This window comes from Castanea sativa, chromosome 6 (assembly GCF_040712315.1).
Source record: "Castanea sativa cultivar Marrone di Chiusa Pesio chromosome 6, ASM4071231v1".
NCBI classification, from domain to species: domain Eukaryota; kingdom Viridiplantae; phylum Streptophyta; class Magnoliopsida; order Fagales; family Fagaceae; genus Castanea; species Castanea sativa.
Window position 1 is genome coordinate 9,581,631 of NC_134018.1, and position 72,089 is coordinate 9,653,719.

General features: G+C 39.1%; 2 protein-coding genes and 1 long non-coding RNA gene across 5 annotated transcripts; all 3 read right to left on the bottom strand.

Annotated features, from left to right (window-relative positions):
• Window positions 1-21,768: 21,768 nt before the first annotated feature.
• LOC142638097 (GDSL esterase/lipase At5g55050-like) lies at window positions 21,769-25,311 on the bottom strand. The gene is made up of 5 exons (XM_075812093.1): window positions 25,077-25,311; window positions 24,854-24,996; window positions 22,699-22,932; window positions 22,310-22,559; window positions 21,769-21,989 (listed from the first exon to the last, which is right to left on the bottom strand). Exons 1-5 carry the CDS (start codon window positions 25,309-25,311, stop codon window positions 21,769-21,771), a joined length of 1,083 nt encoding a protein of 360 aa, XP_075668208.1.
• Window positions 25,312-28,485: 3,174 nt separating this feature from the next.
• On the bottom strand, window positions 28,486-43,295 carry LOC142641283 (uncharacterized). Of its 3 annotated transcripts, XR_012845353.1 has the most exons (5): window positions 42,892-43,295; window positions 42,387-42,539; window positions 29,897-30,160; window positions 29,666-29,796; window positions 28,486-28,734 (listed from the first exon to the last, which is right to left on the bottom strand). It is a non-coding gene; the product is annotated as an uncharacterized LOC142641283 (long non-coding RNA). The 3 variants fall into 3 exon arrangements; XR_012845354.1 differs by lacking the exon at window positions 28,486-28,734 and having other exon boundaries at window positions 28,964-29,793; XR_012845352.1 differs by lacking the exon at window positions 28,486-28,734 and having other exon boundaries at window positions 29,186-29,796.
• Window positions 43,296-62,182: 18,887 nt separating this feature from the next.
• On the bottom strand, window positions 62,183-67,733 carry LOC142638052 (GDSL esterase/lipase At5g55050-like). Its single transcript, XM_075812044.1, has 5 exons — window positions 67,404-67,733; window positions 67,172-67,314; window positions 64,057-64,296; window positions 63,685-63,931; window positions 62,183-62,661 (listed from the first exon to the last, which is right to left on the bottom strand). The coding sequence occupies exons 1-5, from the start codon at window positions 67,636-67,638 to the stop codon at window positions 62,441-62,443; spliced, it is 1,086 nt and encodes a 361-aa protein (XP_075668159.1). The 5' UTR covers window positions 67,639-67,733; the 3' UTR covers window positions 62,183-62,440.
• Window positions 67,734-72,089: the final 4,356 nt, after the last annotated feature.

Consider the following 72,089-nt stretch of genomic DNA (forward strand, 5'->3'; position numbering starts at 1 on the left):
TGTGATAATTTGATAATCACATCAATAAAAAAGAGAAATTTGAACCTTAATTATCCTCAAGAAGGAAAGCAAGTAATGTAAGTGAATTACAATGCTCTTACTTGCCTCAGGTTAACAAAAAACTTGTAATCTAGGTGGAACCCGCATTTGACTTACAGCAGAATTTGTAATCTTCTTCTTCTTTTCTTTTTTTTTTTGTTGAGAAATTGCAGAACTTGTAATCTATAGTAGGATTGCTAAAAAATCAATCCAATTAATAGTTATCAAATATAGCTTAAAAAAAAAAAACTCAATTTAGAGATTACGAGCAAGTTTATCTATACATTTGAATAAGGTAAAAATAATGTCTTTTCGTTTAAGGTAAAGGACATCCTTGTAGTAGTCTTCACCTAGCTAAACGTATATCTTGCATGGCACAAAACTAATGAAACATTATTTTTAACTAGTATGTAACCCATGCTACCGCACGAGAATAGATATAATTTAATAAAACAATGGAAATAAATATATTACATTTTATTATTTAAGTGATACTATTAGTTTTGTTTTTTATTTATTTATTAATCATGAGTTTAGTTATGTTTAAAAGACTTAGTTTATTCATGTTTAATAAAACTTAGCATTATGTAATTTTTTAATAAATATTTTTATCATACAAAATTCTAATGAAAGAATGCTACATAGACATATATATTCAAGGTTGATTCATACACGGTACATATAGTTATGATTAAGTTGCTTTATCACAAACCTTTTTTAGCAAAATGTTTTAATCAATTAAATGTGAATCTCATAACGTGCATCTCATAACTATATATAACAATAAAATAACGTGAATCTCATAAATATTTTTTAATTAATTAAAAATCACTAAAATTATGAGCATAAAACGTAAAGACAAACAAATGGGATAAGTACTAATTCCTTAAAAGAAAACTTAAGGTAAGTTGAGAAAATTACACAAATAATCTTTGATGTTTGAAAAATAATGGGATTACAACTTCCTTTCTAAATTGGGTAGAGACTCGTGTTGATTACGTGTTATGAAAAAGAAAAGAAACATGCAACATCAATGATAGGAAAACAAAACAATTTTATAATTAAACAATAAAAATTATTGACAAAAAGGAAAGAAAGTATAGGCAGATGAAAGAAAATAAACATGCAACATCAATCATAGGAAAACCACAAAATTATATAATTAAACAATAAAAAATTGACACAAAAAGGAACGACAGTATAGGCAGATGAAAGAAAGTAGTAATCAAACCTTAGGAACGATTGGAATTCGTTTTGCAGAGCATAAATTAGGACCACAATTGAAATATTTAGAGAACCTCTTCTTATATAAGATACAGAAATATCCAAATACATGCATCATTGATACCGAGAGATTCTTTTGAAATTCCATATCATTGATTGAAGAAGAGGGGAGTTGTATATTAAGGTGCCTGAATCGGTGTGGAAAAGGGAGGTGAACCTGAAAATATGTGAGTGTGAAAAAGGGAGGTGAACCTGAAAATACATGGGTGTGAAAAAGGAAAGTGAACCTGAAAATACACGGGGGTGGAAAAAAAAGAAAAAGAAGCACATCGAAATTACAACAAATGGAGGAAAATTAGACTCCAATTTCATATTTACATTGACACGTGGCACAATATAGATTAGAATTCTAATTTATAATTGCAATTGGAGTTTCTCTCTGCTTTACCTATTATTTATATATATATAGATTAGCCGTGACATAATAAGAATAAAATTTGTAGGCTAAATCACAAACTGTATACTTTAACTTTGCCTAAAATTTATTTTATTCTAATAACTTCAAATTTGTTTAATTCAGTCATCTAGCTAGTGCCCCAAATGACACATAGTTTTGGGCCAAAATGGACATTTGTTCCTTTCGCTAAAACTTTCCAGCAAAATGTCCCTATTCTGAAACTATCTAGCAAAATACCCATGTTTTAAACTTGATTCTCTAAAAATCGAGTTTAAATTAAAAACTCGATTTTTACAAAATCGAGTTATGTGAAATCAAACTTAAAAAAAAAAAAAAAATGGAACTCGAGTTCCATGTAAAATTTCTCACATTACTCGATTTTCATCAAATCGAGTTTCAAAATAGGGGTATTTTACTAGATAGTTTCAGAACATGAACAATTTGCTACATCTTTTGGGCGAAAGGGGGCAAATGCCCATTTTGGCCCATAGTTTTGTTCTACTCTAGGTTCCTTTTAAGATTTATGATTTATGGATTTTTCTTATCTTCCATTTATCGTGTTTTTCAATTAGTTAGCAAATAATAATAATAATAATAATAATAATAATAATAATAATAATAATAATAATAATAATAATAATAATAATTATTATTATTATTAGTAGTAGTAGTAGTAGTAGTAGTATTGCAAGGACACGTTTTATACCTAAACCCAAAAATAGGAAAGGAATAGGCCTAAAAAACCTAATACAGTGAATTTGTAGAGAGTGGGTTAGAAATCTAGATTTTAATGAGTTTAGATAACAAAGACAATGAGCTAGATCACAATATGACTCAGATGGGATAATTTGTGTAACAAAAATTTTCCTTGGACTCAAGCCAAGGAGACTGGATTTCATATTTCTCTTTCTCAAAGATAGATTATAGATATTGTCCTTATGTTTACAGTGTTTTCTTTCTTTCTTTCTCCCTCGATCCCCTTATCTTGGAGCTTTCCTCTTCCTTTAATACTTCCATTTCTCCTCTCTCTACTCTCTACGTATGGATCAGATTTCTGGACAGGATACTTGTCCCATCAACCCCTTCCAAAATTTTTGAAGATAGCTATAAGGCTGAACACTGTTACTCAGGCATCACTTCCTCATTAATGCGGCCAGAGAGTTAGCTGCAGAGCATTCAATGTGGTGGTAGCAGTTTTTTCTTTAAATATTTCATGGTTTTCCTTTGTCCTATACGCCTGTGTTGTATATCCTTATCAACAGAGTCTCATGGAACGTTACTTCTGGATGGCAGATAACACATTCCAACCTCTGCTTAGATGATCCGAGGAGATATTCCTCTTCAGACCAACTTCTCAGATGATTATGGTCAGACTTTGCTTCTCTATAAACTAACACGGACCCTTAGTAAGATGTTTACCCATCCTCGGACTGCTTAATGTCCTCGGACTGGGCCTTCGGCCCAATATGCATATAATTTATACTCCTGGACCCATCTCCCCCACAATAATAATAATAATAATAATAATAATAATAATAATAATTAATAATAATAATAATAATAATTATTATTATTATTATTATATAGAAACACACTAAATCTCTAAATATGACAGTATTTTATTTTATAGTAAGGATGAAGAGTAGATATATGCACGGTAGATACAAAACAAAAAATGTGTATGACATAATTCTTTCTCCTTTGTGAATATACAATGAGTCATGAATCAACTTTTCAATCCATGGTTTAGACAATTGTGAGGTAACAATTAAACTTATACAAGAATAAATAGAATTAGTAACTTTACTTTGCATTTAGGGTCTGTTTGTCTGTTTGGAATCCGTTTATTTTGCTGAAATTGAAAGTTTTTTTGCCGAAAGTACTATAGATAAAGGTAAAAGTTAACTGAAATTGTATAATAGGACCCATGAATAGTACCAAAAGTGTAGTGGGACCCATGAATAGTAGCAAAAATTAGCTGAAAAGTAAAATAAATTGGGAAAATTAATTATGCCAAACGGACACTAAAAAGTGGCAGACAATTCAACCCATGGGAAAGAATGCATTTCCACGGTGATGATAACAAATTTGTCTGCTTTTTTTTTTTTTTGAATTATGTAATGATTGGATCACATCTTTAATTCTTTATATCTCAAACATATTTTACTCTAATATAAACTTGTCAAATGAGTCATTCAATAAGTATATACACATAATTGTCAAATAGTCCTTTTCTTTTAGTTAAGGGTCAGTTTGGTTAATGAGATAGAAAAGTAAAAGGGGATGGAAAAGTAGGAGATATAAGAGATTTTAGTTTTATCTCATGATGTTTGATTTAGGAGTAGAAAAGTAGAAGGATATAAAATTTTTTTTTTTTTGATTGAGAAGAAAAATGAAATAATAAAAAATATAAATTTACTCTTATACCCCTAGTACTAAAAAATAAATTAATAATATGTAAGAAAAAAAAAACTAAAAATTTAGGGGATATAAATAGAAAAAACCCCTAAACATAACAAATGTGGGGTGGGGAAGGTTGCTATGTTGAATAGGGGGAGGGCAAATTTGAAATTTCCCATCAATTTTCTTCTACCCATGATGATAGGGTAAAAATCACCTAAAACTTTGACACGGTGAATTGTGTGCTGGACTTTAATGAGTCTTTTTTTCCCATTCCTTTTTAATCTTTAAACTTCACTCTTTACTTCTCATCATCATCATAATTTTTTTCCTCAAATTGAATATAAATTAATTTTCTCTTATCATCATTATTTTTTTCAAAATTAATTTTTTTTTTTGGATTGGATTTAGGTGTCAAGTAAGTTGGTCCATTATTGATTTATTTATAAAAGATAATTTGGATTTGTCCTTGTTAGAAATACACAATGAATAGTATTGTATTTCACATGTAATAAAATATATAAGAGTGCATTTATATAACAGGCAGAGTGTGTAGTACAAGTAAACAAGGTGGGCCTAAAGCCCATAACCTATTACACATTAACAGCCCCCCTCAAACTCAAGGTGGGTGTGAGACCAACTTGAGGTTGTCAACCAAAGCACGAAGAAGTCTCTTAGGATGTGACTTGGTGAAATATTTGGAAGTTGATCTTTAGAGGAGACCGAAATAAACTTGAGAGCACCATGGACAAGATGATAACGGATAAAATGACAATTGATCTCGATGTGTTTAGTCCATTCATGGAAGATATCATTGTGAGTAATATGAATGATACTCTAGTTGTCATAATAAAGAGGAATAGCAAAGGATGTGGATACACCTAAGTCCTTAAGAAGCTATCGTAGCCAAAGGAGCTCAGATGTGGTATTAGCAAGGGCATGATATTCTGCTTCAATACTGGAGCAAGCCACAAGAGTTTGTTTCTTGCTTTGCCAAGAATTCAAAGAAGAACCAAGAAGAAAGGAATAACCTGTGGTGGACCTAGGATCAGTAGGATCTCCTACCAAATCCGTATCAGAGAATGCAAGGAGGGCAAGAGGAGACTGAGCAGAATAGAAAAGGCCATGAAAGAGAGTGCCTTTCAGGTATCAAAGAATGCATAGAACAGCAACATAGTGAGTCGATCGTGAATAAGACAGATACTGGTTCACTTGGTGGACAACATAGGAAATGTCTAGACGAGTGACAATGAGATAAACTAGGCTGCAACCAATCGTCTATAAAGAGAGGGATTAGACAATGGTTTCCCCCTGAGGGAGTTAGATGCGCATTAAGTTCAATTTGAGTGTCAATAGTCTTGCTATTAGTGAATCCGTCTCGAGAAAAAAGTTCAGAAGCATACTTGGCCTGAGTAATATAAAGACCATCTGTGGAATGAGTGATTTCAAGACCCAAGATCTTTCATCTCAAACTGTTGACTGAGAAAATCCTTGAGTTCTTGTATGCCACTAAGGTCATCACCAGTTATGATCATATCATCCCTATATAGGAGACGCAAAATGGTGCTTTTGTCAGTGCGACGAAGAAATAATGTAGAATCATAATGACTAGCAATGTAACCCAAACAAGAGATGGTAGAGCTGAACTTGGCAAATCAAGCTTGTGGAGCTTGTTTAAGGCCATAAAGTGCATGTTGAAGGTGGCAAACCTTGTTTGGTTCAAAAGAGAGACCAGGAGGAGGTTGCATATAAATTTCTTCACTTAAATTCCCATAAAGGAAGACATTTTTGACATCCATCTGAAAAAGGTCCCATTAACTGATAGTAGCAATAGCTAAGAGGGCATGAACAGATGAGATTTGAGCAACCGAAGCAAATGTCTCTTCATAATCAATCCTATACTCTTGTGTAAAACATTTTGCAACAATACGAGCTTTATATCGCTCAATGGACCCATAAGAGTGAGTTTTAATCTTGTAGATTCACTTACAACTAACCACAGGTTTCCCAGGGGGGAGAGTCACCAAATCCCAAGTATGGTTTTTAGATAATGCATCAAGTTCCTTTTTCATTGCAATTGGCCATAAAGGGTCAGTGGAGGCTTCACGATAGGTGTGAGGCTCGTGTTGAGTAGCAAGGGTAGTATAACAATGATAGTCAAGTAATTGTGCAGGAATGGATATTACCCAAGTTGAGTGATGAGGTGGAATATCTTGTACAAGATCTTCAGGTGGAACAGGAGCAAGAGACCCAAGCTCAGGGTTGGGTGGCTTATCTTCCACCTATTCATTAGAGGGTGATCCAGGAGAGGCATGAAATATATCTGGTGGTTGGACAGAAAAGTCTATAGGAGGATTAGGAGTGACTATAGGAGGAATATGTGGCTCATTTGGAAAAAGATCTGAGACAAAAGAGGTAGATAGGGAGGCATGGAAGTGAGAGAGCTTGACAAAGGAGCGATGTTCCCAAAAGACAACATTGCGGAAGATATGAAGACAATGAGAGACAGGATCATAACACCGATACCCCTTTTGAGTTTCGCCATAGCCAAGAAAACAATAAAGTCTAGACCGAGGCGCAAGTTTGTTATACTCATGTGGCTGAAGAAGAACGAAACAGGCCAAAGCGAAGGAACGAAGATGGAGATAGTCTGGAGGTGACCAAAAAATGTGTTCATATGGAGTTTGATTTTGGATAACAGGACTGGGAATGCGATTAATAACATGAAGAGCAGCTTTGCCCCAAAAAGGAGCAGAAACTTTGGTAGAGAGAAGGAGAGCACGAATAGTGTCAAGAATATGACGAAGTTTTCGTTTGGCTCTACCATTTTGCTGAGAAGTACCTGGACAAGTTAGTTGATGAATAGTGCCATAGGAATGCAAAATAACTTGGAAAGCATATTGAGTGTACTCAAGATCATTATCAGATCAAAAAAATTTGATACATTTGGAAAATTGAGTTTCAACCATTTTTGCAAAATTAGAATATACTTGCAATAATTTAGAACGATATTTCATATAAAAAATCTAGCTATAGTGGGAATAATCATAAACAAAGACAATAAAATACCAAGATCCACTAGTACTAGAGATAGAGGAAGGCCCCCAGACATCAGAATGAATTAGGTCAACGATATTAATGGACATTGATTCACTAGTATTGAAAGGCAAATCTTGTTGTTTTCCTATCTGACATGAAACACAATCAAAATTTTCTATGGACACTGAACCTAACAAACCTCTAGAGGCCAAGTGTTGTACCCGAGAGGAAGATGCGCGACAAAGTCGGGCATGCCAAAGTGCAAGGAAAGGAATAGAATAAACTGCAGCAGTATCGGAAACAGGAGCAATAGGTGGAAGACGAAGGTTATCCATAGGAAATATATGCCCAACTCTGGGGCCGGTCCCAAGCTCATGTCTCGTTTTTGGATCTGGCACAATACACCCAGAATAATCAAAGGTAATACGATAACCCAACTCAACTGATTGTCCCACATAAAATAAATTGTAAGAAAGGTTAGGAGCATTAAAGACCCCAGGAACCAAGAGGTTGAAGGTCGAGATAGAACCTATATTATGACCGAACATTGTGGAACCATTAGCTGTGTGAATATTAAGAGCGTGTGGTACAGGATCAAGTTGAGAAAATAAGAATGAGTGAGGTGTCATGTGGTTGCAACAAGCAGAATCCATATGCCAAGAGGAAGGAGACATACCAGATAAAACTGAGAGAGAAGAGGAAGGAGATGCATTACCAACCATACAAATGGTATTAGCGATGATGTTTTAAAGGTCATTTGTGGAAATGGTGATAGTGGATGTAGAATACTTAGACTGTGCAGAGACGGGAGCCATTGATTGGACACACTCAGTGTTAGCAATAGTAGCAGCAGAAATGTAAATAGTTGGTTTGTTGTAGTGATAGCAAGTCTCAATATTGTGGCCAAGACGTTTATAAATATTGCAAAAATGTTTGTTGGATTGTCGGCAATGATTATTGCAATAAGAAGAAGACCTGTCCTTATTCTTCATTTAGAAGCAAAATATGCAAAAATGAAATCTACGCGAAAAACTGAGTAAGGAGCACCTGGACTGCAAAAAAGTCAACTCTGACAGAAAGCCAACGATCAACCCTCAGAAAAGTCAATGGTCAATGCCAGCAAAAGTCAACTCTAGGACAGTTAATGGTGACTGGTCAACTATGACGTAATCAGGTGACGCCAGTGGCGACTGGTGACGTTAGCAAAGCTTGGTTATGATGTAAGTAGATGACGTTAGGATAACGTGAGTTGCAACGTGGAGGATGACGTCAGCTAGGGCTGACGTGGCACTACTGATGGAACGGATGATGTCAACAAGGATCAGGTACAGACGTGTGTGGCGCGTGGGGCGCGTGATTCCGATACATAATTTTTGGACGATGCGTGCGAGCGCGTGAAGGCTTCGATGAAGGTCAGGTTTCCACGGTTGAGCAGATCGGCGGAGAATGATCGCAGTGGTACCTTCAGAAGCATAATCGAGGCAAGATCCATGGCGGCAACGATAAGGCAATGGTCTTTTGCGGTGTAAGACTCCTCAATGGCAGTGGTTGCAAGTCCAAACCAGAGATGACGATTGAGAGACATTAGAGATTCAATGGTGAATGGCTACAATGGCGGTTGCGATGGCGAAAGCGATTGTGAATTTGGAGTAACACCAAAGAGAGACAAGACTGTTAAGAAAATGTCAGAGCAATGGTTTTGATACCATGTTAGAAATACACAATGAATAGTATTGTATTTCACACGTAATAAAATATACAAGAGTGCCTTTATATAATAGGCAGAGTGTGTAGTACAAGTAGTGTGTAATACAAGTAAACAAGATGAGCCTAAATCCCACAACCTATTACACGTTAACAGTACTAGAGACAAGATAAATAGTTTTAAGATTTCTCTTTTTATATAATAGAATATGTTCTTAAGTTAGGTATAATGAGTTTAATTAATGGGTATGTACATGGTATTAAAAAAAATAAATTTTATCTGTTTAAATTTTCAAGTTTGTTATTAGTTGATTAAGACTTAATTTTTTTTTTAAAACATTTTTCTTAAAGGAATAGCTAAATAGGAGGAGTGAAAGCCATACCGTAGAGGAATTATTAATTAAAATTAAAATTCTATCATTTTTTCTAGATTAATTGTTTGATCGCTTTCTTAAAGATTAAGGAGGTGATAATGGATGAATTTTATTCAATGAAAGATTATATTCAAGCATAACTTTAATGGGAGATATTAAATTCTTCATTTAATTCATTTTGTACATCTTTATAGCAAATTAAATAATTAATTTATGTATTCATTTGAGTTTAGAAATATTATAGGTTGTTAAATTTGATAATTTTATAAATAATATATTTAAAAATTATGGCTAACATATAAATGCACAATTCAACCTCTAATAAGTAAAAACTCTTGGTTACACCCCTGCCCATAACAAGAGTGTGGGGTTAGATTGTTTAAATTATGCTCTTGGGCCTTGGGCTGGGTTCGAGGTATTAGTTTTTTACGAGCAGAGCCTTAAAGCCCACAAGTGGGTTGTTGGTAAAGAGGTTAGAGGGGCTTGTCTGAGGAGGGACATCTCCTCGGCTAGGTCAGGTAAAGATCAGGAGATATGCTAAGATGTTCAGAAGGAGATTTTAGTAGGTCTGGAGTATGGTGATGTGTTCCACAAGGGAGCAGAGAGGAAGAATGGATATGAAATATCTTGAAGAAAGCTGCTACTACTGCATTAAAGACTCTGTACCTACCTCTCTAGCCACATTAATGGGGAAATGACTTCTGAATAGTAGTGATCAGCCTTACAGCTATTATTGGAAGACTTCGGGAGGGTGGTAGATGGGACAAGTATCTAATTGTGTGATCTGTGCTACACTTGGAGGATGAAAGGAAGAAGAAGAATGATATAAGGGAACGAAAGAGACATTAGAGAGGGGATCGGACAATAAAAGAAGAGAGAGAGAAAACACTGTACACATCATCTTCAATTTTAATCCATTGTAAGAAGAAAAGGAAGGGCAATACAAGTGGTTCTCGGCTTACGTCCGAGGATAGTTTCTGTTATACCATTATTTCATTGCAACTGTTTTGGCGATCTAGCCCATTGTATTTGTTATTGAATATCCATAAAACCTAGGTTTCAAGCCCACACTCTACAAATTTGATTGTATAAGGCTATTTGGGCCTGAGTCTATCACGCGGTTGGTCCAGGTACAATTGTGCACTTACAATTGGCGCCGTCTGTGGGAATCTTGTGTTTAAGGAACTGGAATACTATGGCAGGCTCATATTCGCATCATGTAGAGTCTCTGAGGTCCCAGCATGAGGATCATTTCTAACGTCTTGAGCGAGAGAGGGATCGAGAGGGTAGTGTACATACGGTGCACACTGGTGGGAGTCGTTCGTGTGGTGGAAGCAGAGTCCCCCATGAGGATGATGCGAGGGCCATGCAGAAGGAGATTGATCACCTTAAGAAGAAGTTATGCCGTGCGAGACGAGGGCGGATGCCATCTCTTTCTGATCCCTCTTTTGAGGGCTCCTAAGGTAGTAGTTACAGGCCAAGGTCCAGAACTCCTCCTAGCAAAACTTCCTCATATGAGAAAGACGATCTTCATGGTCGTAGGGACAAGAAGTCTTCCTCCAAGGGCTTGGGAAACGATGCTATGAGCAGGGCGTTGCACCTTATCTCCAAGTCACCTTTCACACGCAGGATCGAAAGGGGAAAGCTTCCACGACGGTTCACTCAGCCTACGTTCACCATCTATAATGGTAGAACAGACCCAGTGGAGCACTTGAGTCATTTCAATCAAAAAATGGCGGAACATTCTAAGAATGAAACCTTAATGTGCAAAGTCTTCCTTTCTAGCTTGGGACCTGTTGCGATGAGATGGTTTAATGGCCTGAAGGCGGGTTCTATTGATTCTTTCATAGAGCTCACTAGGACATTTGGGTCTCGATTCATAACCTGCAGTAGAGTTCCTCGGCCTCTGGACTCATTGCTATCCATGGCCATGAGGGAGGGAGAGACCTTGAAAACCTATTCTGATAGATACTGGGAGATGTTTAATGAAATTGATGGCGATTTTGATGAGGTGGCAATTAACACTTTCAAGGTGGGCCTTCCAACTAATCACGGCCTCAGGAAATCTTTGACCAAAAAGCCTGTACGGAGCGTACGTCGGCTCATGGATCGTATTGACGAGTACAAAAGGGTCAAGGAAGATTAGCAGCAAGAGAAGGGGAAGGCGAAGGTTATCCCTCAGGAGAGGATGGATTTCAGGTCGGATAGATACAATAACAATAGGCCGAGGAGAGATTTCACTAGGCAAGTAGGTTCAAACATTCCTCAAGTAGTTAACATCGTATTCCGAGAACTGGTACATCAGTTGTTGGAGAAGATCCGGAAGGAACCGTACTTCAAATGGCCCAATAAGATGGTTGGGGATCCTACGAAGCGGAATCAGAATCTCATTTGCCACTATCATCAGGACGTAGGTCATACCACCGAGAATTGTCGGACACTATGGAACCATTTGAAGCAATTTGTTAGTGAAGGAAAGTTGAAGAAATTTTTGTATCATCCTAATGGATAAGGAAGCCATTCAGGTTTGATTAATCAGAGGAACAACTTATCCCGGCCTCCCTTGGGAACGATTAATGTCATTTTCGCTGCTCCTAGCAAGACTGGCTCCTGTCCTACTAGGGTGATGTCTGTGTTACATGTTCTCGTCGAGGAGTCTTGCTCGAGGCCAAAGCGGATTACAGGAAGTATTCTGCCTATTTTGGGCTTCTCGGATGAAAACAAGGTTGGGACCATTCAACCGCATGACGATACTCTGGTGGTTACGCTGAGGATAGGGGGCTATGATGTGAAGAGAGTGATGGTGGATCAGGGTAGTGGTGCGGATATTATGTACCCTGATTTGTTTAAGGGGCTTAATTTAAAGCTCGAAGATCTTACAGCTTATGATTCACCACTGATAAGTTTTGAAGGGAAAGCTATCATACTAAAGGGACAAATTCACTTGCCTGTGCAGTCAGGTCCAAAAATAGTTGATGTGGATTTCATTGTGATTGACGCTTATTCCCCATACATGGCCATCATCGCAAGGCCTTGGCTGCATGCTCTGGGTGTTGTTTCCTCAACTCTACATGTCAAGGTGAAGTTCCCGTCTGGGGAATTGATTGAAGAAATTCTTGGGAGCCAATCAGTAGCAAGACAATGTATATCGGCTGCAATACTACACCAGGCTGAACTAGAGTCCTCGGTCTCAACTACGGAGGACTTATAGCAATTAACGTCTCTGGATGCACCCAGTGCAGTGACAGAAGAGGAGGCAACATGTGAAGAGTTAGAAAGATTTCTTTTAGGTGACAATCCTGAAAGGTTCTTTTAGGTTGGTGTTCGGCTACCACATTAAGAGAAGATGGAATTGGTTATGTTTTTGAAAAACAATATCGACGTATTTGCCTGGGATCCTTATGAGGCCCCTGGGGTTGAACCAAGTTTCATTTGCCATCATTTGAACGTCAATCCTACCGTTGTCCCGAGGAGGCAACCACCTCGGCGTTCTTCTAAAGAACATGCTGAGGCTATCAAGGAAGAGGTGCTCAAGCTTAAAGGGGCCGGGCAATTAAAGAAGTTTTTATCCGGAATGGTTGGCGCACATAGTAGTGGTGAAGAAGAAGAACGGAAAGTGGAGAGTGTGTGTGGACTTCACAGACTTGAACAAGGCTTGTCCTAAGGATTCGTTTCCAATGCCTCGCATAGATCAATTAGTGGATGCTACAGTTGGACATCCTCAGATGAGTTTTTTGGATACTTTCCAAGGCTATCACCAAATACCTTTGGCACTAGATGATCAGGAGAAAACAACCTTCATTACTCCTACGGAGAATTATCACTACAAGGTGATGCCATTTGGTTTGAAAAACGCAGGGGCTACCTATCAAAGGATGATGACCGGGATGTTCGAGTCGCAGTTGGGAAAGACTATTGAAGTGTATGTAGATGACATGGTGGTGAAGAGCAAGGCTGTGCCCATGCATGTGAAAGATTTGAATGACACTTTTCAGACTCTGAGGAAGTACAAGTTGCGCCTTAACGCCTCTAAATGCTCTTTTGGTGTAGGCTCTGGTAAATTCCTGGGCTACATGGTGACTCATAGAGGAATAGAAGTGAATACGACACAAGTCAGGGTAATTAACAGCTTGCAACCTCCTTAGAATCCAAAGGAAGTTTAGAAGCTAACGGGGATGACTGCTGCTCTCAACAGGTTTATTTCTCAATCCGCTGATAGGTGTAAACCTTTCTTCCAGTTGCTGAATAAATGGAAGGGATTCGAATGGACCGAGGAGTGCGCCTTAGCTTTTCAACAACTTAAAGAGTATCTTTCTTGACCACCCATCATGTCCCGGCCAGAGGTGGATGAAATCCTGTTTGCGTATATAGTGGTGGCCATTCACGCCATCATTTTGGTTGTAATATAGGACGATGGTGGTATACAGAGACCAGTTTACTATGTGAGCAAATCTTTGCATGAAGCTGAGGTGCGTTATTAACTGTTGGAGAAAGCGATTCTGGCTGTAGTGCATGCTACGCGTAAGCTTCCTCACTATTTTTAGTCCCATACAGTTGTTGTTTTGACTCAACTCCCTCTTAAGTCGGTGTTGCGAAGTTCTGATTACTTGGGGAGGATAGCTAAGTCGGGAACTATCTTGGGGGCTTTTGATATTAAATATATGTCTCGCACCTCTGTCAAGGGTTAGGTCCTTGCTGATTTGGTGGCAGAATTCGCTGAGCCTTCATTAGAAGAAAGTGCGAGGGGGTTGCACATGTATGAAAAATCAGTTGGCTTGATCTCGTGCAAGGAGCTTCCAATGTGGAAGGTATATGTTGATGGAGCAGCAAATCAGAGAGAATCTGGTGTGGGGCTAGTTTTGGTATCCCCTAAAGGAATTACTTTGGAGAAATCGTTGAGATTGGGGTTCTCAGCCACTAATAATGAGGCTGAGTACGAAACTGTATTGGTTGGGATGGATATGGCTCAGAAAATGGGGGGGAAATCAGTCCAAATGTTCTTAGATTCTCAATTAGTTGTGGGCCAAGTGGTAGGGACGTTAGAGGCTAGAGATCCAAGAATGCAAGAATATTTGACCCGGGTCAGGTGTTTACAATCCAAGCTTGACTCTTTTACCTTGATGCATATATCTAGGAGTGGGAACACACATGCTGATTCATTAGCCACACTTGCAGAAAGGCACCTCGGTTTTGGTTATCCGAGGATCAAAAACTGTACAAACGCTCCTTTTCTGGGCCATACTTGCTGTGTATACACTCTGAAGCAACGGAGTCACTTTTGGAGGAACTGCACGAAGGAATTTGTGGAAGTCATACGAGAGGAAGGTCTTTAGCTCATAGAGCTCTGACCCAGGGGTATTGGTGGCCCAACATGTAGAGAGAGGCCCAGGATTATGCGAAAAAATGCGACCAATGCCAGAGATTTGCTCCTAACATCCATCAGCCTAGTGGTGTACTTAACCCTTTTTCTAGTCCTTGGCCATTCGCTCAATGGGGATTGGATATAATAGGGCCTTTCCCAAAGGCTGTGGAAAATAAAATGTGGTTGCTCGTAGGAACCGATTACTTTACCAAGTGGGTTGAAGTTGAGCCTTTGTCAAATATTAGAGATGTGGATGCAAAGAAGTTTGTTTGGAAGAACATTGTCACTAGGTTTGGAATACCTCATACTCTTATTTTAGACAATGGCTTACAGTTTGATAGTAAGGCTTTTAGAAAATACTGCTGCGACCTAGGCATCACGAATAGGTACTCCACTCCAACTTATTCGCAGGGGAACGGGCAGGTAGAGACAGTTAATAAAGTTATAGTAAGTGGACTTAAGAAGAGGCTGGATGATGCAAAGGGAAGATGGGTGGAAGAATTGCCATACGTTATGTGGACATATCGAATCACACCACGAAGGTCCACCGGGGAAACGCCATTCTCCATGACTTATGGAGCTGAGGCTGTGATCCCTCTGGAAACGCGATTTTCGACATTAAGAACGAGTTCTTTCAGCCCAAATAATAACGATGGTTTACTGGAGAAAAGTCTGGATCTAGTTGAGGAATGGCAAGAGACCGCCATGGTTCAGCTAGCTTATTATTAGCATAAGCTCAAACGAGGGTATGATGCTCATGTGAAGTTAAGGCCACTTGCAGCTGAAGACTTAGTATTGAGGAAAGTCTTAGGTACTGCCAAGAACCTAGCATAGGGAAAGCTAGGACCTACCTGGGAAGGACCGTACCGAATCACTACTGTAGCAGGCATAGGAGCATTATCATCTAGCAGATTTAGATGAAAAAGTTGTACAACGCCCATGGAATGTAAATAACCTACGAAGTTACTACTATTAATGAAAGACTCTTTTGCCATTTTTTGTTCTATTTATTGTGTTGTGGTTTAGTTCATTTTTATAAGTATCAAACAGAAATTTGGTCATGCTTAGATCCTCGGACCACATACCTCATGGAAATTGGTATATTATTAAGTGTTAAACAGAACCTTAGTTACGTCTGGTTCTCGGATCATCTACTTTTGAGAAATTAACATTGCGGTTTATTTTTATAAGTATCAAACAGAAACTTGGTTATGCTTGGCTTCTCGGACCACATACCTCCTGAAAATTGATATATTATTAAGTGTTAAACAGAACCTTAGTTACGTCTGGTCCTCGGATCATCTACTTTGGGGAAATTAACATTGCGGTTCATTTTTATAAGTATCAAACCGAAACTTGGTTATGCTTGGCTCCTCGGACCACGTACCTCGTGGAAATTGATATATTATTAAGTGTTAAACAGAACATTAGTTACGTCTGGTCCTTGGATCATCTACTTTGAGGAAATTAACATTGCGGTTCATTTTTATAAGTATCAAACAGAAACTTGGTCATGCTTGGCTCCTCGGACCACGTACCTCGTAGAAATTGATATATTATTAAGTGTTAAACAGAACCTTAGTTACGTCTGGTCCTCAGATCATCTACTTTGGGGAAATTAACATTGTGGTTCATTTTTATAAGTATCAAACAGAAACTGGGTCATGTTTGGCTCCTCGGACCACGTACCTCGTGAAAATTGATATATTATTAAGTGTTAAACAGAACCTTAGTTACGTTTGGTCCTCAGATCATCTACTTTCGGGAAATTAACATTGCGGTTCATTTTTATAAGTATCAAATAGAAACTTGGTCATGCTTGGCTCCTCGGACCACATACCCCGTTGAAATTGATATATTATTAAGTGTTAAACAGAATCTTAGTTACGTTTGGTCCTCGGACCATCTACTTTGGAAAAATTAACATTTCATTTTGTTTTTCTAAGTATCTAACTGAGATTTGAATAAGCCTTGATTCTTAGGCCATACACCATGGTAGGTTTAGTGGTTTGCTTTATGCCCAAATTGAACATACACTCTGGTCTTACAACTGTGTTTTCTCTCATTTTTAGTTCAAATATATTCTCACATAATTAATCGTTTCTTATTACACTCTGAGTGTTGTAATTCCAATACATAGATTATCCACTGATGTCTTATGTCAATAAAGTGAAATTATCTTTATGTTTAGTTATAGGTCTCAGTTAAGACATTGTGGGGGGTTTTTTCTACTCACTTTTATATTAAATCATTTGGGATATATATGTAACTTACATTAAGGAAAAGGAGATAAACATTTTAGTAAAGGAAATTGGTAATGGATTAAAGAGCAATCTTTCAAATTTATCATTAATTCTGTCAATGGGTGCATTGGAAATGAAACTCTAAAGTAAAAGGATCAAAATAAAAGTCCTGAAGAGAAAAAAAAAAAAAAAAAAGGGCTACGTAAAGAAAAGGTCCTTGATGGCCTATGCCTTGAGTTTCGGTGGAGGGTCTTGCTCGGACTTCTTGGCAGCCTCCTTCATTTTGTCCTCCTCCCCTATTGGCTTAGGCTTAGCTTTGGACGAGGCTTTGACTTGTTTTCCTTTATCCTTTGCCACTAGTGGAGGAGTGTCTTGTTTAGCATGTTTGCTTGGGTGCTTATCAGCCTTGTCATCTTGTTCACTTTCTTTATCAGAACTAGCAGATTCTTTAGGAGGTGGAATGGGCTCTTGAATTGGAGATGGCTATATCAAAGGCACTGTCTGTGAGGTGGTTGAAATGGGAGGAAGGTCTTCAATCACTTGGATGTCATGAGGAATCCAAATATTTTCTGCCTTTCTCCATTCAGAAGTAGTTGGGACTCTTGCCACATTAAGGGCTTCTGCCCAAACTTGTTGACAGTACTCCCTACATAGTTCTGCTAGCTCCTCGGTCAGTCTGGTTTCCGTCGCCTCAACCCCTTCATTGTAAGAAGCCTTCTTGGTAGCCTCCATGGTCTCACTAAGGCGACGAGCCTTTTCCATAGCTTGAGCAAGCTCCATTTTTAAGGCTAAATTTTCCTGCTGAACTTTGGATAGATCCTCTTCTTTTTGGCGCAGCAGTTTGCGTTGTCCCTCCACTTAAGCCTTAGTAGTTTTGAGTCTGACCTTGACACTATTTCTCTCTTTCTTTTCGTCTACCAATTTTTTGGCCAGCTCATCTTTCTCTGCCTCGGCAAGGCCTAAGGCTTTCTCAGTTTCAACTCTGACTTGGAGTTCAGCCTAGGCCTGGTTCCGACTATCCTCCACCCATTTCTCAGCAACAAAAACCTCTTGAATGGCCTACATGGAGATGTTGAACAGATGCATCATGGTAGGAGCAATAGAACAGTACTATTGGAAAGATTTTATACGAAAAGATAATATAAAAAAAAAGAGTAATATAGCGAGAAAGTAGTGGTTGTGTAACACGTACCAAAGTTAAGTCCCTTTTCAGGGAGAGGAAAAGGTGTGGCTGGCTCATCTTTTCCAAAGCCTCCATTTCCTTTGGTAAAAGGATAGGCTATTCCAGAGCATTAGCGAGGTAGTGGGCATGTCCTCGCTGGAACTCCCTTATGCTTGAGTGGCAAGGAATTGGAGCCCTATCTAATTCTAGTGCAGGGGACCACTTGGCCTGTGTACGGTGCACCTCGGCCAGACCATGGCTTTCCCCACTCTCTACAGAACGGGCGCGCGTTCCACCCTTTTCAACTTTTTGTTGTTGTTGTTGCTTTAACTTCTTCTGTTGTGCCATTTCTGTCTCCTCGGCCTCATTTTTCCTTTTCTTTTTAGGGTCGGGGGCGGGAACCTTGGGGTCGGAAAGAGGAGGAGGTGGTGGCAGTTTGGGAGGGGGTTGAAATCCAACTGTGTCCTTTTTGGGGGCTTGTGTGCCCCTCTTAGTCATCAGTGATCTTAAGCTAGACATGTCTTCTTCCTCGGCACTGGTATCAACCTATGTAATTACTAAACCCTTTATACCAGAACTCTCGGAAGGTTTGTTTTCTTCATCCGAGATGGTGACAATGTGGCTCTCTATAGGTTTCTTTGCTCCTCAAGCCGAAACTGATCTATTTCTTCCTCAAGAGATAGACATGGGGATGTGGGCTCTTTTTGGGTGTTGGTGGCTACAGGTCGCATTGAAAGTGGGACTGCTTTGACTGGGAGTGTGTACAGGATGACAGAAGGGTCGTCCGGTAACTCGTTTAGGGCGAGAAAGCCAGGCTTAGAAACGTCAATCCTTCTACATCTCTTGTTACCCGTAATGATTGCGTTGTCAATCTCCTGGTATACGTTTGACAGAGGGTCGTACCCTAGGATAAGATGAGCTTCCCTCACTTGTAAGTCCTCGTTCACAAACACCTCCGATCTCAAAACTCTGTTAAGATCAGAAATGCTGGTTTCGCTTAGTCGGAGTGATATGTGCTGTTTTTCTGCAAAGGACACATCCGAGAAGCCAAACACGGTTAGACCCATAATAAACATTGAATAAAGAGAATATTTAAATATGGCAAATCTAAGACGATAAATCTTTGAGAACAGAAATTCGGATCAGGAAATCTAAGTCCTATTGAGTCACACCTGGTTTTCCCTCTTTGACTGGGCAATGAAGACCATCGTACCATCTCCCGGAGGCGATTAAGTAGTCGTCCTTCATGCCTTTGTTAGACTTGGGAAGGCACAATATGAGTCTAACGACGCTAGACCTAGACTTGAGGTAGTAGCCTACGTTTTTCAGTTGGTGGCACTCATACATATGGACGACATCGTGCCATGTGAGGTTCAAACCCATTTGCTCATTGAGAGCATCGACATAACCTAAGACTCTAAACATGTTAGGTGTACACTGGTTGGGGCACAGTCTATGGTTACGCATGTATTCATTGGTAACATTCTTCATGGGAAGTGTCATTCTACCTTCTAAAAAGGCGATTATAGGAATGACTACTTGTCCTTCTTTCCTAGAGTCGGCTATGGCTTCTTGGGGGCAGTGCTTTAAACCCACTTCCGGAAGAATGTGGTATTTAGCTCGAAAACCCTCCATGCCGGTGGTAGTATCTACTAAGCACTTGAATCTACCCATTTGGTCGGGATAAAAGTGGAGATTTAAGGAGAGAGATAGTATGGTTAGTAGTCGAGAAGAAATGAATTTGAGAGAGTGTGAGTACTTATGGGAAATGAGTGGATGATTCTTCGTGAACTTCTTTAGCGGAGAGAAAAGGGAGATAGGTTGTGGATTTGATTGATTGTTTGAGTGATAAATTTAATCGAGGTTCCCTAGGCATTTTTGGTATATGGGAAACGACATTAAGAGGAAGTTATCCCGCCCAATTTTTGAGGATGGACCCGAGCCGTTGGATGTATATCTCACCGTTGAAAGTGGAAGACAAAGCGTTACTTGCAGCAATTAATGTGGGCGTTATGGGTTTAAGTAGTATCAAGAGTGGTTCAAACAAAAATAAAAAAGGGTGAAACGAGATCCTCACGTGTCATGGTCAGAGAAGCATGTGAAGGTTCTAGTGTTGGGTCAAAACTTCGTTTTTTCCTCTTTGGATAGGGAGAAAAACCAAGTTTTGAGGGGCTATTGTGGGGTCAGATTGTTTAAAATATGTTCTTGGGCCTTGGGCTGAGTTCGGGGTATTAGTTTTTTACGAGCAGAGCCTTAAAGCCCACAAGTGGGTTGTTGGTAAAGAGGTTAGAGGGACTTGTCCGAGGAGGGACATCTCATCGGCTAAGTCAAGTAAAGATCAGGAGATATGCTAAGATGTTCAGAAGGAGATTCTAGTAGGTTTGGAGTATGGTGACGTGTTCCACAAGGGAGCAGAGAGGAAGAATGGATATGAAATATCTTGAAGAAAGCTGCTACCACCACATTAAAGACTCTGCACTTACCTCTCTGGCCGCATTAATGATGAAATGACCTCTGAATAGTAGTGATCAGCCTTACAACTATTATTGGAAGACTTAAGGAGGGTGGTGGATGAGACAAGTATCTAATTGTATGATCTGTGCTACACTTGGAGGATGAAAGGAAGAAGAAGAGTGATATAAGGGAACGAAAGAGGCATTAGAGAGGGGATCGGACAATAAAAGAAGAGAGAGAAAACACTGTACATATCATCTTCAATTTTAATCCATTGTAAGAAGAAAAGGAAGGGCAATACAAGTGGTCCTTGGCTTACGTTTGAGGATAGTTTCTGTTATACCATTATTTCATTGCAACTGTTTTGGCGATCTAGCCCATCGTATTTGTTATCCAATATCCATAAAACCTAGGTTTCAAGCCCACACTACAAATTTGATTGTATAAGGCTATTTGGGCCTGAGTCCATCACGCGGTTGGTCTGGGTACAATTGTGCACTTACAAAGAGTATATTATTAATTTGTTTGATTTTTCTTTTGTAAGTATTACCGGAGAGAAACCATGCAAAGATAGTCAATATATAATTTGAAGACAGTCTTGTAATGTTTTCTATCGTGAGTATCCAATATTGGTTTAAATGGTTATTTTCCTCACTTTTTTTTATTTTTTTATTTTTTAAATATGATATAATTTCAACCTATGATGTTTGCTCTATAATGATTGTTTTTTTTATTATTAGCCTAAGATATCAGTTGTTTTTTGCGTGTGGGGGGGGGGCGCTTTGAACTTTGAAAACTAGATTTCTTATTCAATGATAAGAAACTTTACGAGTTTATCAACTAGAACCCACAATCTCTATTAATTTAAATTGGGTATACATGAACAAAAGAAGAAGAATCTTAGAACCACATAACAAGGATATATTATCAATTTGTTAGTATAACGGGAAAGAAACCATGCTAAAAAAAATAAAAAAATTATTGTGTTAGTTTGGGGAGCTTATTTTTATTGGTTATTTGATTTTAAAAATAAATTGGGTAAAAGTACAACCATACCGAAAAATATTAAAGTTTTTTAAAAAGTTACACCTAAACTGTAAATAAACTGAATGATTTTTTAACATGTCATTAATATATGGTTTACTATCTTGATGCACATACACATAAATATAAGTCACTTCTTTCAAAGCCAATCACTACTAATCCTAACCATATATGAAGAATTTTTGTGTTGCTTTTTCCCTCTAAAAGGGGCACAATCATTAGAAGGTAACATCTTACAAATATAAGAACTGTCTGTATTGGTGAGCTTAAATAGCTATTAGCTGCTTCACATTCATTGGAAATGCGTATTGCAAAGAACCATCAAACATACGATCCACAAGGATGCGATGAGCTGCCTCTGTAGGATGGACTTTATCAAAGAAGACGTAGTCACTTCTGTTGGAGCAATATTCTGCAATTGGCAGGCAAAAAATCTCAGCATTAAGGGTCCCCAAACCGCAACAAGCAGCTTTAACCTCTACAAATCCTGCAATCAAATAAGAAAGGTCTTTAATCATTCTTTTTTATCATGAAAAATTGAAAGGAAAACAAACTAAATGTAGAAAAAAACCAAGTAGTGCCTACTCAACAACGTGTCAATTTTGGACTTTCTAACCTAAAACCTATAGTATGTCTTTGGAGAATAAAATGACATAAATGAATTCATGTCCTCTCCACTGATTAGTCGGTTGAGGAACCATAGTGGAACCCAAAATTCTAAGACTAAGGTTTGGTTGTTATTGTAATTGGGTTTTTTAGTTTATATTTTTTAATCTCTATTTTATAAAAAGAAGATAATCATTGTACCATAAGCAGCTGGTCTCTGAACGAGGTCAAACAAAGCTTTGTAAGTGTCAAAGTAGGAGTAGTTTATGCCTTTAAGAACTGACTTCAATTCCTGCAACATTGAAATAAGACCTTTATTGTACTTATCAGACCAGAAATTTATTTCCTCGTGGCATTCTTCATTTTTGGTCACCCTCCTCCTTGCTGGGCAGCACCCAATTGACCCAATTCCAGCAATCACAAATTTACGTGCACCAAAACCGTATAATCGCTGCACAAAGTTTTGATAAAGAAATGATCAGCAAAGACCTAAATTGAATTATACTATAATGTTTCTTGGAGTCAAAGTGAACCTCTAACTCTAATGTTTGTCACATTTAAGTTTCAAGACAAGTAATAAACTTAGTTACCTTTAATATAGCTTTGATTGAAAGGACCATTGAATCAACGTACTGAAGTGAGGTAGTCTTGTTTTGGAGATCAGACGATTCGAAGTAGCGAAAGATGTCGTTGCTTCCAATCACAAAGGTAAAAATTGATTTTGATAAATGATTTTTTGCACCAGAGGATCCTAGTTGTTTGTACAGGTCTTTATACACGATTGAGAAGTAGTCTAATTGTTGTGTCAAATGTATTGACTGGGACTGCACGAGTGAATATAAAACAAAACAATTTAATATTTATCAGCTAAACATCTTACTTTCTTTAATTTTGTTTTTTGTTTTTTTGAGACACAATAATTTTAATAACTAGTTGGCTATAATAAAACTCCCACAAGTAGTGGGTAGTGGGTTCATTGGTTTGGGGTGCAATTCATGGATTTTCAAGTTATCTAAAAATTAATAGGATAGATAACATAAAAATATAACTAAGTGCTTAAATACCACTTTCTTATAGGAAAGGGGGCAAAAAAATCTAGTATCAAAGTTAGACCATGTGGGGATGATATCATTCTCACAACTTGCCACATTACTAAATTGTTTGATAAAGTTGTCTCCACAACATTTGTTTTGTTTGAAAAAGTTTGCAAATATAAAAAATTTAATACCTGTTGATATGACAAATTGTTAGCAATAAATAAAAAAGTGACGTCAATAATAACTGATTAGCTCAAGCGAGAACTAGTAAAATAGTGTAAAAAATGCTGTCAAAGTTTTTGTGTATTATCTTTTTGTTTTTTTCTACACAAGTCGAAGGACCAATGGGCTCTTAACACCTCAAGTCCTCAACTGTCAAATACAAAGTGGCTTTCTTGCTTCTTTAATTGGAAATATCTGGCTTTAGGTATATGGGCCAAAATTAAAAAGCCTAGCTTTGGGCCTCATCAGGTCTTTTCAATAGCTCAGTGGTCTTCAAATTTCATGTGGGCTATGTTGGTTTGTCAATTGGGGGTAGGGCTGTCCACGGGTCGGTCCGGGTCGGGTTTGTGCCCAACCCAGAACCGACCCGATCATTTCGGGTTTCTTAAATCTGGACCCGCTGCCGACCCGCCGGAGGTAGCGGTTCGGGTGGTCGGAGCTCGTCGGGTATCGGGCGGGTTCGAACTATGTGAATCTCGCCGGATTTTGCTGATATCGTCGCCGGATATTGCCAAAATCTATGGTTTTTGCAGGATCTGACCGGATCTCAACGAGATTTGGCCGGATCTTGAAGAGATCTCGGTAGATCTCAACGAGATCAGGCCGGATCTCGAAGAGTCCGGCGAGATATCAGTGCAAGGCGAAGAGATCGTGAAGAGATGGGGCGAGATCGCGAAGAGATCGGGTGAGATTGCAACGAGATCTCGGCAAATCTCGACAAATCGGAGAAAATGAGGCCGGCTAACCCCTCCAATCGACGGAAAACTAACATTTCTATGCGTTTTCCGGTCGGGTCGGTTGATCATCGGGTTTTCATGCTTAAACCCGTCAACCGACCCGCCGGTATCGGGTTTCATGGCCGAAGACCCGCTGCCGACCGTCGCCGGCGTCGGATCGGCCGGTTTTCGGGTCGGGTCGGCCGGGTTGGGCGGGTTAGGCGGGTGGCGGGTCTTCTTGGACACCCCTAATTGGGGGAACAAAAAAGGCTACATAATAGCCCAATTGTGGGTCACAACTCTTTTGAATCTTAGACGGATAAGACTTGCACACAACGCATAGCAAACTATTGCATTACGGTGAAGGAAGAGAATCGTAGCCGAAGCCGTAGCCGTAGCTTAATTGATAAAGGTTTTGTGTTGTACAAGAAACTAATACGTGAGACTCTCCTGTCTTCATACCAAGAAATTTATGTTTAATACAAAAAATGGAACAGAAAAAATGAAGAGAATCAAACAAAATAATAGTTTTTTTTATTGTTATTATTTCTTTATATACAAGATAAAATTTCTAGTTTAATCTAAGTGTATATATGTGTGAAACTTCTCATTGGAGACTTGAACTCTATACTTTGCCCCCCACACTCCACAAGTATTTATATTTGTGAAATGACTACTGTACCAAGAGTCCGTGGTGGTAAACAAAATAATAGTCTTAAATACACCAAACATATATAGCATTAATTAGTGAAAGATTTTGTTCCACTTACCAGTGGGTGGTTCTTGCCGCCCCAAATTCTGGCACCACCAGAAGCAAAGTTAACACCGTTTAGAAACGAAACGTTATTATTCTCGTTGGACTCATCTACTAGAGAAAGGTATGGTGGTGCAGTTGGCAATCCTAATTTCTCAGCTGCCACACAATGTTCCATTCATTTCACATAGAAATTTACGCTAAAAAAAACAAACAAACAAACACCACATATTACTTACCAAGAAAATCTGCAGCATTCATGCCATTAGTAAATCTCCCATTTGCTTTTTGGTTAGGAAGGTCAATGCCATAGTAAGGGAGATCAGCCTTGGCAATAGAGAGCTTTAGGTAATTGTTGTTTCCCACATCTACCAATGAATCTCCAAACAGAAACATGGCTGGAACCATTTGAGCCTTTGAAAGGTTGAAGCTTGTAATGATGAAGAAAGTCAATAGCAGAACTTTGCATTCCATTGTGCTAAGCAAACCTGAATCTCTCTCTCTCAAATTGATATGTTGGAACATTGCAGGGTTGGGATTTAATTTATAGAGCAGATGACTTGTATGAGGTGTGTATTATGTCTGTAATAAAGAATGCCGTAAAAAGACATACCCTGCATGGCCTTGAAAAAGACACATTTCCATTGGACACTCTTGAAAGGATATTAGATTTTTTTGTTATTGTTTTTATTTTTCCTTAACTTCCGTTTATTTTGAGTAAAAATATTTTATGGAAAGTTGATTCGTTTCTTGTATTTACTATTCAATCACAATCCGGAAAAGTCTATTCTTGAAAGCATTTTTGATACTTATTAGCTAGCATGGAATCTTCCTCCATATTTAATGTAAATTCCAAATAATTAAATGAACCAAAGCTTTCAACCACATAAATATGATTTTTTTTTGTTACATAATTATATATGCAAAAAAACAATATTAAAAACATTTTTGTTACTTAGCTAGCATAGAAAATCGTAATTCTAAATATCCATGAACTAAAACTTTCATTCACAATATGAATATTTTGTGGTATAATTAGAATTTCTTTTTCTTTTTTGCAAATTCACGTCTGTCCACTATATGTAGCCTGTAGGGACCCAAATAGAGCAATCCTTCATGAAATTATATATATATAAAAACTATATATATCTAAAAGCTATTTAACCATGTCTATATATAAATATATCTAATTATTATTATCTGTAAACCAATATTAGCCTCACATCATTCACATATTGCTAACATTTTCTCTCTCAATTTTAACTATTTTTCTCTTTATTAAATTCTCATCTTACAATTACACTTCCTCTATCTTTTTTACCTTTTTATATCCCCACTACCTTATAACTTACAATTGAACCATTTTTTATTTATTTAATGAAATTGGACAACAGGTTTGAATTGAATAACTTTAAAATTTAGAGGATTCAATTGAAAAAAAAGTAAAGTTAAAAGGATAAAATGAATTTTAGTCAAACTTAGAGGATGCACTTTGTATTTTAGCCCTTTTTTTTTTCTTTTTTTTTTTCATTTTATGTACCATACATACTTAATCTCTAATTGTTCATTTATTATTATAGAATATATACTAAAAATGACAATAATATTAATGGTTAGAGAATGATATATATGTGTCATGAATCACGATTTATGAAACATCTTTTATGGGATATGATATGCAAATTTAACAACAAACCACACCAACTATCTCCTTTTTGAAAGGAAAGGTCAAAAAACTAGGTTAACCTCAATTTGTGAGTGGTCCGCTTCATAAGGCAGACTCACAAGATACCGCTTTCTGTTTCAAAGGTTGGACTCTTTTTAATTAGTCTCTTATGGTCAATTTGAAGAGAGGGAGAGGGAGAGGGAGAGGGAGGGAAACTAAAGTAGAACTGGCAGAAAATTAACAAAGTGACTATCAATCTATTAGTTAATGTAACAAAAATGTAACAAAGTGATCACTATTAGTTATTGTATAATATAAGGAAAAAAGCATCAATTTGAAAGTGGTCTGGGAAGTTTCTTGCAAACGCATAATGTTCCACTAGAATTATTCTTTATTGAAAAATAATCAATAAAGAGTTTGAAGACAGCCTTGTAATGCATTCTATCGTGAGTACCCAATACTGATTTGAATGGTTATTTTCCTCCATTAATTTTTTTTAGATACAATAGAATTTTACTCTATGTTAAACTCTATGATAATTATTTTTTATTATTAGATCAAGACACTAATTAATTTTTAATATAAGCATTAAATACCATATTTTTTATTCGACGACAAAAAAAATTTACTAATTGAGCTAACTAGGACTGACTTCCTCTATTAAGTTCATTTGCATATAACATGAACAGAAAAATCTTAAACATGTGATCTGCATAACAAGGGTCTTTTATCAATTTGTTTGAATTTTCTTTTGTTACTATAAACGGAGGAAACCATGCAAAAAAACAATTTGTTGTGTTAGTTTGGGAGAGCTTATTTGTATTGGTTTATTTGATTTTAAAAATAAATCGTGTAAAAGAACAACCATATAAGTCACTTCTTTCAAAGCCAATCGCTACTAATCCTAACCATAAGAAGATTTTTCGTATTGCTTTTTAATGTTGAAAGCCTCTAAAAAGGACACAATAATTTGAAGGTAGCATCTTACAAATACATGATCCACAGAGATGCGATTAGCTGCCTCTGTAGGATGGACTAGATCAAAGAATAGGTGGTCGCTTTTGTTGGAGCAATAGGCTGCAATTGGCAGGCAAAAAATTTCAGCATTAAGGGTCCCCAGCCCGCAACAAGCAGCTTTAACCGCTACAAATCCTGCAACCAAATATGAAAGGTCTTTAATCATTCTTTTTTTTTTTTTTTAATGAAAAATTGAAACGAAAACAAACTAAAGGTAGAAAAATAAAGCGGAGATTATGAAAAGGAGGAGAATTTCTGAAAACCGAGCCTACTTAACAAAGTGTCAATTTGCACTTTCTTTGAGTGAGTTTTACATTCATTTTCAAGCTATAGAATGGACTAATTTGGCAAAGTGAGTTGGCTTTTAATGAGTTGATTCAAGTTGAGAGAACAAAAAGAGATAGAAAAATATCTAAAATAACATTAGTAGAAATAGTATAAATACGCATGTAAGGAATTAGTATAAACTATTCACTAACCCGTGCGATGCACGGGCTAGTTAAATAAAAAGATAATTAATCAACCACATGGTAAAAAAAAAAGAAGGTAAAAGAACCAATAAGAGAGTAATTTGTTCATCATAACTCATGTGCAAAACTATTAATCTATTGTCAAAGGGTCAAATGACAATGTGGAAAACATTTTATAAATAACATATTGATAACAGATATATAGAGAGGGGACTTTTGTAAATCATCAATGGAATTGGAGTCAACATCTCATTGCAAATGGAATGTAGCTCTATATTAAAACTAAAAGTAAAGTTTCAATCATTATCTTTCTATAAAACATTATCAAAACTATATGTAGTTTACCTCGGTTTCAAATAGAAATTACTTGAAGAAACAACTATATCTATGTCCTCAGCACTATACATTTCCATCACATCTTGCTGTGTCCAGCACGCCAACACAGTGAAGAAACAGTTACCAATACATGCTCTCACCAATTACAGAAGTTGGAATGCCAAATTGTGACGATGCAGAAGATACCATTGCCATACCATAAAAAAGATTCTCTCTTTCGTCTCATTCAACTTCAATTTCATTACTCTTTCCACAAAATTGTAAAAAAAATGAAATGAAAAAGCATGAAGTAAACTTTGACATCACAGCCACCAGGAATGTTGTCTTTGCTAAAAATTGAGGGATGACGGTTCACACCCATCACAACTTGGCAACAAAATTCATTCCTCTGCTTCAAGTTCATAATTTCTGTAAAAGCCATAAAATGTTAAATACTATCCCAAGTTTCACTATTGCAACTGAAACCTTCATGACTGCCTGTTTTATATGCTTAAAATTAATCATTAAATCGGAAGATAAATACTTGATAGATCTCATTTACCTACTTTGCCCAAGTGCTTCAACATCTTCCAGATAACTTTTTTTTTTTTTTTTTTTTTTTAAATTTTCTATTATTATTATATGGTAACATCTTCTAAATTACCTATGACATGGGTGTGATGATTAAAAAAAAAAAAACTGAACTTGATTTTTTTTTTCCTGAGATTGATTACCTCAATCCTATCTATGTCTATAACCTTGAGATTTTGGAACCTGACTGAGCCAAGTCTTTTAGTAGCTCACAGCCCAATCCATCAGCTCCTACTACTAACACTTTTGCATATTTTGTAAGATCCTCACTCAAGTCTCAACTACCACCAATTAAAACAAAAACCTTAAAAGTTTTAACATATTTGAATAAGGATTAGACCCAAGAAGATTGAAGTTGAAAATTGATAAGAAAGAGCAGTACCATGTGGGGGTACCTTGTTTGCTAATTAAGTCCATGAAATAAAAGAAATAGAACTGAACCCATAAAAGTTGAACGAAAAATAAAGACCCAGATATTATAAACTAAAGAAAATAAAAATTACTTTAAGAAAGTGAGTGAATTTGAAGGAAAATTTAAAAGAAACATTGCCATCACATAACCAAGTATATGCTTTGAAGAGCATTCCAAAAAATAAAAACCTATACCTGAAAGGCCAGAGACAACCTTCATGGCCTTCTACTTTGATCTATCATCATATAATCTTAAAATTTACGGAGGCTATTTGAGACTTAAAGATTCCATTTGTGGCACTGTGAGATGATAGCCTACCCTAATAAATAAAAATAGAATTGGTAAAGCAAATAATACCTTCATAGATTTCATCCCATCCAGTGTAGTAATGATGTCCATTTTTCTTTTCAAATCCAAGGCTTTTATTCTCTAAAGATTTCATTGCATCTTCCATCTCTCCAACTTCTTTTTTATGGTTATTGTCTCTGCTGCCTAATGAATTAAAAGAATAATAAAAATATTTAGTCAAAAACCATGTTATATGTACAAAAGATTGCAAGACTTCTATTTTTATTTTTTTTATTTTACCTCATCCTCTTCACACAGGTTCAAAAATTTTGGTAGCACCAGACTCAACAATTTAGTTGAAATTTTGTGGGTCAGTCTTGATGGTAAGCTCAACAAAGCATCTGTACATTTGAAGTAGAATTAGCACCTTCGAATAGCTAAATAATTGTCACCGATAACATCTACTTATGGGGAGCATCATGTGTGCTTGACCCCTCAAAAGCCTCTGGGTTGAAGACAGGTGAGTAGTATTTGTCTAGCACCTTCCTCTCTCCCATCCTTCAACTATTAAAACCAAGAAAATTTTCAAAATCCAACACCTAATTGTAATGTGTAAGACACAAATAAATACTAAATCATAAGAAACAATTTGTTAGTAATCTCCATCATTTAATCAAACAAAACACATCCACTCAGCTTATTTTTACCAGTCAGCATCTGATACCAAATACCTCCTTTTTTTTTTTTTTACAGAGAGAAGAGTTCAGTCAACATCCGATACCAAATACCCCTTTTTTTTTTACAGAGAAAAGAGTTCAATAGTGATACACATTGTGATTTCTTAGAATGAGCCAACAATTATGAACAATCGCGTGATAACTGATGGGATATGATAAAATACCAACTACAGCATCGTCCATGAAGCTCGTCCAGAACAAGGTCAATAAAGCAAGGATTGTAGGAACCTCGTCCATAACTATCTCGTCTGTGTAAGAAGAAGCTTGGACGGGGTTCGCATAGTCAAGGGGCAGAATCGCGCCGTTTGGTCCAAGGAAGCCATAAACCTCGTCCTGAATAAGGTCGTCCATAGGGGAACGACCTTCCTTCTAAGTGAGGTATACTCAACTGGAGGACCCTCGGACGAGGTCCTGACACTTAGGAAAATTCCTGAGTGTGTATTACAACTCCTTATTACACGCATAACTTCCAGTGACTGTTATGTGAGAAGTATGTAACTCCTAAGCAGTTGTGGAAGTTATCTTTGAACCCTTACACCTCCTTAAATCCAGGAGAGGTTACAAGTTTGATAGCTATCTTTAAGACACTATATAAATGCTCATTCAAACCAAACAAAGATAGGTTTTTTACACATCCTAAAAAGTTGGAACTCCAAAATTTGAGAGAAAAACTAACTTTGCCATCGAAGGGTTCTTGGCCGGCGACCCCGGTCACCTTTGATTGCTTTTCTTCCTTTTTCAGGCCATCAAGACAGCCAGTAGTCCTTTCAAGTCTGAAACATCTAGCCTACTGATTTTCTTCGCATCATCAGTTGGCGCCATCTGTGGGCAAAGTGTTTTCTTTTCGTTCGATCGATTGTTTTCAACGATTAGCCTTTCCTATACAAAAGGCTGAATGGTTCGAACAAGATCAAGGGCCACCAGCCTAGGCCACCAGGAGAGTAGGGATGCTTCTAGTAATCCCCTCCGCGATCGTCAGTCAGCACTTGTCATGCAACCGCCTTTTGTTCAACATATACAGTCCATGGCTGCCGCTATGGCGGAATTGACCCGTCAGAATCAAGAGTTGAACAAGGAGATCAATCTAAGGAGGCAGCGCCATGATGGGCACACAGAAGGACGAGCCTAGAGTCAGGAAGGTGGAGGAGAAAATGTTGAGTCCGAAAATCAGACAAGGGGTACTGCTTCAAGAAGAGTGCCACACTTGGAGAGGGAGGTAGACCAGATGAGAAAAGCCATGGATGGAATGAAGGAGAATATGAGGCGGGCGAACCACATGGATGATTTAGTTCACCGAACGGACTCCCCTTTCACAGCTTCCATCAACAGTCACCCCCTACCCCCGAAATTCAAAATGCCTTCCTTGGATTCTTATGATGGAAATTGTGACCCGTGTGATCACATCGCTACCTTCAAAACGACCATGCAACTTCAAGGGGTCCCGGACGAGATTATGTGCAGAGCATTCCCCACCACACTTAAGGGACAGCGCGGGTGTGGTTTAGCAAAATACCCCCAAACTCTGTAGGTTCATTTGAGGAGTTAAGTAAGTTGTTCGTCATTAATTTTATTGGAGGGCAACGCCACAGGCGTTCCTCTTCTAGTTTGCTTACTATAGAGTAAGGAAAAAATGAGAGTTTGCGGTCCTTCATTACCCGGTTCAATAGAGAAGCCTTGACAGTGGGTGAAATGGACGACAAGTTGTTATTGGCCGCCTTCCATAATAGGGTCAACTTTGACTTATTCATTAATAAGCTCTATGAACAGGAACCTCAGACCATGGTCGAACTCGTCCATTTGGCCCAAAATTTCATGAATGCTAAGGTCGCTATCATAGCCAAGAAGAGAAAGAGAGCAGAGCGCTCGGAAGCAAGTCACCAGCGTTATCCAGATTAGGGTCTTCGTCCAAAGAAGGCTCGGGTAGAAGAGAAAAAAGAAAAAGATGGTAAGAATGCGAGTTCCTTAGTGAGAAATCAGCAATACACACCCTTGAATACGCCACTAGAGCAAGTGCTTATGCAAATCAAGGACGATCCGTCCTTGAAGTGGCCAGAGAAAATGAAATGAGATCCTAATAAGCGCAATAGGAACAAGTATTGCCGCTTTCACAGAGACCATGGGCATGACATGGACGAGTGTTTTGATCTGAAGTAACAGAAAGAGAATCTTATCAGGCAAGAGAAGTTGAGGAATTTCCTTGGACGAGATTAGAGAGATGAGAAGCTGAAAGCCAAGGTGGAAGAGTCATCACGACCCCCACTTGGAGAAATAAGAGTTATTATAGGAGGAACCTCGGCAGCTCAGTCGACCAAGTCGAAGAAAACATACCTGAAGGTGGTGCAAAACGTCCAGCTGTTTGGACGACCTCCCAGGATGAAGGAAGCAGACGAGCAAGCCATCACGTTCACGGACGAGGATGCTAGACAAGTTCACCACCCACACGATGACGTGATAGTCATTACCCTACTCATTGCTGATTATATGACCAGGAGGGTGTTGGTAGACTATGGCAGTTCGACGGACATTCTGTATTACCCCGCCTTCCAACAAATGAGGTTAGGACGAGATCAATTCCAACTAGTGAATTTGCCGTTGGTGGGATTTGAAGGAATGAAGGTGCAGCCTGTGGGAACCATCACATTACCAGTGGTGGTTGGAGCTATCCGCAGCAGATAACTAAAGAGGTAAACTTCCTTGTTGTTGATTGTGCATTATCATATAATGCTATTATTGGAAGGCCAACTTTGAATAGTTGGAAGGCGGTAACCTCTACCTATCATTTGTCCATCAAATTCCCGACTGAGCACGGAGTGGGCCAAGTATAAGGAGATTAGTTAGCCGCTAGAGAGTGCTACCTAGCCATGTTGGCGATGGACGAGCACGTACAGACAATGAGTATAGACGAGAGAAGGATCGTAGCGGAACCCACTGAGGTGTTAGAAGATGTCTCTTTGGACGAGAGCAGACCCGAGAAGTTCACTAGAATTGGGGCGAGCATGGAAGAAGAGGCAAAGCATACTCTGGTCTAGTTTTTGAAGAAAAGCCTTGATGTCTTTGCATGGAGTCATGAGGACATGCCGGGTATTGATCCAAGTGTCATTACTCATCGTCTGAATGTATGTCCCTACTCCAAACTAGTGCGTCAAAAGAAGAGGGTTTTTGCTCCTGAGTGAGACAATGCCATCAAAGAAGAAGTCCAGAAGTTGATCACCGTGGAGTTCATCCGAGAGGTCTATTATCCGGACTGGTTGGCGAATGTAGTCATGGTAAAGAAGGCCAACGGCAAATGGCGAATATGCGTGGACTTTACTGACTTAAACAAAGCTTGCCCCAAGGACAGTTATCCATTGCCACGCATTGACCAGCTGGTGGAGTCGACGACAGGTCACAGGTTGTTGAGCTTCATGGATGCCTTCTTAGGCTACAACCAAATAAAAATGGATGAGGCAGATCAAGAAAAAACCTCATTCATTACTAGCCAAGGGTTATTTTGCTATAAGGTAATGCCCTTTAGTTTGAAGAATGCAGGGGCGACTTACCAAAGACTGGTTAACCACATATTCCGTCCTTAAATCAGGCGAAATGTGGAGGTTTATGTGGATGATATGCTGGTAAAGAGCTTGGACGAGGGAAAGCATCTAGACAACCTTCAAGAGACCTTTGATACACTTCAGCGGTACAACATGAAATTAAATCCAAGCAAGTGTGCATTCGGAGTTTCGTCGGGAAAGTTTTTAGGGTTCATGGTTTCACACAGAGGAATTGAGGCAAATTCGGACAAAATCCAGGCGATACTAAATATGCAACCACCAAAAAACATCAAATAAGTCCAGTCTCTTACCGGACGAGTTGCCGCCCTTAACAGGTTTGTATCAAAAGCTACTGACAAGTGTTTGCCATTCTTTAAAGTCCTCAGGAAGACATTTGAGTGGACAGACGAGTGTCAGAAGGCCTTCCAAGACCTGAAGACTTAACTCATGACGTCACCGTTGCTAAGTCCATCTGTACCTGGAGAAGAACTATATTTGTATTTGGCGGTGTCCCTACACGTAGTAAGCTCGGCGTTGGTCAGAGAAGAAGGGAGGATTCAGAAACTAGTTTATTACATAAGACAAGCCGTGGGTTGAGAGGAGCGGAAGGACGATACCCAATGATGGAGAAACTAGCCTTTGCCTTGATTACGGCTTCTAAGAAGCTGAGGCATTATTTTCAAGCTCATGTTATCAACGTCCTGACGGATCATCCCGTAAAGAAGGCAATGAACAAGTTGGAAGCTGCAGGACGACTAATCCAGTGGGCGGTGGAACTTAGCGAGTTTGATGTCAGATGCCTTCCAAGGAGCGCGATCAAGGCACAAGCATTGGCAGATTTTATTGCGGAGTTCACTCCTAGCCAGGACGAGCTGAACAAAGATGAGGGAGATGAAAAATGGGTTATCAATGTAGACGGATCATCCACACTATACGCAGGGGGGATCAGAGTCATACTCAAGTCCCTAGAAGGTGACAAGCTGGAGTACGCAGCTCGTTTACAGTATCAAACCACCAACAATGAAGCTGAGTATGAAGTTCTACTTAAAGAGCTGGAATTGGCCAAGTCCCTAGGGGCGGAATCAATAATAGTTAAAGGAGATTCTCAGCTAGTCATCAATCAAGTGAATGGAATGTGTGATGCTAAGGAAGATAGGATGAAGAAATATCTTAGCAAAGTGAGACGGCTTGTCCAAAACTTTACGGAAGTGAGTTTTGTTCAACTCCCAAGGGAGGAAAATATGGAAGCAGATGCCTTGGCGAAAGCAACTTCGGAAGGAGGAGTTATGTACGTATACAACAGAATCCAATACATGCCAAGCATAGACCTCCCAAATATACAGCAAATAGGAGGGCGAGAAAATTGGATGAGTCTAATAATAATCTATCTTAAAGATGGAAGGCTTCTAGAAGACAAAGACGAAGCTAGGAAGCTAAGGGTCAGGGCAGCCAAGTACGTCATCATAAACAAAGTGCTATACAAGCGAGGCTTTTCTCAGCCTTACCTAAGGTGCCTGGCTCTGGACGAGTCAAACTATGTTTTGAGGGAAGTTCATGAAGGAGTATGTGGGAATCACTTAGGATCAAGATCGCTTGTCCATAAGGTCGTCCGTGCAGGCTACTACTAGCCTACAATTCAGGCAGATGCTAAAGCCTATGTCAAGGTATGTGACCAGTGTCAGCGCTATAGCAACGTCCCTAGACAGCCGTCGGAGTACCAGATCCCAATGATGGCTCGATGACCCTTTGCACAATGAGGACTGGATATCCTAGGTCCTTTTCCCCTAGGAATGAGACAAATGAAATTCTTGGTAGTAGGGATTGACTACTTTACTAAGTGGGTAGAGGCCAAACCTCTTACAAAAATTACTCAGCAAAACGTTAAGAATTTTGTTTGGAAGAATATTCTGTGCAAGTTCGGAGTACCTAGGGTACTAGTATCTGACAACGGACGACAGTTTGACAACACACCTTTCAGGGACTTTTGTGAACAGTTCGGAATCAAGAATCACTATTTCTCGCCCTCCCACCCACAGGCAAACGGACAAGCAGAAGTAGCGAACCGATCCCTACTGAAAATCATCAAGACTCGGCTCGAGGGGGCAAAGGGGATATGGCCAGACGAGTTACTGGGTGTTCTTTGGGCTTACAAGATGACTGTGTGGATACTGATAGGAGAAACCCCCTTCAAATTAGCTTATGGAAGTGAAGCAGTCATACTTGCGGAAATTCATATGGCTAATCATCAAGTGACGAAATATCAGGAGAGAGAAATGAGGAACAACTTCGTCTTGACTTCGATCTCATTGACGAGGTAAGGATGGATGCGGAGCAAAGGATAGCAAGATACAAAACTCTTATGGCTAGGCAGCATGATGCCATGGTAAAACCCAGGCGTTTCAACGTCGGGGACCTTGTTCTTAAAAGGGTATCCTTGGCAACCAAGAACCCAGCTCATGGAAAATTAGGACCCAATTAGGAAGGACCCTATAGGGTAATCAACTGCAAAAGGTAGGGATCGTACTACCTGGAAGCTCTAGACGGACGAAAGTTAGAACACCCCTGGAATGTGGAACACCTGAGGAGGTACTACCAGTAATGAGCTTGGACAAAATTTTCCAAGGACGAGGTTGATGCTATGGACAGTTACAGCTATGGTCTATGTGTTTACTCATATCTACTGTTGTGTTCTTATTACTACTATGGTGTGTTTTAAGAATAAAAAGTGCACTAGTTCTTCAACTTTTGCACTGTCTACAGGCACTTTTGTTAAAGACGAGGTTATATATAGGTATTTTCCTAAGTACTTTCATAAGGCACTAGCTTCTGAGCAGATGCCATATTTGTGAACAATATTTATATAATGATATGGTTTGGATTTCCAGTGTATTTTATGCATAAATCTAATTTCCATAATAATACCCACAAGGGGGCAAAAGCCTAAGACGAATGAAAATCTCTGGACGCAGGGATGTAACATTCATAAGCTTTCCTCGAAATGAGGATAAAGTAAAGTAAAATAAGCTAAGGCATACTCGTCTAAAAATATACGGACGAGAAAAGGGCATACAGTGAAGCATTAGTCCATGGACGAGCATTTGGCCAAGACGCTCAGATGTTCTAGGACGAGTCAAACACTAGAAACGTCTTGACGAAAGATGAATACCAACTGCCTAGCCCAAGGACGAGGTAAAGGACTGGCAAAATCATCATTGTCGTTTCTAAGATGAGTCACACATGGAAAAATTCAAATGGCTAACAAAGATGTCCATGCATAGGTGGGTCGTCTACAAGAAAAACGCATGGACAACCATTCAACAATTAGAATGCTCAAACTGTTTAAAAGCCAATAACATTCAATGGTGAAAATAGAGGATAAACTCATCCATACAATAAAATTCAATACAGGATAAAAATAGACATTCATCAAAGTTTAAAATAAGGGTAGACGACTGCCATCCAAAAACCCTTACAAAGTAAACCTTAAAAGACAATTGTTAATAAACTCATCCAAAACACTCTAGACGAGAGAATTATACTCAAATACATCTTAATAAGGGTCCAAAAAATAGTGGACCAAACTAAAGGAAAAACAGAACAACAATAATACTTTTTAAGTTAAAAATCTCGTCTTCAAACAGGAGGGGCGTCAGCACAGGGGTCGTCCTGAGGTGGCTTCGTGGTGGCATCGTCCTCAACATTAACATCGTCTGAGCTTGTTTGGAGGAGGGAGCTTGAAGTAGCCCCACCGAGGTTAAGCTTAATGAGGCTAAAGTCAATCTCAGAGAATTTCTCCATTGCTTCCATCCTAAAATCTTCAAACTTAGCTACATAGTTGGTGTCCAGTAGATTGGTGAATTCTCTGGACGACTTAAAATCTGCAACTGCGTCTCCCTTAGCCTTTTCAATAAGAGCGCTCAACTCGTCATTCTTCTTCTGGAGTTGGTTAAGACAAGTATCTTTCTCCATGACTTCAGTCTCCAACTCCTTGATGTGGGTTTGCAGCTTCTTTGCCTCGTCCTTGGCCTTGCCAGCCACCTCAGCCCACCTCTTAGACTCGTCCTTCCCCTTTTTGACCGTCCTCTCCAGCAAAATCCTCGTCTTGTCTAGCTCAGTTGCTTGCCTGGACATGGTAATGAACTTAGGCATTGCCTGCACAAATTAAAATTTTTATTGCAACATATACAAGTGTATTTGTAACAAGACGAGATAAACATATATAAAGAGTACATACCTTAAAAAGGTCATGCACACCAGAGTGCTCAAAGTCCTTTAACGACATGTCATAACATGCCGTCACGTCCTCATCTGTAACAGCCTTCTCGAACCTTTCCCAAGCTAGGTCCTCACTTCCAAAAAGGTTCCGGGGCATCTGCTGAAGGGGTTGGGATGAGGCAGGCGCATCAACAATGGACGGGATTTGCACAAATGGGGGACCTTTGGGCTCTAAATCAATATCTAAAATTTGGATGGAGTGACCTTGGGGGAGGAGGAAGGGATTGGTTTGGTCGTCCTGAGTTCGAGAGTCCTTAGCCTTGGACGACCTATGCTTAGCCCTTTTATCCATGCGCCTACTTGGAATATTCTCCAAGTCAACACCCAGAGATAAGCTCTTCCTCTTATCACTAGTGGATGGACAAGGCTGGATTTCCACCCCTTGCCCAGCGGCCTCATCCACCACTTCCTTATCCTTGTTCTCCTTCATCGTCGCCATTCCTAAAAAGAAAGACGTTAGTCAAAAAAAAGAAAAAAAAAAGAAAAAAAAGAGAGGGATAGGAAAGGACTTACGTCTAGGACAGTGAGTTCGTGGGCAATAGCTTCAGCGGACGGCTCTGGACTTAACCCCCAAGTGGCAAGACGTTGAAGGCTTACTAAGGAATGGAACGTCCTGTCAGTGTATAGACGTGCTTTCTGAACTCGTTCAAGGTAAAACCTGCTCAAATGAGGCCGTCTAGCACCTACAAAAAGGAAAGGAAGGTGATTAGACAACTACAATAAAAGTTAACAAAAAGTGAAGGGACAACCAGACATACCTTCAGGACGAAGGTTCCCTAACTCTCCTGTGTAGGGAGGGAATGGATCCCTGTCAACCTTAATAGGACGTCCAGCCCAAAAGCCAAAGACGAAGAAGAACTCCGTCTTCCATTTCCTATATGAGGTGATTAAGGATTTTATCAGCCTATAATCTCTCCCTCTGGTTGTGAACTGATAAAAGCCAAGGGATTAGTTAATCTCGGAAGGCTTATAGCAGTAGAGGAACTCGTCCACAGTAAGAGGACGATCCCCTTCAAACACCTCCCTCCATAAAACTTGCATAGCGACAATTAGCCTTCATGCATTAGGGTTGAACTGGCATATACCTAAGCATAACCTAGAAAGCAACTCCCTGGCAAAGCCATTAAGGGGCAACCTCAAACCCCCCAAGAGGTAAGCCTCATAAATCATAAATGCCAACTCCAAAGCGAGGTTGACAACACCATTCATCACGCATAGGTACCCTAGAATTTAAATCTTCAGGGATTTGGTACCAAGTCTTAAGAATCCCCAACTTTCTCTCGTCTGTCTTAGAGGCAACCCCAACAGCACAACTATAAACTACCTCATTGTCTTGAGCAGAAGACGAGGGAGCACTTGTGCCAGCCCTAGACCCAGACTTAGCCCTCGTCCTAAGGTTTTCCTGAAATACCTCTAGGGGAATCCCGGGGACACCTGATGTATACTCGTCCGTAGTGTTTCCCTCACTACTGCTATTGCAATCACTACTACTATCACTAGATCCACTAAAACTACTAGGGTCATGATACTCGTCTATGGCTTTGTCAACACTATTGCTAGACGAAGAAAGAGCTACCTCAAACATTCTTTAAGAAAGCTTAAAACCCGAGGACGAGAATGGAGAAAATACCTGGATCTAGACGAAGGGAGACTATGGACGCAAGGAACTTCTAGACGAGGCGCTAAGATGAGAGATGTCAAAGAAGAAAATTTTAGAAATAAGGAGGGTAGTGGAGGAATTCCACTATTTATAGGCAATAAGCCCTAGTACCCGAAGCGACGCAACCAGCCAAAATGTGACAAATGGCACGTCCCTCGAAAAATGAGCTGACATGACCAAGTCACCAATTAGATCATGACACGTGGAACACATAACAGCTGACATAATGACACACGTCCTAGACGACCCATAGACAAAGGGGCAACTGATGGGATATGATAAAATACCAACTCCAGCATTGTCCATGAAGCTCGTCTAGGACAAGGTCAGTAAAGCGAGGATTGTAGGAACCTCGTCCATAACTATCTCATCCGTGCAGGAAGAAGCTTGGACGGGGTTCGCGTAGTCAAGGGGCAAAACTGCGCTGTCTTGTCCAAGGAAGCCATAGACCTCGTCCTGAACAAGGTCGTCCATAGGGGAACAACCTTCCTTCTAAGCGAGGTATACTCAACCGGAGGACCCTCGGACGAGGCCCTGACACTTAGGAAAATTCCTGAGTGTGTATTACAACTCCTTATTACACGCATAACTTCCAGTGACCGTTATGTGAGAAGTATGTAACTCCTAAGCAGTTGTGAAAATTATCTTTGAACCCTCACACCTCCTCAAATCCAGGAAAGGTTACAAGTTTGATAACTGTCTTTAAGACACTATATAAACGCTCATTCAGACCAAACAAAGGTAGGTTTTTTACATATCCTAAAAAGTTGAAACTCCAAAATTTGAGAGAAAAACTAACTTTGCCATCGGAAGACCCTGACACTTAGGAAAATTCCTGAGTGTGTATTTCAACTCCTTATTACACGCATAACTACCAGTGACCGTTATGTGAGAAGTATGTAACTCCTAAGCAGTTGTGGAAGTTATCTTTGAACCCTCACACCTCCTCAAATCTAGGAGAGGTTACAAGTTTGATAACTGTCTTTAAGACACTATATAAACGCTCATTCAGACCAAACAAAGGTAGGTTTTTTACACATCCTAAAAAGTTGGAACTCCAAAATTTGAGAGAAAAACTAACTTTGTCATCGGAGGGTTCTTGGCCGACGGCCCCGGTCACCTTTGATTGCTTTTCTTCCTTTTTCAGGCCATCAAGACAGTTAGTAGTCCTTTCAAGTCCGAAGCATCCAGCCTACTAATTTTCTTTGCATCATCAATAACAAAGTCAATGTTTGGTACATGTTTAGTCATATAATGTACAAACGAATAAAAGAATTGAAAGTCAATGATTTCAAGTTTTTCATATCTCCTCTTAGATTCATTGTGACTATTTTGGTTCTCATTAAAATTATAAAATATGCAGATTGAAGTGGCTTTTCATTCTTCTTCTTATCGTCATGCTCCAGTTCCTCCTAACACATAGATAGGGATGGCCATACCCATTGGGTAACGGATATCCAACCCTACCCGATCCAAATGTTCCGGGTAATACCCGGTTCTTCATGGGTAAAGCTTAACCGGGTAGAGTATGGATATATTACCCAAATTATTCTGGTAGGGTATGGATATTATCCAAACCCGACCCGTATTAAAAAAAAAAAAACTAAACCTCTCTTATTTACTGTCACACTTAGACACTCTCTCCAAATTCATCTTCTCTACAATGATCATCACCTTCGCATTCTAATCCCAAGAAAGAAGAAATGCGACTCCACTGGCTCCCCAATTCCCTGCCGTCCGATTAGATTGAGTCGTCGAAACCCTAAATCTCCGATCCGGATTCTCACAATGTCAAGCGACCTTCGGAGATCTTCCACCTCGCTTTGAGCTACGGTAATGAGGAACCCGTGGAGAGTCCCTGTCGCGTGTCTTCGTCTTCGTCCGCTTCGTCATCGTCGTCGTCGACGATGATTGGCTCGGCGTCGCGGTCGACTTTGGTGTCGTTAATAGTGGCGCAAGATCAAGAGCTAGGGTTTCAAATCCAATAGGAATTCAGATAGAAAGATTCCCATACACACACACTCTCTCTATCTCTCTCTCTCTCTCTCTCATTTCTTTTGTTCTCCGTGTGTGTGTGAGACTCTCAATGGTGAGAGGGGCTCACAGGAACTCCGAGTCGGGTCGACTCCCTACGTTGGGTCGGATTCTTTTTCTTTTTAATTTTTTTTAATTTTTTATTGATTAGTTTTTTTTTTTTAAGATAAAGCTATTGGTTAGTTTTTAAGTTAAAATGATTTGGATTAAAAAAAAATTAAATGGGTTTCGGGTAGGGTATGGATATCCATGGATAATAAATCCGGGTAAGATTCGGGTATGGATACTAATGGGTATTGATATTCGAGTATCCATGGGTAAACTTTTCGGGTAGGGTATGGATCGGGTATACCCATACCCTACCCATGGCCATCCCTACACATAGACACCTAATAATTAAATAAAACATATATAAAAAAATATGCAGAGTTCCAAAGATTTGTCATTTGGTTGCATTTAGATAAAAAAATAATAATAATAATGGAAAAGAGAAGAACAAACAATCTGTGCAAGAGTATAAAACTAAAAGAGAAGAAAAAGAATCTGTCCAATACCAGAACAATCTCATATACATAATATTAAACTCCATGCTTCATCTGGTTGTGTCAGATCAGCAATTAATACAGCAATCTCTTCATCAGTATTAGAGGGCACTGGTCTGACAGTGGTGAAAGGCCTCCTGTAGATCTCTCTCTCTCCAACTCTCTCTGCACAACACATATTCATTACAAAAAACAAAATCAAAATTAAATCGTTGAAAACTATAACAGAACAAAAGGGCATGAAACAAAATTGGAACAGAAAATTAATAATTCGGTTGAAATTGCAACTCCAAAAACATACTTTCAAGAAGCTAAACTGCATAAAACACATGTAACTACCACTGTCAATATGGTTTATTATCAAAAATCAGACCAACTTAATATCACTTATGCAACAATAGTAATTCGGTTAAGGAATCAACAAAAAGAAGCAAAGCCAATGAACATTAAAAAACAAATATTTAGAAAGAGAAAGAGAGAGGGAAAGATTAGATACATGATATTAAGAGCATCTCACCTGCGTAATTGTAATTGGGCCTGCGTCATTGGAGATTTTGTGATGGCTATGATGGGTAACGGGTCAGTCATTGGTGGGAGAGATGGCTATGGTGGACTATTAGGGATGCAAAGAGAACGGCATAGAGAGGCAGAGAGAATGGTTGGTTTTCATTAAGAACACTAAAATAGGATGCCTTCCCTCTGTTTGTTTTCAATTGAAAAACTTAAATTCGGAGAAAAGGGAAAGAGGAAAGCAAGTGTACTTGACGAGTCGTTGCCGGAGGGAATGGTGGTGCGTTCGGGTACGGAGACCTCCATCGCCGCATCATCTGCCATTTTTTGCTGATTGATGCTTTTAAGGTTATTTTCAGTGCTTTAGATTCTCTCTCTCACTGTGTCTCTGTGTCTTTGAGTCTTTGCTTTGCTTTGGGATTCTGTTGGTCTACGCAAACGCAAAGTGACTTTGCTTAAGGAAAAGCAGACCCAATTTTGTAGGTTAAAATATAACCTAAAAGAATCTAAAATAAAAAGAAAAAAAAATAGTGATGACATGGAAAATTGTGGAAGTTTCAGAAGCTTCGGTTTATATATATATATAGATTATGAATTTGTAGATACCAAAAAGAAGGTAGAGGACCAACTTTAATTATTTTGTTATGGATCTATAGTTGACTCCAAAATTATATGAGTACGGCTTGATTATTATTGTAATTGTCTTTATAATTTATATTTTGTGCTCTCCATTTTATAAAAAGAAAAAAAAAAAAATCAGTTGTACCATAAGCAGCTGGTCTCTGAATGAGGTCAAGAAAGACTTTGTAAGAGTCAGAGTAGGAGTAGTGTATGTCTTTAAGATCCGACTTCAATTCCTGCAACATTGATATAAGGCCTTCATTGTACTTAACAGACCAGTAATTCATTTCTTCACGGCATTTTTCATTTTTTTTTTCCTCCCTCCTCCTTGTTGGGCAGCATCCAAGTACCCCAGTTCCAAGAATCACAAATTTACATGCATTAAAACTGTATAAGCGCTGCAAAATAGTTTTAATAAAGAAATGGTCAGCAAAGACTTAAGTTGAATTACATAATATACTATTTACAAAAATTTGGCTCAGTAAAAAGGGAGTCTCAGCTGGTTTATCAATGATTGAACTGAGCTTAAGGTTCATTTACTATATGATTAATTGAGCAAATCCTTACCATAGCTTGGCACAGTTCGATGAGGCACACAAATAGCTTCAATATTTTCCTCTAAACAAATTTTTATATAATACAATATCCCATAAATTTATGTTATTTTCCATCAAATGGATGTCAACAATGCTTTTTTGCATGGTGATTTGAATGAAGAAGTCTATATGAATCTGAAACCAGGCTTTCACAACAAGGGGGAGTGTGTTTCTCATCCTACTTCTGGTTTATTGGTTTGTAAACTCAACAAAAGTCTTTATGGCTTAAAGAAAGCTTCAAGGTAGTGGTTTGCTAAGTTTTCATACACAATTCTGAACTTTGGTTTTGTACAATCCAAGGCAAACTACTCTCTCTTTACTTACACCAAAGAATCATCTTTTACTGTTCTATTAGTCTATGTAGATGACATTTTGCTCACAGGAAATTTTTCGAATTGCATTAATGGTTTGAAGATGTTGCTTGACACTAAGTTTGGTCTAAAAGACTTGGGTTCTTTGAAGTATTTTTGGGATTAGAGGTTGCTAGAAGTGACAAATGCATCAGTTTAAATCAGAGAAAGTATTGTTTAGAGATTTTGCAAGACACAGGTTTCTTGGGTTCCAAACCAGTTAGGACACCAATGGAACAAAACTTGCACCTCTCAAAGGATGAAGGGAAGCTTCTTCCAGACTCTATTCAATATCAAAGATTGATTGGTAGATTGTTGTATCTCACTTTGACTAGGCCTGATATTACCTGTGCAGTACATAGGTTAAGTCAATTTCTTGCTAAACTAAGGGAACCTCACATGCTGGCAGTGTACAGAGTTCGTCAACATATAAAGGGCACACCTGGCAGAGGTTTATTCTATCCTAGCAGTTCAAATATGCAAGTAAAGCATTTTGTGATGCAAATTGGGCAGGCTGCCTAACGCCAAAAAGTCCCTAACAGGTTATAGTGTGTTTCTAGGACATTCATTGATCTTGCAGGTCCAAGAAGCAAAGTATAGTCTCTAGATCTTCAGCAGAGGTAGAATATAGAGTGATGGCCACAACAACCTGTGAAATTATTTGGGTTCTTTAGTTGTTAAGGGATTTAAGATTTGATCATCCTCACAGTGCTCGATTATTTTGTGATAACCAAGCTGCACTCCATATTGTAGCCAATCCAGTCTTCCAATAGAGGACAAAGCATATAGAAGTTGATTGTCACTTGGTAAGGGACAAGATAACAGAAGGTGTAATCAAAACCTTCCATGCCTCAAGCCATTTTCAAACAACATATATCTTTACAAAAGCTTTGGGACTTCCAGCCTTTTCTAGATTGGTCAATTGCTTGGGATTGATAGATATCTATTCACCAAGTATTAAGTTTTCTGGAAATTAAGTCACTGAACCTGCGATTCAAGACTTGAGGGGGAGTGTTGAAATTTCAAGTAAAGGTGAAGAAGACTTAGATTGCAAGAATAGAGGAAAGGAAGTACTCATAAACGACAGCAATTCAGCCAAAAGGAAGAATTGCAAGTTGAAAGAAAACGATATATCGTTGGACTTAAAGAATTAATTGGCACGTGTATCATAGCTTCGTGGATTACAGCTGTCAGTTAGTTAGCTTAGTGGATTATAGCTGTTAGTTAGTTATTAGATATTTTTGATAGTTGGTTAGTTTTTTTTTTCCCCTCTTCAGCTCTTGCACCTTGTATATACAGCAGAGCACCTCTCAATGTAATTTAAGCTTTCACATTCCTCTGATTCAGTGAATGAAATCCCTAATTCCTATTTAGAAAGCTCTTCTTTTACACATGCCATTAGTAAATATTCTCTCATTTGGTTTTTGGTTAGGAAAGTCGATACCATAGTGAGGGAAATCAGCCTTGGCAAGAGAGCTTTAGGCGATTGTTGTTTCCCACATCTACCAAGGAGTCTCTAAAAACAAACATAGCTGGAATCATTTGAGCCTCTGAGAGATTGAAGCCTATAATGATGTAGAAAATCAGTAGTAGAACTTTGCATTTCATTGTGCTAAGCAAACCTGATTGCTCTCTCTCTCTCTCCCAAATTGGTATGAGGGTATAGTGCTGCTAGGTTGGATTTTAAATGCGAAAAATACAGTCAAAGTCCTTAGATTTGGGCAATGCCAGCAAGTTCAACTGTCCAGGACATTTTAAAAATTAGTAACTTGGTTTCTAAACCCTAGAAAATTATTGTGTACTGTGCCACCTTTCTTCTTTCTTTTTGGTTTTTCATAAATTATATGGTCCTTATAGTGGACTACATTATTTGTCTATAATTTCACTAAAAAACTCTCTCATGTTTAAAATTGTTGAATGAAAATCAATATCTGTTTAATTTTTTTTAATCATAAACTGACTCAGTAATTTTAAATATGTGGAAGTTTTGTAGTAGAATGATGAGCAAGTAACCTAATCCATGAGGAATGTATCATTTCTGCTAGTTTTCCATGGGTTTTGTCGGTGACCGTAGCGAAAAGGAAAAAAATGAGCAACGGTCTTAACAGTGTTTTGGTCCAAGTTGGACGTAGAGACCAAAGTTGAGATAAAGGGATAAAGTATATTAGTTTTAAAATGTTACTCATTTTATAATTTATAAAATGGATGGGTTGGATGATGTGTATCATGTCTGTAAACAAGTCTTAAGACACTGCCTACATAGACACTCTTGATAGCTTATTTAATTTTTCTTTGCTTATCTCCGTTTATTATGACTAAAAATAATTTATATCAAGTTGACTCTTTTTTTGTATTTAGTCACAATCCTGAAAAATAATCTTGAAAACATTTTGTTACCTAGCAAAGAATCATCTTCTATATTTATTGTAATTCTAAATAATTAAATGAATTAAAACTTTCAATTACAAAAGTAAATTTAGTTTTTTCGCACATATACATTAATTCGTAACCCATGCGATGAATGAATAAATTTAGTATAATTTTCACAAAAACATACCATTAAAAGTTGAACCTTACTGTGAATTGATTTTTTTTTTTTTTTTTGGTGTGTGTATTGTATATTTATGTATCATCTGATAAAAGAATTCTCAATATATATAAAAGGTATATTTGTTACAAATTTAGACAGTATTCAATAATTTTTTGGTCATCTCTTATACATAAAATTTAACAAAACTAATGTCAAGAATTTTGTAGTTCAATTGACACATCCTGGTATTTTTAACGAAAATATCTATGGTTCCATTTCGCATTGTAACTATTGAATCATTAAAACAAAAAAAGGGATATAATTTTCTCCTGAAAGTCTAAAACCGTGAATTGTGTATTGGACTTTAATGACTCTTTTTCTTCCCCTTTATTTTTTAATCTAAAACTTTCACTCTTTACTTCTTATTGTCGGGAGGTTTTTGCGATAAGGGCCAAAGATGTGATATTAGCCCAAATCTCCCTTTAAGTTCTTTAAAAGTGTTTATTTGTGGAGAATCAAGCCCAAAATTCACAATGTATAGAAAACAAAGGCTAATGGTGTTTTGACAAGAGAAAATCAAAATGCTAATAGTAAAAGTGCAGAAAAAGCATAAAAACATATCAGGTTTGAAACTTCGACCCACAGTCACCGAGAAGAGGAAATTGAGAGAGGTTATGAGGAAGAGATGGAAGATTCTCTGTACCCATATTTCCACCCCCAAGGTTCAAAATTATGAAAATATTTCTTGACTTAGTGGGTTTTGACTCTCAAGTTTCAGCTCTATGAGGAAAACATGGTTCAATAGGTTTGAAACTTCGACCCACAGTCACCGAGAAGAGGAAATTGAGAGAGGTTGTGAGGAAGAGAGGGAAGGTTCTCCTGTACCCATATTTCCACCTCTGGGGTTCAGAATTGTGAGAATGTTGACTGGCTAAATGGGTTTTGGCTCTGAAGTTTCAAGTATGTAGGTAGAACGTGTTTGGTCTTGTTTTGAACTGAAGAGAGAGTTTTATATAGAATTTAGGGTGTTGCTAATGACTGGTTTTTGAGTAGTGGAAGAGGCTTTTATCTCCTATGATACTAATTTGGTGTTTTGGCTTGGGTTGCGTTTGTTTAGGGAAGAGTTTGGTATACTTTTAGCATGATTTTGGAAATAAAGTGGCTGACTCCATTAGCTATTCCTTCCCTGTCATTGTAGGCTTTTAACAGCTGCATTTGACTACAATAGGCTAGCTAATTAGTTTAGGGTCAGCTGTGTTTTTTTGGGTGGAAAAGAAAATTTGGTAGCAAAATTAGGTTAGGGCAGAAACTTTAGGTTATAGTCACCCAGAGCATAAAAGCTATTTTGGGTATAAATTTTGGATACAAGACCTCTTCCATGAGCTTGAAGTGCTACCAGTGTCCCTTGTCCACTTGGTAGTAAGCATGGGCTGGGCTCATGCAAAAAGTCTGAAAGGAACTGACCCATATCCTCCAAACCACACTTCCTCAATTTTCTTCATAAGTCACATGGGCTTGGGTCATGCTTAAAAAAATAAAATATAATATAATACATGAATTGAGCCCACAAGGAAGTCGGGCTTGGTTGAATCGGGCTTGTAGAAAATATGTCACGAAAATGGGTATCAACACTAATCATCATCATAATTTTTTCCTCAAATTGGATATAATTTTCTCTCATTATCATTTTTTTTTTCTTTTGGGCTGGATTAAGGTGTCAAATAAGATGTTCTGATATTAATTTATTTACAGAAGATCATTTGGATTTGTCATAAAGACAAGTGAAAACTCTAGGCTACACCCCTGCCCCTAACAAGTGTATATTATCAATTTGTTTGATTTTTTCTTTTGTAACTATTACTGGAAAGAAACCATGCGAAGATAATCAATGAAGAATTTGAAGATGGCCTTGTAATGCTTTCTATCGTGATTCGTGAGTATCCAATATTGGTTTGAATGGTTATTTTTGTCCATTATTATTTTTTAATTATTTTTTTAAAGATATGAAAGAATTTCAACCTATGACGTTCACTTTATAATGATTACTTTTTATTACTAGACTAAGATATCAATCGGTATTTTGTGTTGAGGGGGAGGGGTTTGAATATTGAATTTCTTATTCGACGTTAAGAAATTTTACAAGTTGAACTAACTAGAACCAACTTCCTCCATTAATTAAAAATGTGTATAATATGAATAGAAAGAAACTCATACATGCAAACCTCATAACAAGGGTATATTATCAATTTGTTTGAACTTTCTTTTGTAAGTATAACGGGAAAGAAACCATGCAAAAAAACAAAAAAAAAAACTTCTTGTGTTACTTTGGGAGAGCTTATGTTTATGGTTAACTATCTTGATGCACATATACTTAAACCTAAGTCACTTCCTTAAAAGTCAATCACTACTAATTCTAACCATATATGAAGAATTTTTGTATTGCTTTTTAATGTTTAGACCCTCTAAAAGGGGCACAATCATTAGAAGGTAACATCTTACAAATATAGGGGGCTGTCTTTATTGGCGAGCTTAAATAGCTACTAGCTGCATCACAATCATTGGAAACGTGTAATGCAAAGAACCATCAAATATAATGCGATGAGCTGCCTCTGTAGGATGGACTCGATCAAAGAAGATGTAGTCGCTTCTGTTGGAGAAATAGGCTGCAATTGGCAGACAAAAAAATCTCAGCATTAAGGGTCCCCAGCCCACAACAAGCAACTTTAACCTCTACAAATCCTGCAATCAAATATGAAAGGTCTTTAATCATTCTTTTTTATCACAAAAAATTGAGAGGAAAACAAACTAAAGGTAGAAAAATGAAAAGGACATGGTACTCCTGAAAAACTAAGTAGTGCCTAATTAACAATGTGTCAATTTTGGACTTTCTAACCTAAAACTTGTAATTGCACAATTGCGCCTGGACCCAAAAACACACGTGGGCTCAGGCCTAATGAGCCTTAAATAATGAAATTTGTAGAGTGTGAGCTCGCAATCTAGTTTAGTGATATTCGAAACTTGATGAGCAGGCTAAAATGTTACAGTATTTGCAAATAATAGACAAACGGGGCAAAATGAACCTCCTCGGACGTAAGCCGAAGACAACTTATATATTATTTCTCTTTCTTCTCTCAAATGTTACAGTTCTTAATATTTGTCTCACCACTCCTTTTCTTTACTCTCTTCCCTCCTTAAATACTTCTTCTTCTGCCCTCTTCATCCACGTGTAAAGCAAATCACCCTATTAGACACCTGTCCCATCCACCACCCTCTGGAAGTCTTCAAATGATAGCAAGAAGGCTGACTTCTACTATTCAGGGGTCATTTTCCTATTAATGCGGCCAGGGAAGTAGGTGCAGGGTCTTTAATGTGGAGGGGCAGCCTTTTTTTGAGATATTTCTCTCACACCGTTGCGTCCGAAGGGTGCTTAGATTCCCCTCTTAACCAACGGTTTTTCTAGAATTCTGCCTTGATCTTTTTGGCGAATCCTAGGGTCATCGTGGGTCTGTCCGAGGAGAGATTCGTCCTCGGACGAATCCTCGGACTCTTGACTCATGGGCCGACCTGTAATTCTAGAGGGCTTTTAGTCCAAAACAAACTAGTGCCCATTAATAAAGCCCAAGGCCCAAATACTTATTTAGGTCCTTTTAGTCCCCACAATAGCCTCTCAAAACTTTATTTTTCCTCATCTGAGGAGAAAAATAGGGTTTTGATCTGACCAGAGCTCCCTTCACACGTTTCGTACATCACCATATGTGTGGGGGTCGTTTCATTCCTAGAAAATGTCGTTTGGCACTTCGATTTCCAAAACGCGCACATTTATGACCGCAAGTTACACCCTGTCTCCACGTTCAACGGTGAGATGAATATCCAACGGTCCTTGTCACCTCCTGAAAATTTGGGCGGGACGCATCCAATTTCGAGGCCGCCTCCCGCATGTCATAATGCCTGAAAATCTGCGCCTTCATTCATTTCTTCAGAATTCTATCACATCAGAGCATCAGTCATCATCTTTTCTCTCCAGAAACCCGTGGAAACTCGCATAACTACAAACTCGTAAGTCCTTACTTTCTCTACTTTTTTCTCCTTGGATTCTGTCCTCGGCTTCCTTCTTAACCACATTCCTCTTTAAAGCTTGCCCTTTCCTTTCTCTTAGATGGGTAGATTTAAGTGTTTAGTTGATACCGCCGCTGGGATGGAAGGCTTTAGGGCCAAATACCGTATTCCCAGTGATGTGGGTTTGAAATACTGTTCGGCAGAAGCCGTAGGTGATTCTAGGAAGACAGGAGAGGTCATTATCCCCATGATTGCCTTCATAGAAGGTGGGATGACCCTCCCTATGAGAAGCGTAACTAGGGAATACCTTCGCAACCACAGGTTATGCCCAGACCAGTGCGCACCCAATGTATTTAGGGTCTTAGGAAGTGTCGACGCTCTAAATGAGCAGATGGGCTTGAACCTCACTTGGCATGATGTTGTCTTCATGTATGAGTGCCACAAATTTACAAAAGTAGGTTATTACATTAAATCACGGTCTAGTGTAGTTAGGTTAATTTTTTGTCTGTCCAAGTCCAATAAAGGCATGAAGGACGACTACCTCATCGCCTCAGGCAATTGGCACGACGGCCCTCACTGCCCAGTCGTATGGGGAAACCCAGGTGTGGCTCTTTTAGGAGTTAATTTCTTTACCCCGAACTTTAATCTCAAAATCTTCTAATATTTATTTCCTTTTACACATCGTGCATTTCGATTTCTCATATGCATTGCAGATCTGACCATACTTGGCTTCTTTGGTATTCTTTCTTGCAGATAAACAACTCGTGCGCCCCCGTCTAAGCCACTGCAACGTTGCTGACCTAAACCGCGTACTGCACTCAGAAGTGTTCGTGAGTGAAGACCTGCAACTTAGAGTGGCTCACCTAATACTAGGGTACGACCCAATATCCTCGGATTTCCAAGAGACAGAGAACGCGATTATCGCAGGGGATAGGAGGCGCAAGAGAATAAACGTAGCAAGGCCGCACTTTCTTGCCGACCACGACATTCCCGACAACCTCAACACCATCCTATACATGCGACCCATCGCGGAAATCCCTCTCTCGACGCACGCTCAAGCAACTGCTGTTCAGAAGGAGCAAGTATCCTCTTCGCACACGTTGGACGACGAGATAGACCGGTTTCAGCTCGAGGACGTCGAAAGACCCCGAGGAAACCAGTTTGTCATGCTCTCTGACGAGGAAGAAGAGCCCGCCGAGGCCTCCGGAGTTGCAGGCTTAATAGTTGCCCATCCCGACGACGATTCCGAGGAGGAGGATATGGATGTGCTCCAAGGCCTTTTGACCAAGAGAGGCGAGAAAGTCGCCCAAAAAAGAGCAAGAGGGACCCAAGCTCCTCCATCCTTGCCACCACCTCCACCTCTAGCCGATCCTAAACCTCCGGTTGAGGAGCCCAAGAAGAAAAGAAAGGGGGAGGCCGAAGAGGCTGGTGGCAAAAAATAGAAGAAGCCAAGACAGCAGCCTCAGCAAGCTCAGCAGCAGAAGCTGGACAAAGGCAAGGGACGTGCTCGTTCAGTTGAAAGTGGGGAAATTAGGGACATGGCCGAAGTGCGCCGAGCATCGGCTACCTGGTCTCCCGACTTGAGATTGGACGGAGCACCAATCTCTTGTCAGTCCAGCATCAGGGCATTCCAACAAGGCCACACCCACCACCTGGCCAAGGCGTTGGAACGTCCCCTTCTGCTGCCCAAGGATATGGACGCCTTGGAAAAAATGAGTCAGCCTCAGCTGTTTCTTTCTTTGAAAAGGGACTTAGCCCTGGTAAGTTTCACTTCTTACGAATATTTCATTTTTAATGATATCGGATTATTAGTAAGTGTTTTCCTGCATCTAACTCTCTGATACTTTGCCACAAGCCATTCAAGAGGTCTTTACTATTGAGAAATTTGTGGAGGATTCTCAGAAGAAGGCCGGAATGGAGCAGGAGATACGACTGGAGATTGAGAAGTCCCTGGGCCAGGCCCTCGCAGAAAACGAGAAACTCTCCTCTCAGCTGGCCAACCTAAAAAGGGAGAGAGACGATGCCGAGGCCAGCCTGGGAACGATGAGGACTCGAGTGGAGGGGCAGCGCAAGCTTCTTCATCAAAAGGACGATAAACTTTCCAAAGTGCAGAAGGAATGCTCTGACTTGGAGAAGGAGCTTGCGCAGATGAAGAAGGAAGCTCGCACCTTCAAAGGTTTACTGGAACTGAGAAGAAGGCTAGCTACCAGGAAGGGGTGACGACGACACAAGACTAGCTGACAAAGGCGTTCGCGGCCTTGTGCCGAGAATACTGTCAGCAGGTCTGCGGCGAAGCCCTAAACGTAGCAGGGGTTCCTTCAACTTCCGAGCTGAGGAAGCCCGAGAACGTTTGGCTTCCCCTTGACATACAGGAGATAGAAGAGACTCCTGCTGTTGCACCTGCTCCTGAGACAGCTCCTTCTGCTCTCCCTCCTGTGATCCTAGAACCCATTCCGGATCCTACAGAACATTCAGGTTCCAACAAAGAGAAGGAAGGGTGTGGAGGTGCCGAGAAAGACTTAAGCCAAAGTGTGGAGCCCACTATCCCTCCAACAACTACAGCAGATAAAGGGAAGCAAATTCTGTCTTCCTTTGAGTTGGAGCTAAGAAATACTGAGGCAACCAGCACTTCTCAGCAAGACCCCCCTCCAAAAGTTTAGGGCCGAGCCTAGGACTTCTCCTTCTTTGTAATTAAGATTTAGCATGTAATGTATGTTAGAACAATTAATGAAAGACAGTTTCGTTTGATTTTCATTTGACTTGTATTTATTTAATCTTTGTGTTTGCCATAAGAATTCCTCTCAAACCATATTTCATAAGTATATCAAGCACAAAGTAATAACGAAAACAAACTTGGTTTAGATGATAACTTAACTTTTTGCTAACATTTGAAAAGTAAAGTGTTCAAGAATCTACCAAAAACAAACTTGGTTTAGATGATAAGTAGTGCCACACTTTGCAAACCCATGTGATACTTAGAATTTGTAACTTAGAACGCTAGTAATAGTAAAGTGTGGGGTCCGAGGATCCTACCTTACCAAATTTATGCTTAATACTTAAAGATGTATGACTTAAAATTTTATTTAAACATGATTCTGTTTAACAAATGATAAGACATCTGTTTCCACAAGGTATGTGGTTCGAGGACCGTACTTACCGAAATTTCTGTTTGATATTTTAAGAACATATCAATTTCCACAAGGTGAGGACCATGCATTACCAAGTTTCTGTTTGACATTTTAAAACATATCAATTTCCACAAGGTATGTGGCCCGAGGACCCTACATTACCAAGTTTCTATTTGATATTTTAAAACATATCAATTTCCACAAGGTATGTGGTCCGAGGACCCTACATTACCAAGTTTCTGTTTGATATTTTAAAACATATCAATTTCCACAAGGTATGTGGTCCGAGGACCATGCATTACCAAGTTTCTTTTTGATATTTTAGAACATATCAATTTCCACAAGGTATGTGGTTCGAGGACCATGCATTACCAAGTTTCTGTTTGATATTTTAGAACATATCAATTTCCACAAGGTATGTGGTCCGAGGACCATGCATTACCAAGTTTCTTTTTGATATTTTAGAACATTGTAATTGATAAGCCCATATACATTTATAATTTAAACCACAAACGACAAAAGCGCCCTTTATTAATAATAATACCTTCGAAGGTTGTTTACATTCCACGGACGTTGTACAACTTTTTCATCTAGATCAGCTAGTCGATATGACCCTATGCCTGCTACAGAAATAATCCGATATGGTCCTTCCCAGTTCGGTCCTAATTTACCCCAGGTTGGGTTTCTAGCAGTACCTACAACCTTTCTCAGAACCAGATCCTCAGGCGCGAGTGGCCTAAGCTTCACATGGGCATCATACTCTCGTTTAAGCTTCTGCTGATAATAAGCCATTTGGACCATAGCTGTCTCTCGCCGTTCCTCAACTAAATCTAGGCTCTTCTCCAAGAGGCCGTTGTTATTTTCTGGGCTAAAGTACTCGTCCTCAATGTGAGGAAGCTAGACTCTAAAGGTATCACTGCCTCTGCCCCATAAGTCATAGAGAATGGCATTTCTCCTGTGGATCTGTGCGGCGTAGTTCGATACGTCCATAGAACGTGTGGTAGTTCTTCTACCCATCTGCCCTTTGCATCGTCCAGCCTTTTCTTGAGTCCACTAACTATAACCTTGTTAACGGCCTTGGCTTACCCGTTTCCCTGAGGATAAGCTGGAGTGGAGTATATATTTATGATGCCCATGTCACCATAATATTTCCTAAAAACTCTACTATCAAATTGAACGCCATTGTCCGAAATGAGTGTATGTGGTACTCCAAATCTAGTGATGATGTTTTCCAGATGAACTTCTTGGAATCGACATCCCTAATATTTGCCAAGGGCTCAGCCTCTACCCATTTGGTGAAGTAGTCGGTCCCCACAAGCAGCCACCTTTTGTTTCCTACAGCCCTAGGGAATGGTCCTACTATGTCCAATCCCCATTGAGCGAAAGGCCAAGGACTGGAGAGAGGGTTAAGGACTCCTTCAGGCTGATGGATGCTAGAAGCGAACCTCTAGCATTGGTCACACTTTCTTGCATAGTCCTGAGCTTCCCTCTGCATATTCGGCCACCAATATCCTTGAGTCAGTGCCCTATGAGCTAGGGACCTTCCCCCAGTATGGCTCCCACAAATTCCCTCGTGCAGTTCTTCCAAAAGTGCCTTCGTTGATTCGGGGTGCACGCATAACAAATATGGTCCAAAGAAGGATCGTTTGTACAATTTCTGATCCTCGGACAACCAAAAACATGGTGCCTTTCAACGGATCTTGTCAGTTTCAGACTTGTCCTCTAGGAGAACGTCGTTTTTCAGAAAAGATATCACGGGGTTGATCCAACTAGGTCCAGGCCTTATTAAGTGGATGCGGGCTGTACGAGCAGTGGTAAGAGCTGGCTCTAGCAAATCTTCGACAAGGATAATCCTAGGCAAACTCTGAGCCGAGGATGTCGCTAAGGTAGCCAGGGAGTCTGCATGCGTATTTCCACTTCTAGAAACGTGAGATAGGATAAAGGAATCGAAGCTAGATTGTAAACGTTTGACCTGGGTCAAGTATTCTTGCATTCTTGGGTCCCTAGCTTCCATGGTCCCCGTCACTTGGCCAACCACCAACTGAGAATCCGAAAGCATGTGAATTTCCTTTCCGCCCATCTTATGTACCATGTTCATGCCGACCAATACTGCTTCGTACTCGGCCTCATTATTAGTAGCCGAGAACGCCAACCTTAGGGATTTTTCGAAGACAATTCCCTTGGGGGATACCAGAACGAGTCCAATGCCAGACCCTCTCTGGTTAGCTACCCCATCAACGGATACGTTCCAAGTTAAAGGTCTTGCGTTCGTAATCATGCCAACTGATTTCTCATCCATGTGTGATTCCTTCAAAGTTTCTTCCAACAATGGTTCGGTAAACTCTGCCACCAAATCTGCAAGAACCTGGCCCTTGACCAAGGTATGTGGCATGAATTTGATGTCAAAGACTCCCAAAATAGTCCCCCATTTAGCCACCCTTCCAGAGTAGTCAGCACTACGCAACACTAACTTGAGAGGCAGTTGGGTCAAAATTACAACGGTGTGGGACTGGAAATAATGAGGAAGCCTCCCCGTGGCATTAACTACGGCTAGAAGTGCTTTCTCTAAAAGTAGGTAACGCATCTCGGTGTCATTTAGCGTCTTGCTGATGTAGTAGACCGGTCTTTGCACCCCACCGTCGTCCCTTATGAGGAACAGGCTGACCGCATGGATGGCCACTGCCAAATTCGTAAATAGGACCTCATCTACTTCAGGCCGAGACATAATGGGTGGCTGGGAAAGATATTCCTTAAGTTGTTGGAATGCCACAACGCATTCCTTGGACCATTGGAACCCCCTCCACTTATTCAACAGTTGGAAGAAAGGCCTGCATCGATCAGCTGACCGCGAGATGAACCTGCTGAGAGCAGCGATCATTCCGGTTAATTTTTGAACTTCCTTTGGATTCCGAGGTGGCTGTAAGGTTTGAATGGCTCTGACCTGTGCCGGATTCTCCTCTATCCCTCTATGAGTGACCATATAACCCAAGAACTTCCCAGAACTCACACCAAAAGAACACTTCGAGGCATTAAGATGCAACCTGTACTTTCTAAGTACTTGAAAAGTGTCGTCCAAATCTTTCACGTGCGCAGATATCGCCTTTCTCTTCACTACCATGTCATCCACGTATATTTCAATAGTCTTTCCAAGCTGCAATTCAAACATTTTGGTCATCATCCTTTGGTAAGTAGCCCCAGCATTCTTCAACCCGAATGGCATCACTTTATAGTGATAATTCCCTGTTGGAGTAATAAAGGCAATTTTCTCCTGATCTTCTGCCGCTAGTGGAATTTGGTGGTAACCTAGAAGGCATCCAAAAAACTCATCCGAGGATGTCCGACAGTGGCATCCACTAGCTGGTCGATGCGTGGCATCGGGAACGAGTCCTTTGGGGAGGCTTTGTTTAAATCTGTGAAGTCTACACATACTCGCCATTTTCCATTCTTCTTTTTTACCATAACCGTATGCGCCAACCACTCCGGATAAAAAACTTCCTTAATAGCCCCAGCCTTCTTGAGCTTAAGCACCTCCTCCTTAACAGCTTCGGAATGTTCCTTGGAGGAACCCCGAGGGGGCTGCCTTTTAGGAGGAATAGCAGGATTGACGTTCAAATGATGACAAATGAAACTTGGGTCAACACCCGGAGCCTCATAGGGGTCCCAGGCAAAAACATCGATGTTCTTTAGAAACTCCACCAATTCCATCTTCTCCTGGTGTGGTAAACATACCCCAACTTGGAAGAACCTTTCGGGATCATCCAATATCAAAAACTTCTCCAGGTCTTCGCATATGGCCTCCTCTGCTGTCACCGTGTCGGGCGCATCCAGAGTCGTGCGCATCCAGAGTCGTTAATTGCTATAAGTCTTTCACAGCAAAGGTCGAGGACTGCGCTTCGGTCTGATGCAGCACTGCGCCGATATGCACTGCCTGGCCATCAATTGGCTGCAGAGAATCTCTTCAATGCATTCCCCCGAAGGGAACTTAACCTTAACATGCAAGGTGGAGGAAACAGCCCCCAGAGCGTGCAGCTAGGGCCGGGCAAGGATGGCTGTATATGGGGAATATGCATCGACCACGATAAAATCCACCTCAACCGTCTCCGAGCCAGATTGCACAGGCAACTGAATCTGTCCCTTTGGTATAACGGCCTTCCCTTCAAAACTTATTAACGGTGAGTCATAAGGGGTGAGGTCCTCCAGTTTCAATTTCAGCCCCTTAAACAAATCAGGATACATGATATCGGCGCCGCTGCCTTGATCAATCATCACCCTTTTTACATCATAATTCCCTATCCTTAGAGTGACCACTAGGGCGTCGTCATAGGGTTGGATGGTTCTAGCCTTATCTTCCTCTGAAAATCCCAAGACGGGCACATTCAACTTCAATCTCTTCGACTTAGAGCCCCCTTCCTCGGCTTGGGAGTGCGAAACTGCCATCACCCTGGTGGGACATGAGCCCGTCCTGCTAGGCGTAGCGAAGATAACGTTGATCGTTCCCAAAGGAGGCCGAGATGAATTATTCCTCTGATTATTCGAGTCAGATTGACTGCCCTGTTCGCTAGGTTGGTACAGGTGCTGCTTTAATTTTCCTTCGCTGACAAGCTGCTCCAAGTGGTTCCAGAGGGTCCGACAGTTCTCAGTAGTATGACCCACGTCTTGATGGTACTGACAAAAGAGATTCTGGTTCCTCCTAGCAGGATCCCCCGCCATCTTACTGGGCCATCTGAAGTAGGGTTCCTTACGGACCTTCTCCAGTAGCTGGTGCACCGGTTCTCGGAATACAGTATTAACTGTCTGAGGTGCTGTCGAGCCCGACTGCATGGAGTAATCTCTCCTCGGCTTGTTGTTGTGATATCTGTCCGACCTAAAATCCCTTCTCTCCTGCGGGATAGCCTTCGCCTTACCCTTCCCCTGCTGTTGGTCTTTCTCAACCCTTTTGTACTCGTCAATACGATCCATGAGGCAACGTACACTCCATACGGGTTTCTTGGTCAAGGACTTCCTCAAGTCATGATCGGTTGGAAGGCCTACTTTAAAAGTATTGATCGCCACCTCGTCAAAATCACTGTCTATCTCATTAAACATCTTCCAATACCTGTCGGAGTATGCTTTCAACATCTCGCCATCCTTCATAGCCATAGACAACAGCGAGTCCAACGGTCGAGGAACTCTGCTACATGTAATAAACCGTGACACGAATGCTCTAGTCAGTTCCCCGAACGAACCTACAGACCCGGATTTCAGGCCGTTGAACCACCTCATAGCAACAGGTCCTAAGCTTGAAAGGAAGACTTTGCACATCAGGGTCTTATTGTGAGAATGCACTGTCATTCTCTGGTTAAAGTGGCTCACATGTTCCACCGAGTCAGTTCGGCCGTTATAAATGGTAAAGGTGGGCTGGGTGAACCTTTTGGGGAGTCTCCCATTCTTAATCCTACGTGAGAATGGTGATTTGGAGAGTTAGTGCAACGCCCTGCTCATAGCATCATTCCCCAAGCCCCTGGAGGGGAGCTTCCTGTGCCTATGACCTGGTGAGCCATTCTCTTCACAAGAGGATGTTTTGCTGGGGGGCGACCATGACCTTGAACTATAACTACTTCCCTGGGATCTCCCTAAAGAAAGACTAGATGAGGATGGCGAATGCCTCCATCTGACGCGGCGTAACTCCCTCTTAAGATGATTGATCTCCTTCTACATGGCTTTGGCACCATCTTCATGGGTGGTACTGTCTCCCCCATCGTGAGTATGACTCACTCTAGGATGCTCGGTGTGAACGCTACCCTCTCAATCCCTCCGGCGCTCAAGATGCTCGAAAAGATCCTCAGGTTACGATCCTTGAGATTCTGCATGGTGTGAACCTAAGCCTGCCATGGTGTTCCAATTCCTTTCAACACTAGATTCCCACAGACGGCGCCAATTGTAAGTGCACAATTGCGCCTGGACCCAAAAACACACGTGGGCTCAGGCCCAATGAGCCTTAAACAATGAAATTTGTAGAGTGTGGGCTCGCAATCTAGTTTAGTGATATTCGAAACTTGATGAGCAGGCTAAAATATTACAGTATTTGCAAATAATAGACAAACGAGGCAAAATGAACCTCCTCAGACGTAAGTCGAGGACAACTTATATATTATTTCTCTTTCTTCTCTCAAATGTTACAGTTCTTAATATTTGTCTCACCACCCCTTTTCTTTACTCTCTTCCCTCCTTAAATACTTCTTCTGCCCTCTTCATCCACGTGTAAAGCAAATCACCCTATTAGACACTTGTCCCATCCACCACCCTCTGGAAGTCTTCAAATGATAGCAAGAAGGCTGACTTCTACTATTCAGGGGTCATTTCCCCATTAATGCGGCCAGGGAGGTAGGTGCAGGGTCTTTAATGTGGAGGGACAGCCTTTTTCTGAGATATTTCTCTCACACCATTGCGTCCGGAGGGGGCTTAGATTCCCCTTTTAACCAACGGTTTTTCTAGAATTCTGCCTTGATCTTTTTGGCGAATCCCAGGGTCATCGTGGGTCTGTCTGAGGAGAGATTCGTCCTCAGACGAATCCTCAGACTCTCGACTCATGGGCCGACCTGTAATTCTAGAGGGCTTTTAGTCCAAAACAAACTAGTGCCCATTAATAAAGCCCAAGGCCCAAATACTTACTTAGGTCCTTTTAGTCCCTACAAAACCTAAAGTATGATTTTGGAGAATAGAATGACATAAATTAATATATGTCATTGACCTGATTAATCTGTTAAAGATCTATATAGCTAAACTCAAAATTCTAAGACTAAAAGGCATGGTTGTTAACTTGTTATTGTAATTGGGTTTTTAAATCTATATATATATATATATATATATATATATATATATATATATATATATATATATATATATATATAAGGAATTATAGGAAGGCCTTTGGTGAAGATATGCCTTTCACTAGGGATTTTGTCATCATGCAAGGAGTCAACAAAAGAGATATCCATATTATCATAGTATCTATCATTCATCAGGACACTGTGACAATCGGCAATAATTGTTGGCAACAAATGAGTAGAGCTATTCTTTTGTTTAATAAAGTTAAGATGTTTATTAATATTATGAGTATATATCTCTATTTTATAAAAAGAGGATAATCAGTTGTACCATATGTTAGCTGGTCTCTGAATGAAGTCAAGCAAGACTTCGAAAGTGTACGTTAAAGTAGGAGTAGTGTATGTTTTTAAGATCAGACTTCAGTTCCTGCAACATTGAAATATCAAATAAAGCCTTTATTGTACTTAACAGACCAGAAGTTTATTTCTTCTGGACTTTGGGCTTCGGCCCAGAATTGAATCTACTTCCCACGCAGAAACCATGCAAAGATAATCAATAATGAATTTGAAGACGGTCTTGTCATGTTTTCTATCGTGAGTATCCAATATTGGTTTAAATGGTTATTTTCATCCATTATTTTAATTATATAATAGAATTTCAACTTATGATATTTGCTCCTTGATGGTTGTTCATTATTATTAGACCAAGATATCAATTATTTTTTATTGGAAGAGGGGGGTTTTGAACTTTGAACACTAGATTTCTTATTTAATGACAAAAAAACTTTACGAGTTTTGCTAACTAAAACCTACTACCTCCATTAATTTGAATTTGGTATAACATGAACAGAAGAAGAAGAATCTTAGAACCACTTAACAAGGATATATTATCAATTTGTTTGATTTTCTTTTTTAAGTATAACGGGAAAGAAACCATGCCAAAAAAAAAAAATTCTTGTGTTAGTTTGGGAAAGCTTATTTTTATTGGTTATCTGATATTAAAAGTAAATATGGTAAAAGTACAACCATACCTAAAAATATTAAAGTTTTTTTTTTTTTTTTAAGTTGCATCTAAATTTTAAATAAACTAAATGATTTTTGAAACGTGTCATTAATATGGTCGACTATCTTGATGCACATATACTTTCTTTTTTTTCTTTTTTGATAAGAAGATCGTAACTTTATTAATTAAAAGATAAAGACATTACATCTTGACTCAAAGCCGATTTAATTATAAATGGATTTTCCTCAATCCAAGTTTCATAACCAACAATATTCTTAGCATACTGAGCTAAGAGATGTGCACATATACTTAAATATAAGTCACTTCCTTTAAAGCCAATCACTACTAATCCTAATCATATATGAAGAATTTTCGTGTTGCTTTTTGATGTTGAGACCCTCTAAAACGGGCACAATCATTAGAAAGTAGCATCTTAAAAATATAAGAACCGTCTGTATTGGTGAGCTTAAATAGCCACTAGCTGCTTGACATTCATTGGAAATGCGTATTGCAAAGAACCATCAAATGTACGATCCACAAGGACGCGATGAGCTGCCTCTGTAGGATGGACTTGATCAAAGAAGATGTAGTCACTTCTGTTGGAGCAATATTTTGCAATTGGCAGGCAAAAAATCTCAGCATTAAGGGTCCCCAGCCCACAACAAGCAGCTTTAACCTCTACAAATCCTGCAATCAAATATGAAAGGTCTTTAATCATTCTTTTATCATGAAAAATTGTAAGGAAAACAAACTAAATGTAGAAAACAAACCAAGCAGTGCCTACTTAACAATGTCAATATTGGACTTTCTAACCTAAAACCTACAGTATGACTTCGGAGAATAGAATGACATAAATTAATTCATGTTACTGACCCTCTGATTTATCTGTTGAGGAACCATAGTAGAACCCAAAATTCTAAGACTAAGGCTTGGTTGTTATTGCTGTTGGGTGCACTGCACCTTGAGTCCAGCCCACTTGTAATAGACATACTCATTTAATGAGCTTGTCTTTAATGTTTTTATCTTTTCTTCATCATGTACAAAAGTCAGCATGAGTTATTGGAATTGGTTGGCTTAGGAGTGTTGGACACGTTGAGGAGAAAAAAAAGAAATGAGGGGTTGATGCATTAAAGGCCATCCGGCCAAGAGAGATGAAGAAAGAGTTTTGGTTGAAGCAAAGTCAAAGTGGCTTGCATTTATTGTGATTTGATTTGAAGAGTGTGGAAGGAAGAAAAGAAGAAAAGGTGAAAGAAATAAAAGGGAAAGGCCATTCGGCCATTTGGAAGGGCAATGAAAGAGAAGTCCCAGAAAGTGAGACTGAGGGCAGTGCGGTTTTGAAGAACTGCGTGACTGAGAGCAAGCAAAAGAGAAAGAAAAATAGAGAGAGTAAGAGAAAGTTGTGAGAGATATATAGTAAGAAAGAGAGCACTGAGTGAAAAGAAAAAGAGAGTTTTTCTTTTATTTTAGTTGTATTTTTAAATGTTGTAATTTCTATTTAATGTAGTAAAATTATTTGAAGTTTGTCCCGTAGTTTTTCCCTTCAAGGAGAAAGGGTTTTCATGTAAATTTTTGTGTCCTGGTATGGTTGTGCTTATGATGTGCTTGCTGAAATTTATACACAGTTACATAGAATTTTTCCCAACTGCAATTGGGTTTTTTAGTTTATATTTTTTTATCTCTATTTTATAAAAAGAAGATGATCAGTTGTACCATAAGCAGCTGGTCTCTGAACGATGTCAAACAAAGCTTTGTAAGCGTCAAAGTAGGAGTAGTTTATGCCTGTAAGATCTGACTTCAATTCCTGCAACATTGAAATAAGACCTTTATTGTATTTATCAGACCAGAAATTTATTACTTCGTCGCATTCTTCATTTTTGGTCACCCTCCTTGCTGGGCAGCACCCAATTGACCCAATTCCAACAATCACAAATTTACGTGCACCAAAACCGTATAACCGCTGCACAAAGTTTTGATAAAGAAATGATCAGCAAAGATCTAAATTGAATTACACTAGAATGTTTCTTGCTCTAACTCTAATGTTTGTCACATTTAAGTTTCAAGGCAAGTAATAAACTTAGTTACCTTTAATATAGCTTTGATTGAAAGGACCATTGAATCCACGTAATACTGATCAAGTGAGATAGTCTTGTTTTGGAGATCGGACGATACGAAGAAGCCAAACATGTCGTTGCTTCCAATCACAAAGTAAAAAATTGATTTTGATAGATGATTTTTTGCACCAGAGGATCCTAGTTGTTTGTACAGGTCATTATACACGATTGAGAAGAAGTCTAATTGTTGTGTCAAATGTATTGACTGGGACTGCACGAGTGATTATAAAACAAAACAATTTATCAGCTAAACATCTTTCTTTCTTTTGTTTTTCAATAATTATAATAACTGTATTTTTAGAAACAATAATTATAATAACTAATTGGCTATAATACGACTCCCACAAGTAGTCGGTAGTGAGTTCATCGGTTTAGGGTGTGATTCATGAGTTTTCAAGGTATCTAAATCGGTAGAATAGGTAATAGAATAATATAACTAAATGCTCGAATACCACTTCCTTATAAAAGGGGGAAAAAATCTAATATTAAAGTTGGATCATGTTGAAATGATATTATTCTCACGATTTGCTACAACCAAATTGTTAGATGAAATTGTCTCCACAACATTTTTTTTGTTTGAAAAAATTTACAGGCACAAAAAATTAAATATCTACTTATGTGGCAAGTTGTTAATGGTAAGTAAAATATATATATATCAATGGTGACTGATCAGGTCAGATCAAAAGCAGTAAAATAGTGAGAAAAATGTTTCCAAAGATTTTGTGTGTTACTCTTTGTTTTTTCTTCTACACAAGTCGAAGGACCAATGGGCTCTTAACTCCTCATCTGTCAAATACAAAGTTTTTTTTTGTTTTATAATTGAAAAAATCTGGCTTTAGGTATATGGGCCAAAGTTGTAAAGCCTAGCTTTGGGCCTCATCAGGTCTTTTCAATAGCTCAGTGGTCTTCAAATTCCATGTGGGCTTAGTTTGTCAATTGGGGGAAAAAAAAGGCTACATAATAGCCCAGGTCACATATCTTTTGAATCTTTTTGAGATTCTCTTTTGAATCTTTTATGAATATCTCTACCTTTTGAGTCGATTCTTATTTTGGTCTAAAAATTGATTTCATTACAAATTTCATCTTTAAAAAAATAAAATCGTTTCTAAAATGGTTCCTACTGTCAATCCACTGACAGAAACTTCCTACGTGGCAGATAGAGTGTCCTGCTTGCTGACGTGGTGCTGACGTGACTATTATAATATTATAAAAAATAATTATTTGGCAATTTTGAAGACCGCATCAGCATTTTAATTAATAAAAAATTAAAAAATAAAAATAAAAATAAAAAGCCCAAAAAATAATAAGCTAGGTTAGAAAAGAAATAAAAAATTTAGAATAAATATTACTCTAATTAATTTTTTTTTCCTTACTTTTTTTTTCCCTTAAGAACATACATCCCCAAGCCCAGAAAGTTTCAAAACCAGAAAAATTCACATCTGGGTGGACTTTGGAATCCTTTGATCTTCATTAATTATTTCTTAATCTAAATGAAGAACACACAAGTAAGAAGAGAAAACAAAATCAAAAGCACGAGTACTATAACATTCATAGATTCAAACACACAAACAGCCGCAGACTCAAACTCAAACACACACACCGGTATTAAAATCTAAGCTTGAGATGATAGCAAAAACCCAAATTGACAACAAACGTTGCAACAAACTCTCCATCTCTCTATTAACATAAACCCAAAAAGTGAACACACAACAAAAACCCAGATAATGAACACAAAGTTGGGTCCTTTAACAAGTTATACATCACTAAACCCACATACAACAACCCACAGTTTCCTCAATCGCCAAACTCACTTTGAAACCCAGAACCCGATCGCCGCCAGCCATGCCATGACAACTACCAAATCAATACAAGCCGCCGTTCACCAACACCTCCCTCTCTAATTCTCTCGCTTCCATGACTCACCCAGCTACTAAACACCTACTTGTGTTTCACAACACCCACCAATAGCTGATCTGTGTTTCACAACACCCTCCAACAACTGTTTGCAACCCACAAATCCAAACCAATCCACATCCACCACAGATCTAGGGCTTCACAACAACACACAATACCCACCACCAACAGATACATAACCCACGAATCCAACCGACCCACCATCCAAATTGATCTCGCCGCCTTCACTCATCCATAAAAGCTCCATGGTCGAGCTTGAGAACCCGATTTAGACCAATAAAACCAATTCCAGAGCACTCAATCGGTTGGGAGAGAGTAAGATCAAATAGAGGGAGAGTGAGAATCAACAAATTCTTAGAGCTTAAAGTGGTTGTTCATGGAGGGCTCTGGGTGGAAGGAAGAGAGAGAGTCTGCGTGAAGAGAGAGGAAGAAGAAGAACAGGTTTGGAGAAGAAAATATTCTGAAAATTCTCACATGAAAAAAATGTTTTAAACAATTAATATATGAAAACTAATTTATTTAGAATGAAAAGTAATAAAAAAATTGAAAAGTAAAAAGAAAAATAATTTAATTAGATTAATGTTTATATTAAATTTTTTGTTTATTTTCTGACCTAGCTTATTATTTTTTGGGCTTTTTATTTTTATTTTTTATTTTTTATTAATTAAAATGTTGATGTGGTATTCAAAATTTTCAAATAATTATTTTTTAAAATATTTTAATGGCCACGTCTACACTACATCAGCAAGCAGGGCATTCCGTGTGTCACGTAGGAGGTTTCCGTCAGTGGGTTGATGGCAATGACCATTTTAGAAACAATTTTCTTTTCTTAGGGATAAAATTTGCAACGAAATCAATTTTTGGGACCAAAATGAGAATTGTCCCAAAATTTAGGGACTAAAAGTACATTTTTGCCTTATGAATAAGACTTGCACACAACACAGAGCAAACTCTTGCATAACCGTGATCCGTGAAGGAAGAGAGTGAAGAAAGAGAATCATAGGCGTAGCCGTTGCTTTATCGATAAAGGTTTTATGTTGTACAAGAAACTAATATGTGAGACTCTCCTGTCTTCATACCAAGAAATTTATGTTTAATACAAAAAATGGAACAGGAAAAAAAAATGAATAGAATCAAACAAAATAATTAGTGAAAGATTTTGTTTCACTTACCAGTGGGTTGATGTTGCCACCCAAAATTCTGGCACCACCAGAAGCAAAGTTAACACCGTTTAGAAACGAAACGTTATTATTCTTGTTGGACTTATCTACTAGAGAAAGGTATGGCGGTGGAGTTGGCAATCCTAATTTCTCAGCTGCCACACAATGTTCCATTCATTTCACATAGAAATTTACGTTTAAAAAAAATAAAAATGAAAACGAACACGTACCCCATATTACTTACCAAGAAAATCTGCAGCATTCATGCCATTAGTAAATCTCCCATTTGCTTTATGGTTAGGAAAGTCGATGCCATAGTAAGGGAGATTAGCCTTGGCAATAGAGAGCTTTAGGTAATTGTTGTTTCCCACATCTACCAATGAGTCTCCAAACACAAACATGGCTGGAACCATTTGAGCCTTTGAAAGATTGAAGCTTATAATGATGAAGAAAGTCAGTAGCAGAACTTTGCATTCCATTGTGATAAGCGAACCTGACTCTCTCTCTCTCTCTTTCAAATTGATATGTGGGAACAGTGCAGGGTTGGGATTTAATTTATAGAGCAGATGAGTAGGATGAGGTGTGTATTATGTCTGTAATAAACATGGCCTTAAGAAGACATTGCCTTTTTTAAAACCGCACGGGGGAAGTGTTACCGGATAAAGCCCCGCATCAAGATCCCCGTGCTACGAAGAAGACATTGCCTTAAAATGACATTTCCATTGGACACTCTTGAAAGGATATTAGATTTTTTTTTTTTTTTTTTTAACTTCCGTTTATTTTGAGTAAAAATATTTTATGGAAAGTTGATTCGTTTCTTGTATTTAGTATTTACTATTCAATCACAATCCGGAAAAGTCTATTCTTGAAAACATTTTTGTTACTTAGCTAGCATAGAAAATCGTAATTCTAAATATCCATATGAACTAAAACTTTCAATCACAATATGAATATTTTGAGGTATAATTAGATTTTTTTTTTTTTCTTTTTTGCAAATACACATCTGTCCACTATATGTAGCCTGTAGGGACCCAAATACAGCAATCCTTCGTGCAATTATATATATGTATATATTTCTTTCTATAAAAAAATTATATATATCTAAATGCTATTTAACCATGTCTATATATAAATATATCTAATTATTATTATCTGTTAACCCATATTAGCGATCACATCATTCACATATTTCTAACATTTTCTCTCTCAATTTTAACTATTTTTCTCTTATTAAATGCTCACCTTACAATTACACTTCCTCCAACTTTTTTACCTGTTTATATCTCCACTATCTTATACCTTACAATTCAAGCATTTGTCTAATGAAATTGGACAAAATGTCTAAATTGAATAACTTTGAAACCTAAAGGACTCAATTGAAAAAAAAAAAGTTAAAAAGCTAAAATGAATTTCAGTCAAACTTAGAGGGTGAACTTTGCATTTTAGCCTTTATTTTTTCCTTTTATGTACCATACGTACTTAATCTCTAATTGTTCATTTATTATAATAAAATATATACTAAATATGACAACAATTTTAATGATTAGAGAATGATATGTGCCACGAATCACAATTTATGAAACATCTTTGATGGATATGATATGCAAATTTAACAACAAACCACACCAACTATCTCCTTATATAACATAGGATGTTTGTTAAACCATCAAACTAGGTTAACCTCAATTTGTGAGTGGCCCACTTCATGAGGCAGACTCACAGTCACAAGATACCGCTTCCTATTTCAAAGGTTGGATTTTTTTTTTTTAATTAGTCTCTTATGGTCAATTTGAATAGAGAGAGAGAGGGAGAGGGGGAGAAACTAAAGTAGAATTGACCAAAAATTATCAAACTAACTATTAATCTATTAGTTATTGTAATTAGCTCCTTCTATTACTAGTAGACTTGCAGTATAAAATTAGGAAAAAAGCATCTCTTTGAAAGTGGTCAGGGAAGTTTCTTGCAAACACATAATGTTTTTCTAGAACTATTCTTTATTGAAAAATAATCAATAAAGAATTTGAAGACAGCCTTGTAATGCGTTCTATCATGAGCATCCAATACTGATTTTTTTTTTTTTTTTTTTTGAGAAGTCCATCCCGTTGGGAAAATATATTCAACAGGAAAAATCTTTGGCTACAATAGACAAAACATTTGGAGGGACATCTTCCATCCAAATACGTAAAGGAAAAGACATTCTAGCCTCCCTAGCTAAAGCATGGGCTACAGCATTACCCTGCCGCCTTATATGAGAGATAGAATAGGTTTGAAACAAACCAACTATAGACCTAAAGTATTTCACCAAGTGCCCAACAAAGGCATTTGAGTTGGCCCCATCCCTTAAGCTTCTCACTACCCCCTCGGTATCACCTTTAAACCAAACATTCTTGAAGCTCAGTTCTCTAGCAAAGATGGCAACTCTCCTAGCAGCCAGCATCTCAAGCACTTCCACTGATGATGGCATCGCTGTTTTTTCTGACAACGAAGCCATCACCTCCCCATGCTCATTCCGGATCACAACACCTACCCCTGCCTCATGAGAGTCCCCAAAGACAGCAGCATCAAAGTTAACCTTTACTGCATTAGGAGGAGGAGGCTACCATTGGGTTGGGCTGGAGTGGCTTTGACCAGCTAGCCTTGGCTTCCTCTGCTGAAACTCAACCAGTAGAGACAAGGCCGATTTGTATATTTTGTGAACTGGGGTGCTTGTCTCCTTACACCAAAGTTTGTTTCTGCACTGCCATATCGCCCAGGCAACCATGGCGAAGTTCTCGAGCTCTCCAGTCTCGGTATGAACGATACTGACTAGGTCCCACATGGTGTCCATCCTGGGATAATTCAACCTTAACGCTGTAAAAGGAGCTTCCCAAACCAAGTGGATACATTCACAGCCCCACACAACGTGAAACTCATCCTCTTCTCCCTTCCAACACTGCTTACAGATTGTATTATTCACAATCTTTCTTTTGTGAAGCCCCACTTTTGTTGGTAAAGCGTTTGAGCATGCCCGCCAAAGGAAGACTTTATTCTTATTTGGCACTTTTGTACGCCAAATGTGCTTCCAAAAGAGTTTTACGCCCTTATCCATAGACCCTGATGGCCCACCATTTGCCTCGGCTTTAGACAGTAGTTGATACCTAGATTTCATAGAGTAGAGCCCAGTTCTACATTTTGGCCAAGACACACAATCCTCCTAATTTGTGGCACAAATGGGAATCCCTTTAATTCGTTGGGCTTCAAAAGGAAGGAAGATGGAGTCCACCAATTGGGTGTTCCAGCCAGCACAATCTAGGTTCAACAACCTGCTCACTGTCCACTTAGCTAAGATGGTATTTGGAGGCGAAATAACCTTGGCTGGTTCCTCCCCAAGCAGCCATCTGTCCTTAAATATCTTTATTTGTTTTCCATCTCCTACCCTCCACAACAATCCCGATTTGACAAGATTCTTTGCTTTTACAATGCTTTGCCAAGCATAAGACCCCTTGGAAGGTTTAGCATCCAAAACTGAGCCATTTGGGAAGTACTTGGCTCGAAAAAAACCTTGTAAAACAAAGATGTGTGGTCGGTTAGTAACCTCCACAATTGTTTTGCTAACATAGCCTCATTGAACTTCACCAAGTCCTTGAAACCCATTCCCCCCAAAACCTTTTGTTTACACAAGGTCTCCCAATTCTTCTAATGGATTTTACGTTGATCTTCCCGTTGCCCCCACCAAAACTTCCTAATCAAACTCTCAATATCTTATATAAGCCTCGTTAGGAGTTTGAAGCAACTCATTGCAAAAGTGGGAATTGCTTAGACCACAGCCTTGAGCAAAACTTCCTTGCCTGCCTAAGATAAGAGCCTCTCCTTCCACCCTTGGAGTTTATGCCACACTCTTTCTTTAATGTAATTGAGGCTCTCTTTCTTTTTTCGCCCCACCACGACTGGTAAGCCAAGGTATTTCTCATACTCCCTAACCTCGCTCACTCCCAAAAAGTCCACCAACTCCACCCTTCATTCCTCCGTAGTAGCCTTGCTAAAAAATACCATGGTTTTTTCTCTATTCAGCTTTTGCCCCGAGGCTAGCTCATATAACTGTAGAATATGAAGGATTACTTCCAAAACTCCCTTTTTTGCTTGGGAAAAAAAGCAGGGTGTCATCGTCAAAGAATAAGTGGTTGATTTTTGGGCCATCTCGGCACAAGGAGAAGTCTCTAATTGCCCTGAAATTGGCTACATACTGTAGTTGTTAATTCAAAGCTTCAAAACATACTAAGAAGAGATACAGAGATAAAGGATCGCCCTGTCTAATCCCCCTTGTCGGCCATATTTCCCTTTTTGGCACCCCATTCACCAATACTTGATAGGAGGCTGAACCTATGCAAGACATAATCAAGTCCACCCATTGACTACAAAAACCCATTTTTCGCATAATTAGCTCCAAGAACCGCCACTCAACTCTATCATACGCCTTACTCATATCTAGCTTAACAGCCATGAACCCTCCCTTTTTTGACTTTTGATTTTTCATATGGTGAAGTGTCTCAAAGGCCACAAGGAAGTTATCCGAAATAGCCTTGTCAGATTGCAACAACCTTGGAAACAAGCTTATAAATAATGTTACATAGAGAAATAGGGCAAAGTTCAGAGACTTTTGAAGGGCTTTTTACCTTTGGGATAAGGGTGATGAACGTACGGTTGATGGATGGGGGAATAACGCCTGTAGATAAACAACTCAGCATCGCCTCAGTCCCATCATTCCCAATTGCCTACCAATAATGCTGAAAGAACAAAGGTGGAAGACCATCTGGCCCCGGTGCTTTCAAAGGTTCCATTTGATTCAAAGCCATAACCACTTCTTCCCTTGTGAAGTCAACCAAAAGCTCTTCATTCATCTTATCACTAATTGAGCAAGGAATTTTATCAACAACAACATCAACCATGGCCA

Coding starts and splice junctions, on each gene's coding strand:
- LOC142638097 (XM_075812093.1), bottom strand. CDS start 25,311: ATGGAATGCAAAGTTCTGCTATTGACTTTCTTCATCATTACAAGCTTC. Junction 22,560..22,698: donor CAATCAAAGCTATATTAAAG/GTAACTAAGTTT, acceptor AACTTTGTGCAG/CGATTATACGGTTTTGGTGC. Junction 21,990..22,309: donor TCAGAGACCAGCTGCTTATG/GTACAATGATTA, acceptor ATTTGATTGCAG/GATTTGTAGAGGTTAAAGCT.
- LOC142638052 (XM_075812044.1), bottom strand. CDS start 67,638: ATGGAATGCAAAGTTCTGCTACTGACTTTCTTCATCATTATAAGCTTC. Junction 67,315..67,403: donor GAATGCTGCAGATTTTCTTG/GTAAGTAATATG, acceptor ATTGTGTGGCAG/CTGAGAAATTAGGATTGCCA. Junction 62,662..63,684: donor TCAGAGACCAGCTGCTTATG/GTACAACTGATC, acceptor ATTTGATTGCAG/GATTTGTAGAGGTTAAAGCT.